At 40.2% G+C, this 72,089-nt stretch overlaps 1 long non-coding RNA gene across 1 annotated transcript; it reads left to right on the forward strand.

Annotated features, from left to right (window-relative positions):
- Positions 1 to 39,328: 39,328 nt before the first annotated feature.
- LOC134484172 (uncharacterized) lies at positions 39,329 to 56,813 on the forward strand. Its single transcript, XR_010061637.1, has 2 exons — positions 39,329 to 39,567; positions 56,350 to 56,813. It is a non-coding gene; the product is annotated as an uncharacterized LOC134484172 (long non-coding RNA).
- Positions 56,814 to 72,089: the final 15,276 nt, after the last annotated feature.

A 72,089-nucleotide genomic window follows, 5' to 3' on the forward strand; every position in this document is an offset into this window, starting at 1 on the left:
AAAGAGCATGCAGGGGCAAGATGTAGGCCCCCTACACATTTATAGCAGACCTGCAGCTTGGTTTTCATGGGACTCCCCTAACAATTTGAGCAGGGGCTCTCTTTGACTATGTTGGTTGTTATTGGATCCTTTTACTCTACCTGGACTTCCTGGTTGGTGGGCCTCAGAGGGAGAGGATATACCTAGTCATTCTGAGACTGGATGTCCCAGAGTAGGGTGGTATACAAGGGGTGCTTCCCTTTCTCTGAGAAGAAGGGGAGGATGTAATCTGAGTAGGGGTTTGTAAGGCAGGACTAGGAGGAGAAGAGGGAGAACTGTGATCAGGATGTAAAGTGAATAAAAAATAAATTATTGAAAAAAGAAGGAAGAGATGATGGCAAGAAGATGAAAATGAATTAAAATGTAGTTTCAAATGATTATTAAAGTGAAAGCCCAATTTGGGCTAGTGGTTAGATTTTTAGAATGAACTTAAAAGATGTAATCTTGAGTTTACATATTCTTTGGATTATATGACTCTGATCTTTGAACTATAAACACTCAGTTAAAGGCTCAAAAGGCTTCTGTCAGAAGTGATTAGCAGGCAATTTCTAAAACCTTTTTCAAGTAGGTAATTATCTGTGGGGGAGAGATCTTGGTGGCACTTCCCTTCGGTGCTTATCTTAGACTGTACCCCTAATGCTGACAGTGACTAGAAATTTAACCTAAATGTATTTGAGGACAACATAAAAGTATGGGAAGAGTTAATAGTCATTTAGTTTTAGATTATACATTTGAGAAAGACTGGAGGCAAAAACGATGTGTGTGTGTGTGTGTGTGTGTGTGTGTGTGTGTGTGTGTGTGTGTGTGTGTGTGTTCACATATATACACAATATTCTGCCTTCCAGTCTGATAACACTCCAAGGAAATGTAATTTGATCTGTGATGAAGTTGCAAATGAGAGTGGGGTTTTAGAGAAGAACCTCTGTGTTCTCAGCCCCTAACTACCAGTTCCCACATTTTTCCATGGATGGAGAGAACCCAGCAGCAACATTGGGATTTTGGTAGTTATGCTGGATAGACAAGCTAGAGTCACTTGAAGGGAAAGAACCTTAAATGAGAAAATTTCTCCATGAGACTGGGATGTAGGCAAAATTGTAGAGAATTTTCTTAAGTAGTGATTGAAGAGGAAGTGACCAGCCTATTTGGGGTAGTACCACCCCTAGATGCTATAAGAAATCTGAACAAACCATAGGAAGCAAGTCTCTAAGCAGTGCCCCTCCATTGCTCCTGTTTGAGCTCATCTCCAGGTTCCTGGTCTGAGTTCCTGTTCTGACCTCCTTTGATGATAAACAACAATATGGAATTTTAAGCCAAACAACCCTTTCCTTCCTAAGTTGTTTTTGGTGATGGTGTTTCATTGTAGCAATATTAATCCTAACTAAGACAGAAGTAAACCCTATACCTTAAGTTTGAAATGGTTTTCTGATGATTTTCAAGAAAACATCAGAAATGGTGGGAAAACCAGGGCCTCACACATGCTAAGCAGATGCTCTACTACTGAACTATGTCTCTGATATATTTAAATCCTTATTTATTCATCATTGGTGGTGGTGGTGGTGGTGGTGGTGGTGGTGGTGGTGGTGGTGGTGGTGGTGGTGGTGGTGATGATGGTGGTGGTGATGGTGGTGTGGAGGTGGTACATATAGCACCGACACATATGGAGGCTAGCAGACAGCCTTAGCAAGCACTTTTACTTTCTGAGCCATGGGCTCCACTCCTTCAATCTTACAGATGCTCTACCATTGAGCTTTAGCTACCATCCTCCAATTTTACAGGTTTGGAACAGTGTCTGTGTTATGCTTTATGAACGTGTGCTTAATCAAGGTTCAGAAGTATATGTAAAGGGTGGGGGTTTGGGGCAGGGGTTGGAGAAGGCTTTGTTTGGATTCTTTATTGAAACTCAAATAACCTAGGCACCTAGCACACTTTAAATTCTGATCAATTCAAACAGGATTAATGAGGTCAATACCTAGAATAAGTGGGGTGAGAACCAGGAAGTGAAAATGGACTGATGTCAAAAATGTTAGACTGGTGCCAAAGGGCAAACTTTGACCTCCTTCAAGTTGGACTAGAGCCTTATCCTTCACTCAAGACTCGGGAACCCATGTACAATGGCAGGAGAGGGTTGGAGTAGCATGAACAGTACTCGGGTAACCTCAATTCATTACTGGCTGCCTTAGGGGTGTTATCTTGATGAAATTTTACTTTGTTTTGCATTGAATAAAATAAATACTTACCTTATTTGTTCTTTTGATATTTTTTCTTATGTCTGAAGTCTACAGAGTGTGTTTTCTCCTGTTATCAGCTTGTTTTGGAAGGTTTGTTTGCTTCATTATTGCCCTTCCTGTTATCAAGACTCCATTGAGTTTGCCACTGGAGCTAAGGAGGCCCCATGAAAAAGTTTGGTTAATCTCAAGGAAACGTGTAATGCATGTAATGGTGGTAAGTCAAAGAAGCAGAAAAATAATCCTTTATATTTTGCTCTTCTTTGTTTGATTTCTTGGGATCCTGAATTCAACTGCTAAAAGACAGTAATAAGAGAAAAAAACCCACATTGTTAAAAAATGACACCCTGGAAGTAGGCAGATTATGTTGAGGCAATTTCAGGGAAGGGAATCAGAGCAACATGATACTTAAGTGGCAAGAATTTTGTAATCATTATGTTATGTGTTTTGTCTGCATGACTATCTGCTCACTACATGCATACATGGTGCCTGTGGAGACAAGAAGAAGGTGTTGGATCCACTAGAACTGGAGCTACTGGATGTGAGTGACCATGTCGGTGCTGGAAAGTAAACCCTGGTCCTCTGGAAGAGCAGTCAGTTCTTTTAACCACAGAACAATCTCTCTGGCTCCAAGGAATGTTTTCTACAGTGACTTTCTTCCTAATATGAGATAGTACATTTTCTTTTACAGGGGAAAATTTTATATTCTCATTTGGGTAGGTAGAAGTCTTCTCTTGTTATTGATGTTTTCTTTTTTTTCTCTATCTGCTGATACACAATCCCTTTTACCTCAAAAGGATCCATGTGCCAAAGGAGATATTTTAGGGTGGCATTTTCTTATGCTGTTCATGTGTAAAGAATTTTGACAGTGGAGGCAAGTTGAACTGGATCTGAAGCTTAGGTCTTTGTTCACAATATCTCTAACATCGGATACCTCTGTGCTATTCCAGAGTTAAGTCCACAAAGCAGAGGCTGGAGAGATGGGTCCGTGTTTAAGAGTGCATACTGTTCTTTCTAAGCTGCCCCAAACTACTTGTAACACAACTCCAGGGGATCTGACCCTTCCATGAGTACCCACAGACATGTACATAAGACACACACACACACACACACACACACACACACACACACACACACACACACAAACACACACACATACACACACGCACGCATGCACGCACCCACGCACACACACACACACACACACACACTACATAATAAAAATAAATGTTAGATCCTTAGGAAGAAATAACTTGATGTGTTATTTTAATTAAAATGGATAATTAACACAGAAGCATAGTTGCCGTGTAACTACTGGGGACTGGGGGGCGTTAGGCTGGAGAAATTGTGGTCAGAGAAGGCTACTCCTGCCTCTCATATTTACTGCTACCTTTGCTTCTGTTGTGCACTGAAGGAATTGCAGGAAGTTGTCATGATGCTCACTGCTTAGCAGAGAAATGTTAGGATTATACAGGTCCATCTGCTTTACCAACTGCTTCACTTCCCAAATCTCATGGACATGCATTTCATTAGGGAAGACTAAGATGAATTTGGAATCCTGCTAGTGAGGGACTCTGGGAAGTGATGTTCCTCTATGTATAACCCCTGAAAACTAGGAGTCTTGAAAGACTCTTAAAGAACACTGAGTGTTTGGGCAGGAGAGAAGGTTTAGCAATTAAGAGCACTTGTTGCTATTGCAGAGGACTTGGTTTGAGTCCAAGCACCCACATGGTGGCCCACAACCATCTATACCTCCAGTTCCAGGAAATCCAATGCCCTCTTCTAACCTGCATCAGCATCAAGAATGCACATGGTGCACAGACATACATGTGGGCAAAATATACAGAGAAAATGATCAAATCTATTTTTTAGAGAGTGCTAAGTGTTAGTAGCCTGTATTTACTACAAGAGACTATTCCTTGGGGCTGTATTTTTGACAGTAATATATTAATATTGATATCTCCAATGACTGCCATCAACAACAACAGCAACAAAAAATATATGCAAGTTCATTGTCTTAGGCCATTATGTGTTGCTTTAATGCAGTGTTTCTCAATCTTTCTAATGTTTGGACCCTTTAATATGGGAAGCTGAGACAGTGGGATTATGAGTTTGAGGTTAGCCTGAGATGAATGATAAGGAGGAAGAGGAAGAGGTGGGAAAGGAAGAGAAGGAGGGGTGAAAATTGGGAACAGAACTTTATTTTGGTTCACAGTTTTGAAGAATGACATTAGAATTTACTCAGCTTTGGTCAATGAATTCATGCTGTTCCATGTGTGGTGGAAAGGAGCAAGTAGGTATGTGCACAAAAGAGACAAAGGGGAGGCTAGCATGCTTTATAACAAACTACTTTTGTGACAGTCAACTAAATGTAGTGAGATCTAAATGACTCCTGTCAGCCCAATGTTTAGAAAACTAACTAGTCTTTAAAGAAAGGCATTAATTCACTCATGAAGGTAGTACCCCCACATAATCTAATTTACCCTTATTAGCACCCCAAGGAGCCTATCTTCTCTTACCACTCCCACACCAGAGACAAAGTTTCTAGCATGTAAAATGTTAGGAAAAGAAAAACCATATCCAAGTCACTGTTATCATTTATACAAAACTTAAAACTTATTTCTTTTCTTCCACTGGAAAAATCATCATTTAATAGAGGAAAACCAAATACTTTTTCAAGGAACACATACAAAATTATTTGTGTTATTTAAATCCTTTAAAACTGCTGTAAAAATAATAAAGCTCATTGTCCAAAATTTAAAAATACTGTCAAAGACACAATGCACTGAATGATCAAGATTATTTTATTTATGCAATCGTAATAGGGAGAATGCTAATTAATTCTTCATCAAAGAAGAACACCTGGTGTTTTAAAGAGAGGGAAAGCAACAAGGTAGACTAGGTATACTTTCCCTTCTTCACAAACTTTCACTTCCTCTTCTAAATAAAACTTGTTTGCCAACCTTCTGTGTCTATCTATGTTATTTTATTGTGGAAACCAAAAACCTGGGAAGGGTCTGACCTCTTCATTTTCCCTCCCCGATAATGGCACCAGTTAAGAACTATGAAGGTGAGGCTAAAGAGATGGCTTAATGGTTTATAGCAATGTCTTTTATTCCAGATGATACAGGGTCCTAGTCCTACCAGACTGAGTTCCCATTACAGTGGAAATATAGTAAAAGTCTGTAATACTGAGTTCCTGGTATAGTGGGAATAGCAGATGCCTTGCTACTAAGAGCTAAAAATAACATCCAATTGTTGCTAAGTATCACACTAGCATGATGTCAGATAAGTGCAAATGACTGCTTAAAACAAGTATCTGAGTAGTATTAAGTAATGAACCGAGCACTTCAAATGGGAGAGGTCATCTCATTACTCAGTTCAACAAGTAGTGGTTATTTTACAGAATTCTGATTCTATAGGAGGAAAATTTAACAAATATTACCTTTCTCTTTCTGACTCAAGTAAAGATTGCATTGATGAAGCATTGAGTGAAAGTGGTGATTCTGAACATCAAAGACAGTGTTAGAAGAAGGGGAGAAGCCAGTGTGATCAATGAGGTTGGACTAGGAACTTTGTGGTGCCAAATATAAATCTAAGTTTTAATGAGAATGATAAAGGACCAGCATATCACTGAAGAAAGCATGAGCATAGATTTTTGTCTCCTTGTTTATCGGTGATGGCTTCTGGCAGAATTTGATAGGAGATATTTATGTGCCTATCCAATATGTGCAGAAAAGCCAAACTACTATTATTCCAAGAACTTCAAGGATGCTTCTGATGATGAAATGAAAGCTTTTATTGGGCTCCAGATATACATGGAGTACTTGTATATAAAACCAAGCTATGGAGATTACTGGTCAAGTGAGTGATTGACTTTTTTTGGTGTTTGATGAACAGGATGTGAATATTGATAAAACAAACACAAAAGCTGAATATTAGCATTAGAAGCAATATTTTCTACAATCCAAGTTTCACCTAAACATAATCACTGTTATGTATGTTATCAACAGTTTTCTAACTTGTCTACATTTTTTCAAAAATTTGCTCAGGAGGCCAGGCAGGGGGTTAACTATGATCAGAGGCTCAGTTCTGGTAGGGCTAGCAACCACATGGCAGTCTAAAAGAGGTTTATAACTCCAGTTCCAGGAGGTCAAGTGTTAATGACCTGACTGTCTATGAGGGACATTTCCCATTCAAATGACCATGACTGATTATCTTACCAATGTCAAAAGACAGTTTAGAACTTCATAGTGTTAATACATGAGTTATATATAGATAAGTCTACAAAGCCAATTTTTTTCAAATGATTCAAATAAGCTCTTCACAGATCTGGTTTTAAGACCTCCCAGTTTAAAGAACATTTCTGAAGAACATTTCTGTAGTCATACCATTTCTTTAACAACTTTAAAATCTTTTTATCCTGATTTTAAAATAAAATAATCAGTCTTATAACAGTTCAAGGTTTTAGAATGGGGTGGCACTATAGTTTGCACCTTGAATGTCTCCAGTGGCCCTGCCCAGAGTGTCTCTGTTATAAAATAGTGAAACACTTCAGTAGGGCATACTGGAAGACTTCTAGGACTAAAGGAATGTGCCTTTGAAGAGGCAATAGGACCCTCATTACTTCTTTTTTTCTTTAAAAAAATTAAATTATTTATTTCTATCTTATGTGTACATATGAGTGCCTAAATATATGTATATGTGCCATGCACAAACCTAGTACCAGCACAGGCTAAAAGATGACATTACATCCTCAGGAACCAGAATTATATGTGATTGTGAGCTGCAATATGTGTTCTTGGAACGGAATGTAGGTCCTCTGCAAAAGTTCTTATCACTGAACCATCTTTGCAGCAGTGCTTCCCCTTTTGTTGACAAATGGCTTTTGATGGGAATGGTTTTGTTTTGGAGAGCTTTTGGGGCCACTTGGCAGGAATTTGACATTGGGCCAGGAGAAGGAAGTAGGCTTCAGGCAGATATCTGATAATGGGCCAGGAAAAGGAAGAAAGCTCTGGCAGGAATCTGATTTGGGGTTAGAAAAAGAAGTAGGCTTCAGGCAAGAATGTGACTTTGGGATAGGGCAGGGAGGTAGGCTCAGATAGTTTGGTCATCCTGATAAGCCCTTAGAAACAGTGATTTCTGGACTTTGTTTATTGCCTTGCTTGACTATTTGTGTTTATTGTCTTTCTTGTTCCCTTTACCTAGAACTGACCTTATTACTTGCATGTAATTAAAATGGTATAAAAGCAGAGTAGGACAACATAAACGCACCTCAGCCTCAGACCTGTCTGGGGTCATGCTACAGAGTTGTGTGGTTTTTTGTTTGTTTGTTTTGTTTTTGTTTTTGTTTTTATTAACTTGAGTGTTTCTTATTTACATTCCCTTTCCCGGATTCCGGGCAAACATCCCCCTAATCCCTCCCCCTCCCCTTCTTTACGGGTGTTCCCCTCCCAATCCTCCCCCCATTGCCGACCTACGCCCAACAATCACGTTCACTGGGGGTTCAGTCTTAGCAGGACCAATGGCTTCCCCTTCCACTGGTGATCTTACTAGAATATTCATTGCTACCTATGAGGTCAGAGTCCAGGGTCAGTCCATGTATAGTCTTTAGGTAATGGCTTAGTCCCTGGAAGCTCTGGTTGCTTGGCATTGTTGTTTATAAGGGGTCTCGAGCTCCTTCAGGCTCTTCGAGTTCTTTCTCTGATTCCTTCAATGGGGGTCCCGTTCTCAGTTCAGTGGTTTGCTGCTGGCGTTTGCCTCTGTATTTGCTGTATTCTGGCTGTGTCTCTCAGGAGCGATCTACATCCAGCTCCTGTCGGCCTGCACTTCTTTGCTTCATCCATCTTGTCTAATTGGGTGGCTGTATATGTATGGGCCACATGTGGGGCAGGCTCTGAATGGGTGTTCCTTCTGTGTCTGTTTTAATCTTTGCCTCTCTATTCCCTGCCAAGGGTATTCTTGTTCCCCTTTTAAAGAAGGAGTGAGCATTCGCATTTTGATCATCCATTTTGAGTTTCATTTGTTCTAGGAATCTAGGGTAATTGAAGCATTTGGCCTAATAGCCACTTATCAGTGAGTGCATACCATGTGTGTTTTTCTGTGATTGGGTTACCTCACTCAGGATGATATTTTCCAGTTCCAACGATTTGCCTACGAATTTCATAAAGTCATCGTTTTTGATAGCTGAGTAATATTCCATTGTGTAGATGTACCACATTTTCTGTATCCATTCCTCTGTTGAAGGGCATCTGGGTTCTTTCCAGCTTCTGGCTATTATAAATAAGGCCGCGATGAACATAGTGGAGCACGTGTCTTTTTTATATGTTGGGGCATGTTTTGGGTATACGCCCAAGAGAGGTATAGCTGGATCCTCAGGCAGTTCAATGTCCAATTTTCTGAGGAACCTCCAGAATGATTTCCAGAATGGTTGTACCAGTCTGCAACCCCACCAACAATGGAGGAGTGTTCCTCTTTCTCCGCATCCTCGCCAGCATTGTTGTCACCTGAGTTTTTGATCTTAGCCATTCTGACTGGTGTGAGGTGAAATCTCAGGGTTGTTTTGATTTGCATTTCCCTTATGACTAAAGATGTTGAACATTTCTTTAGGTGTTTCTCAGCCATTCAGCATTCATCAGCTGTGAATTCTTTTTTTAGCTCTGAACCCCATTTTTAATAGGGTTATTTGTCTCCCTGTGGTCTAACTTCTTGAGTTCTTTGTATATTTTGGATATAAGGCCTCTATCTGTTGTAGGATTGGTAAAGATCTTTTCCCAATCTGTTGGTTGCCGATTTGTCCTAACCACAGTGTCCTTTGCCTTACAGAAGCTTTGCAGTTTTATGAGATCCCATTTGTCGATTCTTGATCTTAGAGCATAAGCCATTGGTGTTTTGTTCAGGAAATTTTTTCCAGTGCCCATGTGTTCCAGATGCTTCCCTAGTTTTTCTTCTATTAGTTTGAGTGTATCTGGTTTGATGTGGAGGTCCTTTATGCACTTGGACTTAAGCTTTGTACAGGGTGATAAGAATAGATAGATCTGCATTCTTCTACATGCTGACCTCCAGTTGAACCAGCACCATTTGCTTAAAATGCTATCTTTTTTCCATTGGATGGTTTTGGCTCCTTTGTCAAAAATCAAGTGACCATAGGTGTGTGGGTTCATTTCTGGGTCTTCAATTCTGTTCCATTGGTCTATCTGTCTGTCTCTGTACCAATACCATGCAGTTTTTATCACTATTGCTCTGTAATACTGCTTGAGTTCAGGGATAGTGATTCCCCCTGAAGTCCTCTTATTGTTGAGGATAGCTTTAGCTATCCTGGGTTTTTTGTTATTCCAGATGAATTTGCAAATTGTTCTGTCTAACTCTTTGAAGAATTGGATTGGTATTTTGATGGGGATTGCATTGAATCTGTAGATCGCTTTGATAGAATGGCCATTTTTAGTATATTAATCCTGCCAATACATGAGCATGGGAGATCTTTCCATCTTCTGAGGTCTTCTTCAATTTCTTTCCTCAGTGTCTTGAAGTTCTTATTGTACAGATTTTTACTTGCTTGGTTAAAGTCACACCGAGGTACTTTATATTATTTGGGTCTATTATGAAGGGTGTCGTTTCCCTAATTTCTTTCTCGGCTTGTTTCTCTTTTGTGTAGAGGAAGGCTACTGATTTATTTGAGTTAATTTTATACCCAGCCACTTGGCTGAAGTATTTTATCAGCTTTAGTAGTTCTCTGGTGGAACTTTTGGGATCACTTAAATATACTATCATATGATCTGCAAATAGTGATATTTTGACTTCTTCTTTTCCGATCTGTATCCTCTTGACCTCCTTTTGTTGTCTGATTGCACTGGCTAGAACTTCAAGAACTATATTGAATAAATAGGGGTAGAGTGGGCAGCCTTGTGTAGTCCCTGATTTTCGTGGGATTGCTTCAAGATTCTCTCCATTTAGTTTAATGTTAGCAACTGGTTTGCTGTATATGGCTTTTACTATGTTTAGGTATGGGCCTTGAATTCCTATTCTTTCCAGGACTTTTATCATGAAGGGGTGTTGAGTTTTGTCAAACGCTTTCTCAGCATCTAATGAAATGATCATGTGGTTTTGTTCTTTCAGTTTGTTTATATAATGGATCACGTTGATGGTTTTCCGTATATTAAACCATCCCTGCATGCCTGGGATGAAGCCTACTTGATCATGGTGGATGATTGTATTGATGTGCTCTTGGATTTGGTTTGCCAGAATTTTATTGAGTATTTTTGCGTCGATATTCATACAGGAAATTGGTCTGAAGTTCTCTTTCTTTGTTGGGTCTTTGTGTGGTTTAGGTATAAGAGTAATTGTTGCTTCATAGAAGGAATTTGGTAGTGCTCCGTCTGTTTCAATTTTGTGGAATAGTTTGGATAATATTGGTATGAGGTCTTCTATGAAGGTTTGATAGAATTTTGCACTAAACCCGTCTGGACCTGGGCTCTTTTTGGTTGGGAGACCTTTAATGATTGCTTCTATTTCCTTAGGAGTTATGGCGTTGTTTAACTGGTTTATCTGTCCCTGATTTAACTTCGGTACCTGATATCTGTCTAGGAAATTGTCCATTTCCTATAGATTTTCATGTTTTGTTGAATATAGGCTTTTATAGTAAGATCTGATGATTTTTTGAATTTCCTTTGAATCTGTAGTTATGTCTCCCTTTTCATTTCTGATTTTGTTAATTTGGACACACTCTCTGTGTCCTTCGTTAGTCTGGCTAAGGGTTTATCTATCTTGTTGATTTTCTCAAAGAACCAACTTTTGGTTCTGTTGATTCTTTCTATGGTCCTTTTTGTTTCTACTTGGTTGATTTCAGCTCTGAGTTTGATTATTTCCTGCCTTCTACTCCTCCTGGGTGTATTTGCTTCTTTTTGCTTTTAGGTGTGCTGTCAAGCTGCTGACATATGCTCTTTCCTGTTTCTTTCTGCAGGCACTCAGTGCTATGAGTTTAGTAGAAAATTGATTTAATTTGATATTAGAATGGCTATTCCAGCTTGCTTGGTGTTTTGACAATTATGTGACGGGAGGTGTTTCTTTTCTGGTCCAATCTATTTGGAGTTCTGTAGGCTTCTTGTATGCTCATCGGTATCCCTTTCTTTAGGTTAGGGAAGTTTTCTTCTATGATTTTGTTGAACATATTTACTGGTCCTTTGAGCTGGGAGTCTTCACTCTCTTCTATACCTATCATCCTTAGGTTTGATCTTCTCATTGAGTCCTGGATTTCCTGTATGTTTTGGACCAGTAGCTTTTTCCGCTTTACATTATCTTTGACAGTTGAGTTGATGATTTCTATGGAATCTTCTGCTCCTGAGATTCTCTCTTCCATCTCTTGTATCTACAGCTCCTTTTCTCTTCTTTTGGTTTTCTATATCCAGGGTTGTTTCCATGTGTTCTTTCTTGATTGCTTCTATTTCCATTTTTAATTCCTTCAACTGTTTGATTGTGTTTTCCTGGAATTCTTTCAGGGATTTTTGTGACTCCTCTCTATGGGCTTCTACTTGTTTATTTATGATTTCCTGGAATTCTTTCAGGGATTTTTGTGACTCCTCTCTATGGGCTTCTACTCGTTTATTTGTTTTCCTGGAATTCTTTTAGGGATTTTTGTGATTCCTCTCTGTAGGCTTCTACTTGATCTCTAAGGGCGTTCTTCAAGTCTTTCTTGAAGTCCTCTAGCATCATTATCAAATATGATTTCGAAACTAGGTCTTGCTTTTCTGGTGTGTTTGGATATTCCGTGTTTGCTTTGGTGGGAGAATTGGGGATCCGATGATTCCATGTAATCTTGGTTTCTGTTGCTTGGGTTCCTGTGCTTGCCTCTCGCCATCAGATTATCTCTAGTGTTACTTTGTTCTGCTATTTCTGACAGTGGCTAGACTGTCCTATAAGCCTGTGTTTCAGGAGTGCTGTAGACAAGTTTTCCTGTTTTCTTTCAGCCAGTTATGGGGACAGAGTGTTCTTCTTTTGGGCGTGTAGTTTTTCTTGTCTATAGGTCTTCAGCTGTTCCCTACAGAGTTGTCTAATTGTCTTTTTTCTTTCTTAGCCTTGCTCTTGTCCTGGAGAACCTGTTGTCTGAGCTGGCTTGGTCCTTTGGTTCTCCCACATTCTACAGTATATGCTGCTTTGCCATGAGTCAAAGAGTGATGGGGCCGCTCTATCCTAGAATGAATCTTTTAAAGCCATGTGCCAAAACTAGCTTTTTTTTTTAAATAAGATTGATTATCTCAAGTATTTGTTGGGGTGATAGAAATCTAACACAGATATAGTAGTAAATAAAAGAAACCCCGGCATTCAATCATTAAGATTGTAGTGAATTAAAAATGTAGCATTAACTGTGGATTTTACTTGGCACACTGATACCCTGCCTACTTAGACTAGAGAGATCTGCTGTAATTCCGGTAACAGCATCTTTCTTTGAACAAGGGGATAAGAAATGACTTCAAAGGTCTTGAAGAGATAGTCAACCCTGAACACAGGAAGGCAATGTTGCCTAAGGGGGAAGAGTCAGAAAGACAGGCTCCTTACTGCTACTTGTGTAGCAAACATATATGTATACCATGCACAAACCTGGTACCAGCACAGGCTAAAAGATCTTTGGGAACTGGAGTTACATGTGATTGTGAGCTCCAGACAACCAACGTGATGAGTTATTTAGTCTCTTAATTCCTCTCTTTCCCTTCATCTTTAAAATTAAATTAAATTAAATTTTAAAGCCTTGTTCAGATGGTTGCTATGATCATTTAGTGATAAAACATGGGGCAAGTAGCTTGTGTGGAACTTGACTTGTAATCAACATCAGTGGCAGTTCTAATTGTGTTGAATGTGGTCAGTGTTGGTCCCTGTGGAGAGCTGTTGTGGACATGAGCTCTTCCACTCTTCAGAGGGCACTTTACCTCTGACTAGCCAAGCTACAAAGTTACATCAAGTTCATTCCCACATGTCTTTCAAAGAGTCCTCCATCCCCCTCTCCTTCTTCCTTGTAGTGACAGGAAAGGTGAAACTCAGTTGAGAGCTAATAGGTATTTAATTTTTTATTTTTCTCCTTTAAGGACATTACTTGTGTCTATTTTTTTGTCTATTTGGGGGAATATTGCATAAGCATGCTAATTAGGCTTTGTTTTCATTTCATTTGATGTCTCATTCCCCAGCAAAATTTTTATTCCATGTTTCCAAGTATGGCTAATTATCTCCTAAGTGTCCTAGTTACCTTCTGATTACTGTGAAGAGAATCCATGCTCAAAGCTACTTATACAAGAAAGCATTTAATTTGGGATTCATGGGTAAAAAAGGTGGCAGTCTCTCTGACCATCAGTGTGGAGATCATAGCAGGCAGACAGGCAGGTAGGCATGGTGTAGAGGCAATATCTGGGAGCTTACATGGTGAGACAACATGGTGAGATAAAAAGTTTGGGGAATTTTGATGGGGAATGAGACATCAAATGAAATGAAAACAAAGCCTAATAGCCTAATTAGCATATGTTTATGTGTGTGTGCATATATATATATATATATATATATATATATATATATATATATATATATATAGAGAGAGAGAGAGAGAGAGAGAGAAGTAAGCTAACTGGGAATGGATGGTATGGGCTTTAAAACTAGCCCATCCCCAGTGAATCCAACAAGGCAATTCCCCTTCAACGAGGGCACACTTTCTAATCCTTTCCAATTGGTTCCACCAAATGGGGTCCAAGTGTTTATTCATATGAGCCTATGGAGACCATTCAACACAAATAAGATTATTTTTAAAATATATAAGGAAAGGATTTGTTTAGTTAGGTTGCTTTTAGGTATACTACCTTTTATATTTTGGGGTCTGTTAGGCCAAGTTTCCATGGGATTTGGGAATTTATGAGCAAACATGCTGAGGCTATCTGGTGGGCAGGTACTTATGTTCTTGACTTTATGATAGGAATATAAGACAGCAGAAAAAGGACCATGGACTCCAAAGCCATGTCATTTTACAAACTGGATGATTCTTGTCCAAAGCATCAAGTTAAATGGAAAAAAGGAGTCATCTTAACACTGAAAATTATGTCTTCCATTAAAGACTGATTTTGCTTCTGTAGTAGGAGACTTGACATGAACACTCACATAGATGTCAGTTGTCTGTCAAGGCCAAGTTGTTGCCTGTTTGCTACTCCTATCATATTTCCCAAGAACTATCAAATTGTACTACTGTGAACAGCTCTGAATTTTGTGATAAAAGAGAGGAACCGACATGTGTCTAAAACTGATCTAAAAAGGGGATTCCAATTTTTACCTTGCCTTCAGATGATACTGAGTCTGAGAATACTTAACTGTTAAGAGGCAACTTACAAATAGTCTGACTTGTATTCACTCTCACTTGTATTAATGAAAGTATTCTTAGCTTTCATATAGGTCCATAACTGAGTTTGGAACCAATATTAGCTCAGTGCCAGCATATTTGTAGCAACTATATATCAATTTCTCTTTCTAATTTGATTTCATTTCCATTGTTTGTCCTTATGACAATTATATTGAGCAGCTCTCCTAAAAACATATTACCTCCTGAGGAACTTTTCATATGAATTAAGTAAACCTGTACTTAACTCAACAAGACACCAGTTCATTTTCTTAATTATGTGAAAATAGATTTGCTTTTACTCAGTAATAAAGAATCCTTTCCCTAACATGTTAAATCCAACTTCTTAATTTCTTTGCTATCATGAGAGGCCTAAATAATGATCTATGATAAATTATCTACAAGAGTGAGGAAATTGATTATGAAAACTGTCTCAAATAGGGCAAAATATAATATGACCAATTTTCTTATAAGCAATCCTGATTTGGACATGTCAATGTATGTTCTCTGATGTTTACTTAAAAAAACATTTATTTTGTCTATCTGTCTGTCTGTCTGTCTGTCTGTCTGTCTCTCTCTCTCTCTGTGTGGTGTGTGTGTGTGTGTGTGTCTGTGTGTGTGTGTGTGTGTGTGTGTGTGTTGTGTTTATGCTGGTTCCTGTAGAGGCCAGAAGAGTGGTTGGATCCTCGGATCCTCTAGAGCTGGAGTTAGAGGAGGTTGTGAGCTACCTGTCATGCACAGGTAGAGCTGAATATCTTGAGAACTGAACTTTGGTCCTCTGGAAAATCGGGAAGAGCTCTTGACTGAGTCATCTCTCCAGCCCTGCGATCTACTTTATGTTTTTTATTCTATAAACACCTGTCTTGACCTCATGTGTACATGCATATACCCCACAATAACCAATAACCCATACAATACAAACCATCTCATCTGGTTAATGAAAGTAAACAATTGGACAGCTAAGTTTTAACAAGTTTGCACAGAGTGGGCTGAGGATGTAGCTCGACTGGTAGTGTAATGGCCAAGTATGCACAAAATCCCTGGGTTAAGTTGCCAGCAGCATATAAAACAAGCATGGTGGTGCACACTTATAACCCTAGCACTCGAGGGCTGGTGGTAGGAGGAGGAGGAATCCAAGATTAGTTTTGTCTGGTTTAAACCCAGCCTGGTATTCATGAGATGATCTCGAAAATATACAAAGGGGAAAGAGCCGTTTTGTGGTTATTTGTTGCTCAAAGCCGGTCATGGGGAAATGGCTTCCACAAATTGGCACCAGCTTTTTTTTTTTTTTTTTTTTTATTAACTTGAGTATTTCTTATATACGTTTCCAGTGTTATTCCCTTTCCCGGTTTCCGGGCAAACATCCCCCTCCCCCCTCCCCTTCCTTATGGGTGTTCCCCTCCCAACCCTCCCCCATTGCCACCCTCCCCCCAACAGTCTAGTTCACTGGGGGTTCAGTCTTAGCAGGACCCAGTGCTTCCCCTTCCACTGGTGCTCTTACTAGGATATTAATTGCTATCTATGAGGTCAGAATCCAGGGTCAGTCCATGTATAGTCTTTAGGTATTGGCTTAGTCCCTGGAAGCTCTGGTTGCTTGGCATTGTTGTACGTACATATGGGGTCTCGAGCCCCTTCAAGCTCTTCCAGTTCTTTCTCTGATTCCTTCAATGGGGGTCCTATTCTCAGTTCAGTGGTTTGCTGCTGGCATTCGCCTCTGTATTTGCTGTATTCTGGCTGTGTCTCTCAGGAGCGACCTACATCCGGCTCCTGTCGGCCTGCACTTCTTTGCTTCATCCATCTTGTCTAATTGGGTGGCTGTATATGTATGGGCCACATGTGGGGCAGGCTCTGAATGGGTATTCCCTCAGTCTCTGTTTTAATCTTTGCCTCTCTCTTCCCTGCCAAGGGTATTCTTGTTCCCCTTTTAAAGAAGGAGTGAAGCATTCGCATTTTGGTCATCCTTCTTGAGTATCATGTGTTCTATGAATCTAGGGTAATTCAAGCATTTGGGCTAATAGCCACTTATCAGTGAGTGCATACCATGTATGTCTTTCTGTGATTGGGTTAGCTCACTCAGGATGATATTTTCCAGTTCCAACCATTTGCCTACGAATTTCATAAAGCCGTTGTTTTTGATAGCTGAGTAATATTCCATTCTGTAGATGTACCACATTTTCTGTATCCATTCCTCTGTTGAAGGGCATCTGTTTCTACTTGGTTGATTTCAGTTCTGAGTTTGATTATTTCCTGCCTTCTACTCCTCCTGGGTGTATTTGCTTCTTTTTGCTCTAGAGCTTTTAGGTGTGCTGTCAAGCTGCTGACATATGCTCTTTCCTGTTTCTTTCTGCAGGCACTCAGCGCTATGAGTTTTCCTCTTAGCACAGCTTTCATTGTGTCCCATAAGTTTGGGTATGTTGTACCTTCATTTTCATTAAATTCTAAAAAGTTTTTAATTTCTTTATTTCTTCCTTGACTAGGTTATCATTGAGTAGAGCATTGTTCAATTTCCATGTATATGTGGGTATTCTTCCCTTATTGTTATTGAAGACCAGTTTTAGGCCGTGATGGTCCGATAGCACGCATGGGATTATTTCTATCTTTCTGTACCTGTTGAGGCCCGTTTTTTGACCAACTATATGGTCAATTTTGGAGAAAGTACCATGAGGAGCTGAGAAGAAGGTATATCCTTTTGCTTTAGGATAGAATGTTCTATAAATATCCATTAAGTCCATTTGGCTCATGACTTCTCTTAGTCTGTCTACATCTCTGTTTAATTTCTGTTTCCATGATCTGTCCATTGATGAGAGTGGGGTGTTGAAATCTCCCACTATTATTGTGTGAGGTGCAATGTGTGTTTTGAGCTTTATTAAGATTTCTTTTACGTATGTAGGTGCCCTTGTATTTGGGGCATAGATATTTAGGATTGAGAGTTCATCTTGGTGGATTTTTTCTTTGATGAATATGAAGTGTCCTTCCTTATCTTTTTTGATGACTTTTAATTGAAAATTGATTTTATTTGATATTAGAATGGCTACTCAAGCTTGCTTCTTCAGACCATTTGCTTGGAAAGTTGTTTTCCAGCCTTTCACTCTGAGGAAGTGTCTGTCTTTGTCTCTGAGGTGTGCTTCCTGTAGGCAGCAGAATGCAGGGTCCTCGTTGCATATCCAGTTTGTTACTGTATGTCTTTTTATTGGGGAGTTGAGGCCATTGATGTTGAGAGATATTAAGGAATAGTGATTATTGCTTCCTGTTATATTCATATTTGGATGTGAGGTTATGTTTGTGTGCTTTCATTCTCTTTGTTTTGTTGCCAAGACGATTAGTTTCTTGCTTCTTCTAGGGTATAGCTTGCCTCCTTATGTTGGGGTTTACCATTTATTATCCTTTGTAGTGCTGGATTTGTAGAAAGATATTGTGTAAATTTGGTTTTGTCATGGAATATCTTGGTTTCTCCATATATGTTAATTGAGAGTTTTGCAGGATACAGTAACCTGGGCTGGCATTTGTGTTCTCTTAGGGTCTGTATGACATCTGTCCAAGATCGTCTGGCTTTCATAATCTCTGGCAAGAAGTCTGGTGTGATTCTGACAGGTCTGTAATTTGACCTTTTTCCCTTACTGCTTTTAATATTCTTTCTTTATTTTGTGCATTTGGTGTTTTGACTATTATGTGACAGGAATTTCTTTTCTTGTCCAATCTATTTGGAGTTCTGTGGGCTCCTTTATGTTTATGGGCATTGCTTTCTTTAGGTTACGGAAATTTTCTTCTATGATTTTGTCAAAGATATTTACTGGTCCTTTTATCTGGGAGTCTCCACTCTCTTCTATACCTATTATCCTTAGGTTTGATCTTCTCATTGAGTCCTGGATTTCCTGTATGTTTTGGACCAGTACCTTTTTCTGTTTTACATTATCTTTGACAGTTGTGTTGATGATTTCTATGGAATCTTCTGCTCCTGAGATTCTCTCTTCTATCTCTTGTATTCTGTTGGTGATGCTTGTATCTACAGCTCCTTGTCTCTTCCTTTGTTTTTCTATATCCAGGGTTGTTTCCCTGTGTCCTCTCTTTATTGCTTCTATTTCCATTTTTAATTCCTACAACTGTTTGATTGTGTTTTCCTGGAATTCTTTCAGAGATTTTTGTAATTCTTCTTTATAGGCTTCTCCTTGTTTATTTATGTTTTCCTGTATTTCTCTAAATGTCGTTCTTGAAGTCCTCCAGCATCATGATCAACTATGATTTTGAAACTAGATCTTGCTTTTCTGGTGTGTTTGGATAATCAGTGTTTGCTTTGGTGGGAGAGTTGGGCTCCAATGTTGCCATGCAGTCTTGGTTTCTGTTGCTTGTGTTCCTGCGCTTGACTCTTGCCATCGGGTTATCTCTGGTATTACCTTATTCTGCTATTTCTGACAGTTGCTAGACTGTCCTGTAGGCCTGTGTCTCAGGAATGCTGTATACCTGTTTTCCTGTTTTCTTTCAGCCAGTTATGGGAACAGAGTGTTCTGCTTTCGGGTGTGTAGTCTTTCCTGTCTACTGGTCTTCAGCTGTTCCTGTGGGCCTGTGTCATGAGTCCACCAGGCAGGTCACTTGGAGTAGAAAAGTTGGTCTTACCTGTGGTCCCCTGGCTCAAGTTGCTCGTGGGGGGCTGCTTTTGACCTCTCCATGAGGGCAGCAACCAGGAGGGGTCCCAGAATGTGTTAGGTGTTTTCCTCTGGAGTCAGAAATATGGGCAGAGTGTAGTCTCTTCTGGCTTCCCAGGCATGTCTGCCCCTCTGCAGGTTTAGCTCTCCCTCCCATGGGATTTGGGTGCAGAGAACTGTTGACTGTATCCCTTCAGGTCCTGGCAGTGTCTGAACTGTTGGGGGCCTGCAGCTCCAGTGCCCCTATATTCTGGTTCCCACAGGCCATATACAGTTTCCTCTTGGGCCAGGCCTTTGGGCAGGGGTGGGCAGTAATGTGGTCTCTCCCGCTCTGCAGTCTCAGGAGTGCCCACCTGTCTGAGCCATGAGCTCTCTCTCCCAAGGTGTCTGGGCTCATTATTACATTTTCAAATGAGCACATACAGTGCAGTAATTATATTTACCATCTATATTATCTATACCTACCTTCTTCCTCATTAATTGTTCCTGTTTCTTTATGTCCTTCCTTCTTCCTTTCTTACTTCTTTCCTCCCATTTTTTCTTTTATGTGAGAGAAAACGTGATATTAGTCTTTCAAAGTCTATTTTATTTCACTTTTTCTTTACCTATTCATTCACCAATGGTTATCTTTTTTTTTTTGAAGTTTCAGTTATCTGAATAAAACTATGGTCCCAAAATACAAAATGGAAAATTCCAAAAGTATACAGTTCACAAGTTTTAATTGTATTCCTGTCTGAGTAGCATGACAAAATTCTAAAGTATCTGGCTTCTTCCTATGTATGACATTAACCATTCCTTTTTCTAATGTGTCCACATCCACATAATATCTATTCCCATCCAGTAGTCACTTAGTTGCTGTTTGAGTAATCAGATCAACTGTTGTGGGAGTACAATGCTTGTTTTCAGAGCACCTGCTTTTCATTTCATTATTTTGTGTATATGCGGTACATGCAGGTATGTGTGTGGTTGTACACACTTTTGTATGCATGGCTGTGGCATGCCATCCCCCAGGGTTTACATGTCTCCAGCCCCCAACACTGGGGTTACAGGTGTCTGAAGCCATGGTCAGTCTTTGTATGAGTGCTAGCGCTTCCAACTCAGGTCCTCAGGCTTCCACAGCAAGTGCTCTTAGCTACTGTGCCATTTTTCCAGCCTGAAATCATATTCTTAAGTTATTAAGGTCTATGGAGAGTCATTGTAATTTCTTCCTATAGCTAATTTAGAAATTAAATCTAATCATAGGTATGTAGCCATGTTCAGCAAATAATGTGGCATATATAGTTTGGTTCTACTCATGGTCTCAAGCATCCACTGGAGTCTTGAAATGTATGTCACAGATTAAGAGTATCCTGGCTAGTTTCATGTCAACTTATCACAAGCTAGAGTCATCAGAGAGGAAGGAGCCTTAATTGAGAAAATATGTCCATAAGATCAGCAAGCATGTGGGGTATTTTCTTAATCAGTGATTGATGGGGGATGGGTGGGGCTCAGTCCATTGTGGGTGATGTCATCCTTGCCCTGATGTTTCTGGATTCTATAAGAAAAAAGGCTGAGCAGGCCATGATGAGCAAGCCAGTAAGGAGCACTCATTCATTACCACTTCATTAGCTCCTACCTCCAGGTTCCTACCCTGTTTGACATCTTGCCCTGACTTTCTTCATGATATAGAAGTATAAACCAAATAAACCATTTTGTTCCCAACTTGCTTTTGGTCACGGTGTTTCATTGCAGTAATAGAAACCCCAGCTAAGACAAGGAGTGACACAAAATTTTTGATAGAGCTGACAGCACAAATTAGAACATGGATTTTTCAAACAGCAGGTGGTAAGGAAGAGCCTTTCCTAAAGTAAATTCAGTGGGTGGCAACTTAGCAAGCTTTCAATTGAAAAGGACAGAATAAAATAGAATAGAACTGAATAGAAAATGTCAGAATACGTCACAAATAGCAAGATCAGAAGCAATTTGTGAAAAATTATCTGACTTTATTAAAAAGCATGTATGAGGGCTGAAGAAATGGTTCAGCAGTTTAAGAGCATGTGTATAACTACAGCTCCAGGGTGTTCAATTCACTGCCCTCCTCTGACCTACAAAGGTACTAGGCAAGGCATGTGGTACACAGTCATTCATGCAGACAAAACATCTCATGCACATAAAATAAACAAATAAAAGAGAGGGCAATAGTGAATATGATCACAACACATTCTGCACATATATGGAATTATGAAAATCAGTATTGAGCAAACACATATGTACATGCCAGCTGAAGTGCTGAAGACATGTTTCTTAAAGTTGTTAGGATCAAAAATGTCTGAAGTGGGGGTTATTGGCTAACATTTGTAATCTCAGCACTAAGAAGGCAGAGGCATGAAGATTTTGACAAGTTTGAGTCTGGTCTGGTTTACATAGTGAGTTAAAACTAGCTTAAAGGCTACCTACCACTACATATCAAGACCTTGTATCAAAAAAGAAAGAAATAGCTACCAGTTATAAATGGACCCTGTGTCCATTTCCCACTCTCAGTATGCTGGGGTACTATCTGGCTTGATCCTGTACAGGCCTTTTGTATGCTGCCACAGTGTCTGAATTCATGTATCAATCTGGATCAAAATATAGTATATAAAATACTTAATAAAGGAAAAATAAGGACATTTGTGAGACATTGGACTACACGGAGAGTAAGCACGAAGACAGAATGCACCAACTCGAACACACTTTTCTGCAGATGTTGTCTTGGTTATAGCCTTTCTATTTTCGTTTTCAGTCTTAGTGCCTGTTGGTGATTGGATTTTATCCTTCCACTTCCATTCATGTATTGAAGGCACAAGTCATCTCCAGTCTTTCAGTATGCTACTATATTGAAAGTAGAGCTTTTAATGAGGTGAGTAAATTCAAAAGAAGACACCGACCTGAACCCTAACCCAATTTGCTTAACATTGGAGAGAATTAAGAGCCGAAAAGCCACACCAGGGATTCACAGAAGAAAGCCCAGACAAGCCAGTAGACAGGTACAAGGCAAGGAGGGTGGCCTCAGGAAAAATTAGCTATGCTGGCAGCTTGACTTCTAGCTTCAGCAGTTTGAATAAATGTCTATTGCTCTAGCCTCCACCCACCGTACAATGTTTCAGCAGCTTGAGCTAACATTAACTGAAATTCATGTTGCAAAGGCAATACTTATTTTGATACAGTTACCTCAGAGCAGTTGCATCTTCCTGGGAGTCTAATATGTTGCCTTTTTTACCTTCCTTGTTGCTTCTTCCTCTGCCCCTACCCTTGAACCCTGCAATCCCTGATCCATTTTCCTCTCCTAGAATTTTGTCATATCACACATGCTCCATAGACAGAATCATGTGGTATATAACCTTTGGAGATTGGCTGTGCATGGGAGTGTGTGCATGTGTGTGTGTGTGTGTGTGTGTGTGTGTGTGTGTTATACATGTTTACATGTACATGCTTGTGAATATGTGGGAAGGCCAGGGGAGGTTGTCAGGTATCTTCTATCATTCTGCTTTTTTCCTTTGAGAATGAACTCAGAATTTGCAATTTCTCAACTAGGCTACTGGCCTTATCGAGCCCTAGAAATCCTCTTGTTTCAACTCCCCAGAGTCTGAGGCACCAGGTACATGTGACTATGCTGTGCTTTTCATGTGGATGTTCAGGTTTTGATCTCAGGTCTTATTGATTTTTTTTTGATTAATTTTCTCAAAATCTATCCGTCTTGTTCCTGTATCAATTTGAAGTTTTTATTCACAAGTGGCACTCTAGTGTTATGGATGTACCTAATACTTATTGAAAGATACTTGAGTTATTTCCATTTTGGAGGTTGTGACAGTTAATCTGGACTGCCAACCTGAGGGATGAAGAAGCAACTCAGAGATTAATAAAGCAAACTTCTGTATGGGTCTGATAGTGTTTTTTCCAGAGAGCATTAATAAAATGGAAAAGGTCTACTGGAATGTGGGTAGTAAAATTCAGTAGGGTGGGGACCTGGTGGAATAAAAGCCAAAAAAGGAGGGAGCCTGCTAAGGCCAGCATTCTTTCTCTATACTTCCTAGCCACCATGACATGGGAGACCCTACTCCACTACAACCTTACCTTCATAATCGTATAAAACTTCTGAAATCATGAGCCAAGGTATGTCCTCCTCCCTTAAGTTGTTCTGTTATTTTCTTAGGTATTGAGATACAGAACACATTGTTGACAAACAGCATGTCTCATGTGAATGCTCCCCAAAGGATCATTGCAGCAGAGTATACTTTTAAACAAAGTTCATAGGATGACCTGTAAACACAGGCCAGAATCTTTCTCTAAGCACCCATGAAGTTTCTATGCGTGAAGTGGAAGTTCAGCTCACTACTGAATCTACCAACACCTTCCAGCAAAAATGAGGCATTGGCCCACTGCCATCCTACTTGTTAATGAGAATGTAAGCAGAGCTCTCCATTGATTTTCACTGACACCAGCGATGGAGGAAGGGGAGGGTTTATTCATTTTGCTTCTTCTTTTGCTACAGAGTGAAAGCTGTAGCTCAGCTTCATGCCAGGCCCTATAGATACCAAGGGAGGAGAAAAGCAAACAGAGAGATAATAGGTCTTTCTTCTGTCACAACCTCCTTCTCATCCATCTATGTTTCATAGAGATGGAAGATCCTTTTTCAATTTGGCCTCCTTAATACTAGCAGAGGGAACAAACATTGAACTAACACAACTCATTTTACTTATTTAGCTTCTTAATGTTGAGAGGAGTTAAAGTTCAGCTGTCTGTTGGGACCCCTGATATGGATAGGGCCACATGAATTGTTGATATGTTGATATGGAGGTTCAGTTCCCCAATGGGCCCTGCTGATAGCACAGGTTGAGGGAGAGTACATAGTAGAATGTTGTCTGTATCCACCTTTCACGGTGTTACTTCAACTTGCTGATGTCAAGTGGGGTGGATATTTTACTTCTTACTGAAAAGTCCTATGACCCTTGGAGTGGGAGAAAATCAGGGTGTGGGGTTGGCCTTGTATTCTTTGCCTCCTCAAGTCTTATCACTCTCTGGTGGGCTCATCTCACTGGTGGACCCTACTGACACTACTCTCAAAAAATTAGAGAACTGCCTACTTATACTTGGAAGAGAATAGAGGCTCAGCTTTCTGTTCAGCCTTCCAAGCACAGGGAATTACAACACCAGCTGCTCTGAGTGGAGCTAAACAGTCCAATAAGAGGAATGCCATACATTTCCCTTTGGTGTTTGGCCAGAGCACAGTGGCCACAAAGATTTTGCTGTATACCATTTTGTTCAGGTTCTTTGTCTTGAACTGTCAGAATTTCCTTGGAGTTTGGTTACTTTCAAAGTCTGCTTAGAAGTTCTGGCTTGGTAGCTACTACAGTGCCCTATCAAAGATATAAGGGAGACAATGAGAAAACCCACAGAATTCATTGTTGAATTTTTCTTCAAGTTCAAGGGTCCAGGGAGTATGTTTCCTTTCACAGTTTCAGAGTCTTCCTATGCTTGATCAATCTTCTAAGCTTAGGGTTTCCTTGGAGAAGGCCCTAGAGGAGTAAGTTACTCTGGTTAGATCCACAAGTGCCCTGCATTTTCCTTTTGTATCAGTGTGACAAAAATGTTTCAATCTAGGTCTCAAAATCCAAAATCAGCAACTAAAGGCTAGTGAATGGCTTAGCAACAGTAGCCCCTGCCATCAAGCCTTGTGGCTTGAATTGGATCTTTGAAACCGGAATAGTGGCAGGAGATAATAGATTAAAAAAATAAAAATAAATTAATTAATGTTTTCCTGCGTTAAAATATATAAAATATAACCAAAGAAACCTTTAGGAAAACAATTGACTTACAAACAATAGATAAAAGATGAATCTTTCTATTCGATGAAAATATTTCAGGAATTAAGAAGATGATTCAAGGAACTGGAGAAATGGCTCAGAGGTTAAGAGTTCTAATGCTCTTCTAGAGGTCCTGAGTTTAATTACTAGCAACAATATGGTGGCCCATTACCATCTATAATGAGATATGGTACCCTCTTTGGAATACAGGCAGAATACTGGATATATAATACATAAATAACTTTTTTAAAAAAAGTATATTACTTGAACCATAGAGACAGTATAGCAGGTCAAGGAATGTTTCACCAAGATTGACAACTAGAGTTCAATCCCTGACACTATACATGATGGAAATAGAGAACTGACTCCCTAAAGTTGTCTTCAAAACCCCGCATTGGCACTATGGCACGTACAACCCTAACCCCCAAATAAATGAATAAATAAATAAATAGGTAGGTAGGTAGATAATTAGTTAATTGTAATTTTTAAAATAAGAAAAGCATTCAAGCCCCACACGAGGGCACACTCCTTTCATTCCAACACTCAGGAAGTAGAAGCAGGCAGAGCTCTGGGAGTACAAGACCAGCTTTGTCTACAGAGTGAGTTTCAGGCCAACTAGCACTATAGAGAGAGACTTTGTCTTAGAAAGAAAGAAACAAAGAGAGAGAAAAAAATGAAGCGATAAAAGAAAAGAGAAGGAAGGAAAAGAAAACCACTGAGCCCTGGTAGAAAGAATGAGAACAAGGCACAGGAGAATGTGAGTACTTGAAAAGCATTCATTTCCACTCTCAATAACATAAGCACCATGGAAAGTTGCATTATTATCATTTTAGACAAATCACGTCGGGCAAAATCCCAGATCTGACAAAATACTGTTGACAGGCCTATGGGGAAGTAAGCACACTCATACATTGCTGGTAGGAGTCAGTAGACTGTGTTCTAATCCTCATGAAAGGTAAATGGGCAACATCTAATCAATTTGTTTTTACCCCTTGACAGCTGGCAATTTACCTGAGGGGTATATATCCATAGTTATAAAATAGCAATGCATGAGACTAGTATTAAGGCATTCTTAAAATGGCAAAACAGGAATTGAAAAATGTTTTTACACAGTCATAATGAAGCAATATATAGGTATATAGTAAGTATAAGTATAAGAGAGGTAAGACTATGTCATTAAAGTATGCCAATATATAATATTTTATCTTTATTATATAAAAGAAGGCAAATAAAAATATGTATATGCATTTGGCATTTTTTCCTAACAGTGACTAGAAAAACAATCCAAACCTAACAGAAATGGTTTACCTACTGATCAGGTGGGCACTCCTGAGGCTGCAGAGCGGAGGAGACCACCAACACTGCCCACCCCTGCCCACATCCCTGGCCCAAGAGGCAACTGTATAAGGCCTCTGGGTTCCCGTAGGGGAGGGCACAGGGGCGGCAGGACCCCTGCGCCTGAGACACCGCCGGAACCTGAAGGAAACAGACCGGATAAACAGTTCTCTGCACCCAAATCCCGTGGGAGGGAGAGCTAAACCTTCAGAGAGGCGGACACGCCTGGGAAACCAGAAGAGACTGCACTCTGTGCACATCCAGACGCCAGAGGAAAACACCAAACGCCATCTGGAACCCTGGTGCACGGAGGCTCCCGGAAAGAGCAGCGCAGATCTTCCCGGTTGCTGCCGCCGCGGAGAGGACTTAGGCAGTACCCCACGAGCAAACTTGAGCCTTGGAACCACAGGTAGGACCAACTTTTCCCCTGCAAGAAACCTGCCTGGTGAACTCAAGACACAGGCCCACAGGAACAGCTGAAGACCTGTAGAGAGGAAAAACTACACGCCCGAAAGCAGAACACTCTGTCCCCATAACTGGCTGAAAGAAAACAGGAAAACAGGTCTACAGCACTCCTGACACACAGGCTTATAGGACAGTCTAGCCACGGTCAGAAATAGCAGAACAAAGTAACACTAGAGATAATCTGATGGCGAGAGGCAAGCGCAGGAACCCAAGCAACAGAAACCAAGACTACATGGCATCATCGGAGCCCAATTCTCCCACCAAAGCAAACACGGAATATCCAAACACACCAGAAAAGCAAGATCTAGTTTCAAAATCATATTTGATCATGATGCTGGAGGACTTCAAGAAAGACATAAAGAACTCCCTTAGAGAACAAGTAGAAGCCTACAGAGAGGAATCGCAAAAATCCCTGAAAGAATTCCAGGAAAACACAATCAAACAGTTGAAGGAATTAAAAATGGAAATAGAAGCAATCAAGAAAGAACACATGGAAACAACCCTGGACATAGAAAATCAAAAGACAAGACAAGGAGCTGTAGATACAAGCTTCACCAACAGAATACAAGAGATGGAAGAGAGAATCTCGGGAGCAGAAGATTCCATAGAAATCATTGACTCAACTGTCAAAGATAATGTAAAGCGGAAAAAGCTACTGGTCCAAAACATACAGGAAATCCAGGACTCAATGAGAAGATCAAACCTAAGGATAATAGGTATAGAAGAGAGTGAAGACTCCCAGCTCAAAGGACCAGTAAATATCTTCAACAAAATCATAGAAGAAAACTTCCCTAACCTAAAAAAAGAGATACCCATAGGCATACAAGAAGCCTACAGAACTCCAAATAGATTGGACCAGAAAAGAAACACCTCCCGTCACATAATTGTCAAAACACCAAACGCACAAAATAAAGAAAGAATATTAAAAGCAGTAAGGGAAAAAGGTCAAGTAACATATAAAGGCAGACCTATCAGAATCACACCAGACTTTTCGCCAGAAACTATGAAGGCCAGAAGATCCTGGACAGATGTCATACAGACCCTAAGAGAACACAAATGCCAGCCCAGGTTACTGTATCCTGCAAAACTCTCAATTAACATAAATGGAGAAACCAAGATATTCCATGACAAAACCAAATTTACACAATATCTTTCTACAAATCCAGCACTACAAAGGATAATAAAGGGTAAAGCCCAACATAAGGAGGCAAGCTATACCCTAGAAGAAGCAAGAAACTAATCGTCTTGGCAACAAAACAAAGAGAATGAAAGCACACAAACATAACCTCACATCCAAATATGAATATAACAGGAAGCAATAATCACTATTCCTTAATATCTCTCAACATCAATGGCCTCAACTCCCCAATAAAAAGACATAGATTAACAAACTGGATACGCAATGAGGACCCTGCATTCTGCTGCCTACAGGAAACACACCTCAGAGACAAAGACAGACACTACCTCAGAGTGAAAGGCTGGAAAACAACTTTCCAAGCAAATGGTCAGAAGAAGCAAGCTGGAGTAGCCATTCTAATATCAAATAAAATCAATTTTCAAGTAAAAGTCATCAAAAAAGATAAGGAAGGACACTTCATATTCATCAAAGGAAAAATCCACCAAGATGAACTCTCAATCCTCATCTTCGATTGGTTTATATACAAGTGTGCAATTTCTAGGCTTGAAAGTAAAATGATGCTATCTGGTGCTGGATAGAGGAGCCTTATTTTTTATTATGGCAGCTTGCTATTTTTGTAACATGGTGATTTGGTTGAACACAATAAAGTACAGTAGTAACTGATCTCCCCCTCTTCCTGGATGAGTGAGGAGATGATTAAATGTTGATGTCAGCATCCATGAGCATATTCAGATGAGCTTCTGCTTCTGTTGAAAAGGATGCTGTGTTTGATTGTGGTCCGAAGCTTTGAAGCACTACTTGGCATCTCCTTCCTTGGAGGTCTCACTGTTTAAACATAACAGATTTGATAGCTTGTTGGTAAGGTGAGGTCCAGCTTGTCTCCACTAGGTCATCTTCATGTGAATCCGGTGGTTATACGGTTTTGTTCTAGGGATATTTCATTTTTTTAATAACGGTTTTAGCTGACATTCATGGAGAGAATGAATCCTTAGAAGTGTGCCACTAGTGAAAGGAAATCCTGTCTAGAGTATGTTTCTTTACAAAGCTGTGTCACACCATCCTTTGGGCCCTCTGCTGGAAAAGTAGAATCAAGTCTCAAATAATGCCTTTTAAATTGTATCCTCTAGTATTATAGATGTAGGACAGTACTGTATCATACCTCTGTGGATGTAAAATAGCTTGTAGCTGCTTTATGATACGTAGTAGTGACCGTGCTTTATCAGAGCTGTTTTTAATGATGTTGCTCAGAATGTTTTCTTTCCAGATGATGATTGAGAAGCTAATTTAAAAAAAAAATGGTGCCAGGTACCACAAGAGTAACAGAACTGTGCTGTTTTCTCGGGTTTTGTTTTTTTACTTTTTTTTTTTAATGGAGTGTGCTGGATGTCTCTACAGTTTTGTTCAGATGACTGCAGAACCTGGAAAAGCTGTTGCTGCTGTTGATGCATAACACACTGCTATTATTGGTCTTTTAATATAAATATAAATATATATATACAGATATATAATTTGAATTTTTTGAAACTTTACCTGTGCTGTCAACTTTCGAAAAAAGTATCCCCGTTTACTGTGTTGATTTGGACTGTACAGAAATTAACAGCCATATTGGTCTAGAAATGTTGAACTTAAGTTTTTTCCATTTGTACAGGGGTAACACACTGTATTAAATATGTAAGGTCTTATATACGTGGGTTTGATTACAAAAACTAATAAAGTATTCTCTAAATTAAAAAAAAAGGATAATGGGCAATATATACCATTCAACATTGAAAAAAAAAAAAAAGAAATAGTTTACCTATAGAAGTCTTGGAAGGAGCTGCCTAATGGAAGGAGCATAACATTGGAGAGATTTCTAAGTTTACTTTCTGTATAGTTTTTGACTTATAAAATATAAATTAAAAACAAATTAAATTTAAAAAGAAATTTAAATAAAAGGACTAAAATGTGAAACTAAGAACAAATGAAGTCAACTGTGTATCAAAGGAACTTGAAACATAATGAGGGAAAAATAGTTATTTTTAAGGTTATCAACATGGCATTCAGATTGTACAGAAGTTCTTTTAAAAGTTAAAAGAGACTTAACTTTTTAAAAGATGTATTTTTACTTTATGAGTATGTGTCTGAGTGTATGCCACCTATGTGCAGGTATTCACAGAGGCCAGAAGAGGGCATCACATCCCCTGGAGCCAGAGTTTCAGAAGACTGTAAACTCCCAAACTTCGGTCCTCGGGAAGAGCAGCAAGTCCCTTTCACCACTGAACTGTCTCTCTAGCCCTGAAAAGGTAATCTTAAACACCATCTGATAGTTTAATTGTTGGAACAAATGTTAAAAACTTAAAATATATATGCATTGGAGGTAAAGCAGTCAAATCAAATGACAGAAGAAAGCAAAATTTCCCAGTGTTAAAAAAAGATGCGGGATTCTTGGGGGGAGGGCGGTAATGGGGGGAGGATGGGGAGGGGAACACCCATATAGAAGGGGAGGGGGATGTTGGCCTGGAAACCGGGAAAGGGAATAACATTTGAAATGTAAATAAGAAATACCCAATCTAATAAAGATGGGGGGAAAAAAAGAAAGATGTGTCTGTAAAATAAATGTTAGGAAATATTCAGTATGAATGGAAAATATCTTTTTATTACTTTAAAAAAAAGAGGTTTGTGTAATGCCCAAAATTAACCTGTAAGTCCCACTAGCACAGGAACCAGTTAACTCAGCAGCTCTTTCTACCCTCTGAACCCAACAGGAACCTGAATGTGTAAGGAAGTTTGGATTTAATTTAGTTTAGTTTAACTTAGTTAGTCCACATCTTGAGACAAGGTCTAGTGTTAGTATCTTTGCTCTGAGATGGCAGATTTTACATACCAAAGCAGACCTGGCCTCCATGTACTCCCAGAATCCCTCAGTCCCTGGCATACCCTGCCCCCAACCCTGAACTTTTCAGCCCAGGGTCTGGGCTGCCCTTACCCCAAAGGATCTTCTCTATACAATCCAGACATCTTGATCTTTTTCTCCTTCCCTTCTCTCTCTGCCCATGTGCATGCCCTTTCTTTCTTTCTCCCCATCTCTCCTGGCAACTTCCCTGGCCTCCTTCCTTAGGGCCAGTGAACTCTCTGGAGAGCAGCTTTCCAATAAACCTGCCATTGATATAATGTAACCTGGCTTGACTTGACTCATTTCACTGGAGGAGAAATAACTTATCTCTGGGAGTGTTGGAAGACAGAAAAACTGAGCAGGATCAGAAGTGCCAGTGAAACAGAATAGGGAAAAGGATGGAGAAGTCAATTCCAAAGTTCACTAAGACCTCTTATCAAAAGAAAAAGGTCAAAGATAGAAGACTGGAAGCCCTTAGCCTACCTGGGCTCAATCAGGGAAAATGTTATGTAAATAGGTCATAAAAGGTCACACATCACCCCTAACCCCATGCACACACACATTTCTTTCATTCTCTTAGCACTGGGCCACAGGCCAGGTGTAGCATACCTTCTGAGAGACTCTGTTTAACAACTATCCACTGTCTCTGGGTAATTCACTGTAAAAAGACACAAGAACCTGGCAGCTCCAGAAGCCTTCCAGACTCAACCCTACACCTATAACACCCAGGGCAGGAAAATAGAAATGAGCACATGGAGACAAAAAACAAGAGGCTCTCATGGATTTTGTCCATAAAACCTGCCACCTAAACAAGGGTTTCTCTTCTTTGATAGCAGTACAGTGTATGAAGTGTCCTGTCACGTATTCCTGTGCACTAGTCAGTCATCTTACCATAACAGAAAAGAACCAAAACAAAACAGCAAGTGCAGGATGAAGGCAGGTGTTTCCAAGAACAACAACAAAATGTCCTTTCCTTGCTCAGTAGGGAGCCCATGACTACCATGACCAATGCTGCCCCTTTCCTCAACTTCTTTTTATTTTAATTAAAATTTTGACCTCAGCATTTATATTCTAGTTTCAGTTTTTATTTCAATAATTGTCACTAGATACTGGGGTCCTTACACTATACCTTAATTTCCCTGTATAATCCAAAATAAGAGTAGGAAACAGTAATTAGTTTAAAAGATGAATTCATTTAAACTTTGCCAAATAGAAGAGCCTAATCTCTCATCTGCCCCTCCCCAAGTCTACCCCCCATGGCCTGTGGCCTTCTTAATCATTCAACATATGTTTGAAAATATGTAAATTCAGTTAGGTTAACTGAAGTTCTCAGGAAAGGAAAGAACAATGATATTAAACTTTCTATAAGGCTATGATTAGAACTTCCATTATAGAGAGTTGGAATGTTGCAGGTCCAGAGTTAAGTGATCTTGGGATATCTTAGTCTTCTGAATAGTTATTTATTGCCCACCTCTGTGTGTGATCTAACATCCTTCTGATTGTTAGGTAAATCCGTTTTGGATACACATACAGGCCTAAGTTCCACCGACTCAAAAGCTAAGAATTTAATCAGACAGCATCTGAAGCTTCAAGCCTGCATTTTTTTGCTTTGCTTTGACACACCTACCTCATGTTTCCGCCAATGTATTTGAAATGTGTCATGATTTATGACTTTCTTTGTTCTGTCACTATAAACTGTTACCACTCATAGTTGACTCCATGACAAACAGACCCATTCTGTATGAAAGGTGAACTGAGCTCTAACTGGCTTTAGTTGTCTCAGCTCTCTGTTGTCTCTTTAGACAACTTTTTATTTATATCCAGCCTACAGGGGAAGGGGAGGAGGGTGGGAATTTTATCTTCAAGATCTCCTGGTTTTGAAGGAGAAAAATTTGAGGTTTTAGATAGGATCTCACTATGGAGCTCTGGCCTGAGACTCTGTATGTAGACTAGGGTAGACTCAAATTTGCTGAGGTTCACCTGTCTCTACCTCCTGAGTGTTGGGATTAAAGTTGTGTGCCATCAAGTCTGGCAGGTCAACACAGAGGTCATTTAGATATTTGTTCTTAGAAGTTAGCTTTAAGCTTAGAGTCTTACTTGCTTGCTAAACATACTGACTGACTGCCAAGTGACAGCTAGCAGGAAGGTTACAGTGTACCTTCTCTGAAAAATTCCTCTCTGTCTGGGGCTACAATGAGATCACAGTCACACAATCACTAGGACAAAATCCTTTTAAGTAAAATCAGGGACAGAGACTTTGGTTGAGGCCCAGGATCCCATCCTTGGGAATTCAGTGATATGTGAATGAGCCAAGTTTCCAAGTCTTAGTGTGTATTCCTTGACTTCGTTGGACCCTATCAAAGCACCATACAAACACAGACTTGCAAGGACTTCTAGGCAGTGGTTTATAGAGCATGAAATCCCAAACACCAAGCCCTTCTCAACTAGTGGCAAGGTCGAAACCTGATCCTTGGTGTTTCAAAGCACCATATATTGTTCTAGTCTAGAAGCAGCCATATCTTTCTAGCAATAAACATACCTCCAAAGCAGATTGTGGTTTCTAAATACCACACTCTAGTAGAAAGAAATGGTGTTTCTTGGGAAAAGGGTGCTTCCTGGCTTACCACTGAAAGGAAAATTATACAGATTTAAGGTTTAAAAATATGAAGTTAAAAGAGTAAGTTTCAAAATTCACAAACTCAGGACTAAACACTGTGAAAAGCAAGTCCAGGCAGCCCCGCCCTGCCGCTAGAACTAACAGACCATAAAAGGAAAGGAATGCCGAACAGACCAGGAGTACCGGATCTGACTCACAGGCCACCTGGCAGGAAGAGATAAGCCCCCCGCCCCCGACATTCAGGACACCCCAAACCCTTATTACCTCATCATGTGAAATAGCCAATCATATGTGAACATGTCTATGTGCCTCGTTTAAATCCACCAATCCCCGTAACTATGCATCTGCTTCTGTACGCCCGCTTCTGCTTCCCCAAACCCTATAAAAGCCCCATGCTGGAGCTGCTGGGCGCGCAAGTCCTCCGAAGAGACTGTGTGCCCGCAGGTACCTGTTTTTTCCAATAAAGCCTCTTGCTGATTGCATCCGAGTGGACTCGGCTCTGTCATTGGGCGCTTGGGTCTCCTCCTGAGGGAAAGGTCCTCTCCGGAGGTCTTTCACCACAGGAAAGCATGATTAGGTGAGCATGGTTCTTAGCTTAGAAAACAGGAAGGCACTAAAAGAGCAATGAGGGGTAGGGGCATGTCAAAAGAACACAGGAATCTTCTAAAAGGGCTCTCCATGGGGCTGGAGAGATGGTTCCTCTGGAAGGACTTTCTGTTCTTCCAGAAGACCTAAGTCTTGTTTCCAGCACCCACGTTAGACCACTCAGAATCTCATTCCAGGGGAACTGATTGGCTCTTCTGGTGTCCAAGGGCACTGCATAAACATGGCAATCATTCACACATATACACATGAATAGAGTTGATTTTTTTTTTCTCTAAAAGATGGCAATTCTTACAGGCTAAATTTGGAATGAAGAAGCAATATGAATAATGACTTTGAAGCCAAGCATGGTGTTGCAGGCTTCTTCCAGTATTTGAAAGGTAGGGCAGGAGGGTTCTTGATTCTCAGTCTGGAATACATAGTAAAACTCTGGTTTGAAACAAATAAGCAAATAATAACAAAAATAGAATAATGACTGTAACTGTTTATAATCATGAAATAAACTAAAACCATGACATCATAAATGATACTCTAATAAAAACACATTAGCAATTGATGGATGATGGCTGGCTTCTATATCAATATTTTATTCTGAACTTTGATAACTAAAGAAAAGATCTAAGCATTTACCCTTTTCAAAAGAAATATCAGTTCTCAGCCATTTGGCTCTTTTGTAGGGGAATGCCTACTAGCACTCATAAATGAATTTGTAGATGACACTTTACCATCTCCCAAGATAAAACTGGTTTAGGAAAAAGTCAACAACAACTTATAAGATAATTGAGTGACACATAGAATGAAGCAGCATACTCATGGTACTAAAGCATCACTCGTCTCACTCACTCATGATTGGATGTGCTTTCATGTGACATGGAAGTAAAGAAAAGGCTAACCATGTGTAAGCTTGGACTTCAACTTGAAATCAGCCAGATTGTCAAGCCCACTTTAAGGCTGCTCCCTACCTCTTCCCAACCTGATTAAGACTATGCGGTGCAGGTCCAGGTTTAGAGACCCTCTGAAGTGTCTGAAAATAGCCTATCACTCATTATAATACTAGAACGTAAACACTTGGGTAAAAAATTAAAATGCTAATGAGACACACAAAGTTGTATATTTAATTACAATTAACGGATAGATAAGCATGCTTAGCAAAACTCTGTGCTTAGTGACAAGAAACCACAACCCTTTGCGAAACAGGAGCGTAAAGCTGCTAAACTTCCTCTTGTCTAGATCTACTTTCTCCCACAAACTATGTTTTTTTCTAACGAACTGCCCCTGATTCAGCTGCAGCTTTGTGTCTCTGTTCAACTTTTTGTTCATGCACTCAAGAACCTGGAATCCCTCTGGGGGTGGCTGTCAAGGCTGGATTTAAGCTGGTATCAATTTTGCCCTCAGTTGAAAAAGTACAAATATGGGTCTGGGGTGTGTGTATAGGTGGATGGATCAGATACTTCTCTTTAAGCCCTATTTAAAAAGTAAAAGCTGTGGTGTGTCATTCTAGCACTCAGGAGTTAGAAGTAGCAGGAGGATCTCTGTGAGCTCAGTGCCGGCCTGGTTTACATAGTGTGTTCTAGACCACCTAGAGATACTTAGTGAGACCCTGTCTCAAACCCCCAAATATATATTATAGTGGTTTGAATGAGAATGGCCCCCAGAGGCTCATAGATTTGAATGCTTGGTCACTAGGGAGTGGCATTACTTGAGAAGTATCAGGACTTGTGGCCTTGTTGGAGGAAGTTCATCATTGAGAGTGGGCTTTGGAGATTCAAAGTCTCAAGCCAAGTCCAGTATCTCTTTGTCTTCTTACTATGTGCAGATCCAGATGTAAAACTCTCAGCTGGTTCTCCAGTACCATGTTCATCTGCATGCCTCCAATTAAATGCTTTCTTTTATTAGAGTTGCTGTGGTACTGGTGTCTCTTCACATCAGTAGAACACTGACCAAGATAAATATAGTCAAGTAACTAATTAAAATAAAAAACAGGCAATCTGTGGTTCAATGAACACCTGCATATACTTCGAGGTGTTATCTGATGGTGCAAACCCTGTTTTGTCTCCTTCAGCTGACTCTCATCATCTTTAGCTTTGTCATCTTCAGCTGCAACTCATCTCAATATTTCCACTTACCCTGTCAATGGGGGCTGGTTATTAAAAACAACAACAATGAAAATCATTAGAACAACTGCCTGGTTCCTTCAATTATAAGAGCAACACAGAATTTTCACATGTTCCTCTTTATACCTCAGGAATCTTGATTTTTACCTTTGCCTGGAAATAATCTTCAAATACTCTTGTAATATTGATTTCTTCAGTAGTGGAGCTGGGCTCTAGGAGATGGCCACCAAACATCTTGCACTCTAAGAATTCATGTGAGGGTGCAGTGTCACCCTGAAAGCTTATTTTCCATGAATTAAGCAGGGCTCAGGAGGTTATACCTTTGTTTTAATCTTGTAAACTGTGTGGCTTCTAAAAGCTCCTTAGAACACTTCAAAGCAGGCCTTTTCAACTCTTTTAAGACCCCCACTCTTTTCTGTTTTTGATTGAATTCTTATTGACCAGAGTCTTTCAGTGAATGGAGAGTACCCAAAGCGTCTAACAAAACACCTGAGACCATTAGAGAAATGAAAATCAACAGGTCAAGATGAACTGATCCCTGGCAGAGGATTTACATAAATGAGTCTTAACCTCGGGATGTGAATAAAAGAATAAAATGCAATGTTGAGGTCAAAACCTTGGTCCAAGGGCATTTACAGGGCCAAACAGGGTTTCTGTGCTATGCCAGGAATTCCAGGAATCCCACTGATCATTGTATGCTGGCAGGGCACAGGGTGGGGGTTGGGCTCAAGGAAGCTAACCGAAACTCTGCTCTGTCTACTGGCTGAGACTCAGCTCTCCCAAGCCACAGCCTACAAGTGGAGAGCATGGGGAAAAAAAAGCAAGTGGCCACCAGACCCTGCAATAAGACTTTCTACAGTGGGAAAAATGTCTTCTGCTGAAGGTTTTCTTGAATCTTGTTTTAGACAGCTTTGTTAACCCGAGAGGCTTACAGGGGAAAGTGGAAGAAGATGCAAGTCTCTTGAAAGAACCGTTTTGTTTCCTCTTTGAGTCCTGCTTTGTAAAAGGCATCTGCCCCTAATATGTAGATCACTTGGCACAGCACAGGAACTTTAGAGGGGGCGGCTCTTGCTGTTACAGTAAAATCTCGACTCACACAGAGATATTAACGGGGACATAAGAAAATGTAATTCCTGTAGTTGAAGGAACCAGCCAGATGTTATACTAGGCTTTAAAAATAAACAGGCCAGGGACTGGAAAGCTGGCTCAGCAGTAAGTTAAGCGCATATTCCTTCATCAGGGGATGAGAGTTCAGATCCCAATGCTAATATTGGGTGGCTTACAAACACCTGTAACTTTAGCCCCAAGGGATGGAATGCCCTGATTCTGACCTTCAAAGGCACCTGTACACGCATGTGCATGCACACTCGTGTGTATATATAACGCACATAAATTAAATAAGTCTTTAAAGTATCGCAGCCTACCCTGACTGCGAATGGGTGTTGGTGCTGCTGAAGTGAATTGCGAATGGAAGAAAACTATTGTTTTTCTTTGCCCTGGAAGAGAAACAAGTGAGCTGAAGCAAATGGGACAGAATTTGCCTACCTACCACTTGCCCTAGATTTGAGTTGTGAAGTAGCTCCATCACAATCAGAATACACAGGAAGCAGGAGCTAGACGCAATTAAGAATTTTCCATTGAAGTATGAATTGCCTCTACCCTGGGCATGGCATTTTGTTTTAAAAATAAGGCAGGAAGACAAGTGCTAAGTCTACCTCTTTTTCTCTCACCACCCCCGCCAAACCATACCCACATAGTTTGGTTGGTTGGCTTTAACACCTACATAGAGTGCAGTGGGTTTTGGAATCTTTCCTCTTTAACAACCATGCCCTTGTGGGTGGGTGGCTCCTCTGAGAAGAGAGAGACACTGCCTCTTTTGGTTCTGTCTCTGAGCATTTGGCAGAGCTCTTGCTGTAGAAAGGAAGCACTACTAGAAGGAATGAGACTCCATTAGAAAGAAACCATGCTCTTTGTCTGGTTTGGCCAGTAACTGCATAACAATTGATGGGCATTCTGAATTCTTTTGGGGAGGAGTTCTCTAATTGGCCAGTGAATCAGTTAAGACAGAGGGCATCCCCAGCTTTCCTACTTAAACAGTGTACTTTTCTGTGTCATCAAAGGGTCTGTGGGGCTTCCTAAAAGGACTGTCTCTGGCCTACTATCTAAAAGAAGAAGTAGGAAGTATGAGCTCTTTTGGTGAAGCCCATTCCGTCTAGACACCAGTGGAAAGGCTGAGAGGGAAGGCAAAATAATACTAGAGAATTCTCAGTCTTTGTCTGAAAGTTTTCATTTTGTTGCCTAAGAAATCTGCTTTAAAAATCATCTGTTTTCAAATTCAGGAACTTGTGTTCCAGGCTTATTTATTTAAAGACAAACAAAAGGCCAAAACCTGGCACAGGACTTTATTGACACAAGCTTACATCCCTTCCCTAGACTTGTCCCTGGATTTTCCCCAGGAGCAGTGGGGCCACCTCAGGAATTATACTGTGACAGAATTTTAAAAGGCAAGTCTAGTTGGTGCCAAGAAAATTGGAAAGAGACAGGTATGGTGGTGGCAGAGCACCATCCAAGTGCAAATAAGCAGCCTTCTGTTCTGCAAAACACAGGGCAGACTCTCACATGGAAACACTGCCTTCCGGAGCCCCTGGTATGTGGAAAGGAATTTACTCGGGTCCTCTTCAAGTTGGCTGGGAAGCATGCGGGTGTTGGTTAGCACACATTCCTTTCTGACTCATTACCCACTTGCCCAGGCCCCTCCTTCTCAGGATTGTGAGGCCCCTTTTCCAGCTTTCCCAGGGCTGGCATGGAGATTGATTGGATCTTGGCAGTCACCAAAGGAAAGCTGGATGTGCCCTTTGTACTTTTCCTTTTGTGACTGCTCTTTGGCACTTTTTGCCAAGCTCTGTTAAGTGGGAACCACAGAGCAGCCACCAACGCCTGGGCTCTTAGCCGTGATATGGGCATGTTCTGTTCTCAGTCCACATGTATTTACTAATCAGACAGTGAGAAGGTGAACATGATCCAAAATGTCAGTTTGGCTTAAGGATGATTATGAGCTAAATAAATGTTTTTAGGTCTCAGCCTTTTTCCTTTTTCTGAAAGCAGCAGCAGCAGCAGCAGCAGCAGCAGCAGCAGCAGCAGCAGCAGCACATACATTTATTTCCCTTCATGTGAAGATCACACGAACTTCCATTTGGAAATGTGCTGTCACAGTATAGGCTCATTGATGAAAAGCTATTTCCTTCCTTCTTGTCAAGAGGATGCAATATCTGGACTGGGTGGAGACCTAACTTTCCAGTTGGGTTGGGCCAATGACCATGGACTACCCTTAGGAAGGTAGGTACCCCACACTGAAGAGTTGGGTTGAATAGTTATCCCTTTCATTAGAAGCTATAATCTTCCCTGCCCAGAATTCTTAAACCCAGTGCAATTGATTATTAGGCTGTAATCTTACAGCTTTCCAGTAACTTCTCCCTTTTTTCCTTTCTTTGCCATGTAAAGCATGTTTTTCTTAACATGTTGGCAACATTAGGGGCTTCCTTGTCTATTCCTTTCTAGCTCTACCTCTCTACCATGTGGAGAGTTGTCTATTATGTGCCTGACATCGGTACCAGCTTATAGGACTTGGCTTTTCTTTTTTTCCTCCTCCATTCTCCTCCTTTGAGCAGCTGCTAAGGTGTTACAGCTTGCCTGCTGTGGGGAATTTTTCTTCTAAACTGTAATACAATTTTCTTTTTGCCTCCTTTTTTTTTAGTTTATCCTGAAATTCATTTTTAATAATGATGTTAAGAGCCTCAAGCAGGGGATGGGAACCCTAGTTTCTCCTGTATCATCCAGCAGCTATGAAGGACTCCAAAATTCTAGTAACAGGACCATCCCCTAGAAAGCAGATTCACCTAAGGCTATGCTAAATACATGGGAGGAATATTTTTTCTTTTAATGAGAGAATATACTTTCCCTTCTTAGACCTACTCCACCTCCACACGAGTACAATTGCTATAGAGGTTTTGTTAGGTCTGCTTGCCTAAGGTGTAACATATTTCTTTCTTTCTTTCCTTCCTTCCTTTCTTTCCTTCCTTTCCTCCCCCTCCTCTTCCTCCTCCTCTTCTTCCTCTTCCTCCTCCTAGAGTGTTCTTTCAGATGATTGCAATGGAGAGGCAGACTTTTCCAGACATTCTGGCCTTTCTCACTCTCTCCAGGTAGTTCCTTTTCTCCTGAGTCTGGTCTTAAATTCTTTTATTAATTAGATCAAGAACCTGGAGAAGAGCACTTTAATTTCCTTGGTAGTGTGTGGTATCCCAGGTGGAGCACTCCAAAATTTCCAGTAACATAACAGAGCCTCTCTGGTTACCCTGGAGACAGCTTTTAGAACCTGAGATGAGAACCTCTTATCTGTTTAATTACTTGAGCAAACAGCTTTTAGTCACCTTCCCATAACTAACTCTTCCTCAGAAGCCCCAAGCTCCCTTTCTTTCATCTAGCCTAATATGGGAATTAGCCTCTAACGGAAGCCACAAAATGATATTCCAAAGTTCAGTATCTCTGAATCAGAGGAAATTGGAAGGCATCAGGAGCCAAGTGTCTTTTTGACCTTTCTCCTGCCTCCATGTCTCCAGTCTCTGTCACATATTGGCCCCAAAATGGATCACTGAAACCATATTTCCTCTTCTTCATGGTGGGTTATGGAAACTAGAATTCCATTTCATCAAAGCAAGCTGTATAAGCTGGAAGGCCATGCTACCTCTTTTCTTTTGAAGTCCCCTCATTCCAGATGGGTCCTGTCCATAGTTGGAGGGGGATGCTAGAATAAGGGTAAAATCACACTGACAGAGCTTTGGCTCTCCCCTTGGCCTGTTAGTATGACATCCACATGCTTTTGTCTCATCACATTTCCACATGTCTGTTCATTCTGAAACATATAAACAGTTACCCCCAAGGATCTGGGTCTTCAACATGAAGGCTCATGTGCCATCGAAAGCTTGAAGTAAATGTGTTATGCCTTTCTCCTATCAGTCTGTGTTTTGTTGCAGAGGCCTTGACTGTGCAGTAAACTTTACTACAGGCAAAAAAGTGTTCACAGCCACCCCAATGACCCCAAATTCCTCAATTTCATTGCTTCATGGACTCCCATGCACATGTATATAATTTTGTTTGGGGGATTAGTCTTTGATCAGTTTGGTATACAGGCTGCATCAACTGAAGAAGACTTCTAACATAGTTTAGAGGCTTAAAGATTATGGAAGATAAGGCCAACTTCTTCTGTTGGAGTAAAAGATTCAGGTCCCTCTGGGAGTGCAAAACCAGGATGGAAGCCAAGGATGAAGAGGAGTCACAAAAGGGTTTGAGAAAGAGGCACCCTAAGTCTTAACATTTTAGTTTATGGAAAGAGGCTGAGGGAGAGTAATAATGGAGAAATAAAGGTGGTTGTGTGTGTGTGTGTGTGTGTGTGTGTGTGTGTATGAGTGTTTATGAGTGTATAAGTATGTGAGTATGTGTGAGTATAGTGAGTATATATGAGTGTGCGTATATGTGAGTATATAAGAGTTTGTGTGTGAGTGTGTGTGACTGTGTGAGTGAATGAGTGTATGTGTGAGTGAGTTTGTGTATGAGTGTATGAGTGAGTCAGTGTGTGTATGTGTATGAGTTTTTGTATGTGAATGTTCAAGAGTATGTGTGACTGTATATGAATTTGTATGAGTGTGTGTGTGCCAGAAGTTGATATTGTTGTCTTTGTCAATTGTTCTTCATCTTACTTTTTTAAACGGTCCCTCACTAAACCTGAAGCTCACTGATTCAACTGGATTAGCTAACCATCAAGCCCTAGGTAGCTCCTGTCTCTGTCTTCCCAGCTCTTGGACCCAGGTATGCATCACTGCACCTGTTTTGGTTTTCTCTGTGGGTATCAGGGACTGAACTCATGGTCCTCATGCCTGTACAGCAAGCACTTTACTGACTAAGGCATCTCTCTAGCCCTGTTGCTATTTTTTGAGACATCAACTCATACTGTAGCTTAATATTACTTAAACTCACTCTGTAGTCCAGTCCAGTCTGGCCTCTGGCCTTAGCCTCCTGAGTGTTGAGTTTAGAGCTGTTCACTACCACACGTGCCAGTAATATGGGATTCAGGGCAGATTGAAAAGAAAGAAAATTTAAGGGCACATGGGGGAAGGAAAGAAGCCAGTCACTACGAGATCAGGTAGGCACTGTTCCATGGCTGAGAATTAAGTTTTGACACAATTGACAAAATCAAAACTGTAGGAGCTATAGAGATGACTTAGTGGTTAATGGCACTTGGTGATCTTCCCAAGGACACAGGTTCGATTCCCCCACATGGTAGATCACAAAACTTTGTAATTTCAGTTTCAGAGGATTTGGTACCTCCTTCTGCTTTCTAAAGGCAACAGTGATATACATGGTGAACAGAGATACATCCAAGCAAAACACTCACATATATAAAATAAAATAAAAAATAATTTAAAAGATCAGAACTTTAATAAAGACTGCCTACAGGGTCAATACTCAATTTTCAGAGCAATATCTCAGACAATATGGTTAAAACAGTTAGTGAACCATGCTAAAGGTCAAAATACATATGACCATCAATTTCTCAGCATCTCCCTCTCTCTTCCCTAAATCTGTAAAAAGTGCCAAAGAAATTCTTCAAGATAAGGGGATATAATCTAGCTCCCCCTGCACCTCTCTCTCTGTCTCTTCCCCCCCCACACACATTATTTTACTTTTAATTTTAACTTTTTTGCCTAATTTTGGAAGATTCTATTCGTTAAAAATAATTTTTCAACCCACAAAATCATGTTTTATTATTTATATATATAATTTAACATTTCTGTCCCCTGCTTTTCTCTCCATCCATGTTTAAACCTAAAATTATAATCTTCTCCTTCTCTTCCTCCCCCTTTTCTCTCTCTCCTTCTCTTCCTTTTGAACAGATCTCATTATGTAGCCCAGGCTGCTCTTGAACTCACAGAGATCTGCCTACCTCTGCTTTCAGAGTGCTGTGTTAAAGACATGTGCCGCCATGTCAAGCTCTACTTCTTTTTAAATGAATTCTAACTCTACTTCATACTGAGGTGTCTTGAAATATCCCTTTGGCAGCTCAAGTCAAGATCATGGCCACACCTAAGTAGAATAGGAGTAACTTCTTAGGCTATAGCAGCAGTGAGAGGCTGAGAGATAATATGATTCTTTTCCTATTCTTCAAGTTCCTGATGGTTTCTCCTTAGCTTCCAGGTCTTTATGTTCTGTGTCTGTTTGCAATGGAAAGATGAAATATACTGTCATGCAGGTGGTAGAATCTGAATAGACTACTCCCAAACATAGCACTTTAAATATTGAAGAAAGCGGTACAAGAAAAAGAGTCACTCTCACATGTTTCCCCAGCCTTCTCTCATGTAGCAGATTATAAATAGATGGCACAAAACTTTCATGTGGGAGATACCCTCTGTAGATCCAACTTCACAGAGGCAGTGTCATACTTATTCTCCAAAGTCTAGGGAGCACAGGGAGGAGTCTGAAGAAATGGTTCTCACTAGCTACACATCTCCCTCCACCTTAGGACCTCCCCATGACCTCGCCTTCCTTGCTTAGTTTTAGTAGGTCATGTTCTGTGCTGTGTCATCTGTTTCTGTGACTGTCATTAAATCTAGCATACAAGTGTCTAAATTTGTCTCTTTGAGTCTTCAGTTCTTCAGGAGGACTTTCAGTTCACATGTTTATGTTAATTAAGTTTAAACAAGTTCATAGTTCTTGTGGAGCTAGGATGTATAGAATCCAGGGCCTCATACATACTAGACAAGAACTCTACTACCAAGCTATACCTCAAGTCCAGCTTTTATCTTATCATAGGAGTCTCCACTATAAGCCTGACATATGTAAAAAATATGACGCTTTCCCTTAGCATGTTGTGGGGTTGGAGGGGCAGGTGAGAATACCATTAGTTGGCCCATGCTTTGGTTTTGACTGCTCAGGGGATTTACTGGATTTTTCTTACCCACCCTACTTCTATTAAGCATGGAGTTTTGTACTGTGAACAGAAATTGGAGCTGGCCACAGAGCCTCTTAATCATGTTGCTTATTTATTATTTTTAAAATACTATTTATTTATTTTGGACATGGTGCCCATGTGGAGGTCAGAGGACAACTTTCAGAGTTGGTTCTCTCCTTCTAATCATAGAAACTCTCAGAGTTAAACTCACATTATCAGGCTTGGCAGCAAGTGATTTTAATCACTGAGCCATTGAGCCAGCCTTGTGTTGCTTATTTTGAGATTCAAAGGATGAAATTCATGGTTGCTAATCCAAATTGCACGTAAGACACATTTTTAAAATAAGCTCTAGGTTCTAGGGCTTGGTACCTTGCTGATGTTGTGTCCTGGATTCATTTATTTCATTCTTGTTTGAAAATTCGTTTTTTCCTTTTTACGACAGGGAACTTCTTAGAAAAATTGGATATATACCACTGACTATAAACTTGTGGCAAATTAAAGAAAATACTTCTCCATTAAAAGTCCCATGAAAGAGACTTGGAGACTCTTGTACAGTCAGAGGGTTACATTTATCTATTCTCCCAGTGAAATCAAGTCAAGAGAGCAATCATCAGGATAACCATACTTATTCTTTGAGTTTTCAGTTTATGAGTCAAAAGGGAACTTCATACCAGCTCTATAGAGTATGTGATAAACCACGGTGATGTTAACCATGCTTCCTTGTCTCTTTTACCTACATGACTAAATGGTCTTTCAGCAAAGGGCACCAAGCACACATTTAGGGTTTTGCAATGATTGATATATAGATTGTAATGAAGAGTGCTTTTTTATTTGGTGAAAAATAGGAATAAAGGAGGGACAATATTTCATTTTAAAATTTTGTTTGGGGATGGGGATGGAATACAGGGCTTTGTCTATGCTAAGCACACATTTTAACACTGAGCCATCCATCCCACTAGTCTTTTGTTATTTTGAGATGAACTCTTATAGTATTGCTTTGCTCTACAGACTAGCCCCAAAGCCTAGGTTTAAGTAATCTTCCCACCTTAGTCTTCTGAGTATCTGGGGCAATGTTCACTATATACTACTTATGTGGAATATTTCTTAGGTGTTTGCCAGAATGACCACTTTTTCTATGACCAACTTTAGTTTCTGTGTTTTTTTTTTTAAAGAAAATGTTCAAAATTATCCAATTGTGACTGCAAACTTATTTCCATGCATGATCATTGAAGATTGGGTTGATTTCTCATTCAAAATAAAGTCAGGATGTTTGAAAACTTGAGTATGATCTCCTCTGACATCAACAATTTTCTGTGAAATGTTTGTGTTAACCTGTGGTAATTGATTCTTAAATGTGATAAAAATTTAGAGTTTTCTCTTTTCTGATGGCTGACTGTTTTGCTATCATTCTTACAGCACATGATCTCCAATTCCCACACAATGAGTGCAAATCTTGGGATACGAAGATTTTCCATATAATTCCATTTCTGTTCTGTTGATATTGCACCATGTTGAGGAATAGCAGTATTCAACCTGCTCTCGAGTTTTTTGAGGCTACTTCATATTGTCATTTTTTTTGGTCACACTTCACAGAAGCACAATGGGAAGCTGGAAATACCTGTCTTTTACTCTTCTTTTGTCCTAGGTTTGTCTTCAAGACTCAGATCGTCGTATGTCCTATTGTTAAAAGACTAAGTTATTGCCTTATCTATAGTTTTGAATTTACAAAAGTTTTAAAGATCTCCTGGGGGCTCCGTATAGATTTGCAGTTACTTTCTTTTCCAATTACTTCCAGTTACTAATGTGTTGTAATTGGGATGAAAACAGGATGCATGTATAAATCCCTACACAGAAACGAAAAATACACTCTAATAACCCAGGAGAATCTATCCAGTTCTTACTCTCTGTCCTCTACCTTCCCATCTCGATACCTTTCAGTTCTTAGTGACCATAATGTTGAAAGAGTGAAGACCTAGACTCATGATTTGATCACATAAGTGGGTTTTCTTTGTGGTTGCCTTGATTCTGAAGATGCAGAAGTTGGAGATCAGATAAAGTGGGCTGAAGGGCTGTAAGTTGACTGGGATGACGTTCAGGGGGTGTTTATGCTGGTGAAGCATTTCCTGGGTGCCCTTTGAAACTTTGGGACTCAGTTCTTCACAGCAGGAGCTAACTGCATCCCCCCCTTCCCATTGAACAAACAGATTTGCTACTTTACATGTTTTGCCAGTCCTACACATCACTACTGTATCAAAGCAAAAACCATTGCTCTTATCGAAGTTATACTTTTATTTGATATTAATTAACTAGCCCTTGAGAAACAAAGACATAAAAGTAATGGAGTTTTGTGTACAGATCTACATACATGTTTATGCTGGTGGTACATTTCCTGGGTGCCCTTTGAAACCGTGAGTTTACAGAATAACTTGAGACTCAAGACAAACAAAAGAAAACCACATTCTCAGCTCTTCTGACAACAGGGGCTGGAGAGTGGTGAAGGCATGCTCTCTACCCTTTTAGATTCAATATAAACTCTAAACTGAATTAAATAGACGAAAGAAAAATTAACAAGGGGAAGATACAAGTTTAGTATTTTCAAATGGCTGGCAAGTCACAGTATGAAACTGGAACTTGAAGGAGCTGAAGGGATTTGCATCCCTATAAGAACAATAGTACCAACCAGAGCTCCCAGGGACTAAACTACTACCCAAAGACTACATGGGACAGAGCCATGGCTCCAGTTGCATATGTAACAGAGGATGGCCTTGTTGGGCACTAATGGGAGGAGAATCCCTTGGTCCTGCCAAGGCTGGACCGCCCCAGTGTTGGGGAATGTGGGGGTGGGTGGGAAGGGGGTGGTTGTGTAGGGGGAACACTACTATAGAAGAAGGGGAAGGTGATGGGATAGGGGTCTTATGGCTGGGAAACCAGGAAAAGGAATAACATTTCAAATGTAAATAAAAAAATATCCAATAATAAAAAATAAATCAATAAAGAAGTGTATATGATGAAGGTTTACATCTCATTTTATGGAAGGGTGATACATTTTAAGAAAGTCATGAGTAAATATATGGAGGAAACTAACAGGCGACAAGGACTGAATTATCTGTTTATGCAGACACATCTCCCAGACTGCCCATGTTCAGGGATCAGACTTGCTCTTCCATTCTTCACAGAGGGTAACTTCCTTATGGCTTTTTTTTTTTTTATCTTTTTTTTTTTTATTAACTTGAGTATTTCTTATATACATTTCGAGTGTTATTCCCTTTCCCGGTTTCCGGGCAAACATCCCCCTCCCCCCTCCCCTTCCTTATGGGTGTTCCCCTCCCAACCCTCCCCCAATTGCCGCCCTCCCCCCATAGACTAGTTCACTGGGGGTTCAGTCTTAGCAGGACCCAGGGCTTCCCCTTCCACTGGTGCTCTTACTAGGATATTCATTGCTACCTATGGGGTCAGAGTCCAGGGTCAGTCCATGTATAGCATTTAGGTAGTGGCTTAGTCCCTGGAAGCTCTGGTTGCTTGGCAATGTTGTACTTTTGGGGTCTCGAGCCCCTTCAAGCTCTTCCAGTTCTTTCTCTGATTCCTTCAATAGGGGACCTATTCTCAGTTCAGTGGTTTGCTGCTGGCATTCGCCTCTATATTTGCTGTATTCTGGCTGTGTCTCTCAGGAGCGATCTACATCCGGCTCCTGTCGGTCTGCACTTCTTTGCTTCATCCATCTTGTCTAATTGGGTGGCTGTATATGTATGGGCCACATGTGGGGCAGGCTCTGAATGGGTGTTCCTTCAGTCTCTGTTTTAATCTTTGCCTCTCCCTTCCCAGCCAAGGGTATTCTTTTTCCTCATTTAAAGAAGGAGTGAAGCATTCACATTTTGATCATCCGTCTTGAGTTTCGTTTGTTCTAGGGATCTAGGGTAATTCAAGCATTTGGGCTAATAGCCACTTATCAATGAGTGCATACCATGTATGTCTTTCTGTGATTGGGTTAGCTCACTCAGGATGATATTTTCCAGTTCCAACCATTTGCCTACGAATTTCATAAACTCGTTGTTTGTGATAGCTGAGTAATATTCCATTGTGTAGATGTACCACAATTTCTGTATCCATTCCTCTGTTGAAGGGCATCTGGGTTCTTTCCATTTTCTGGCTATTATAAATAAGGCTGCGATGAACATAGTGGAGCACGTGTCTCTTTTATATGTTGAGGCATCTTTTGGGTATATGCCCAAGAGAGGTATAGCTGGATCCTCAGGCAGTTCAATGTCCAATTTTCTGAGGAACCTCCAGACTGATTTCCAGAATGGTTTTACCAGTCTGCAATCCCACCAACAATGGAGGAGTGTTCCTCTTTCTCCACATCCTCGCCAGCATCTGCTGTCACCTGAGGTTTTGATCTTAGCCAATCGCACTGGTGTGAGGTGAAATCTCAGGGTTGTTTTGATTTGCATTTCCCTTATGACTAAAGATGTTGAACATTTCTTTAGGTGTTTCTCAGCCATTCGGCATTCCTCAGCTGTGAATTCTTTGTTTAGCTCTGAACCCCATTTTTAATAGGGTTATTTGTTTCCCTGCGGTCTAACTTCTTGAGTTCTTTGTATATTTTGGATATAAGGCCTCTATCTGTTGTAGGATTGGTAAAGATCTTTTCCCAATCTGTTGGTTGCCGATTTGTCCTAACCACAGTGTCCTTTGCCTTACAGAAGCTTTGCAGTTTTATGAGATCCCATTTGTCGATTCTTGATCTTAGAGCATAAGCCATTGGTGTTTTGTTCAGGAAATTTTTTCCAGTGCCCATGTGTTCCAGATGCTTCCCTAGTTTTTCTTCTATTAGTTTGAGTGTGTCTGGTTTGATGTGGAGGTCCTTGATCCACTTGGACTTAAGCTTTGTACAGGGTGATAAGCATGGATCGATCTGCATTCTTCTACATGTTGACCTCCAGTTGAACCAGCACCATTTGCTGAAAATGCTATCTTTTTTCCATTTGATGGTTTTGGCTCCTTTGTCAAAAATCAAGTGACCATAGGTGTGTGGGTTCATTTCTGGGTCTTCAATTCTATTCCATTGGTCTATCTGTCTGTCTCTGTACCAATACCATGCAGTTTTTATCACTATTGCTCTGTAATACTGCTTGAGTTCAGGGATAGTGATTCCCCCTGAAGTCCTTTTATTGTTGAGGATAGCTTTAGCTATCCTGGGTTTTTTGTTATTCCAGATGAATTTGCAAATTGTTCTGTCTAACTCTTTGAAGAATTGGATTGGTATTTTGATGGGGATTGCATTGAATCTGTAGATTGCTTTTGGTAAAATGGCAATTTTTACTATATTAATCCTGCCAATCCATGAGCATGGGAGATCTTTCCATCTTCTGAGGTCTTCTTCAATTTCTTTCCTCAGTGTCTTGAAGTTCTTATTGTACAGATCTTTTACTTGCTTGGTTAAAGTCACACCGAGGTACTTTATATTATTTGGGTCTATTATGAAGGGTGTCGTTTCCCTAATTTCTTTCTCGGCTTGTTTCTCTTTTGTATAGAGGAAGGCAACTGATTTATTTGAGTTAATTTTATACCCAGCCACTTTGCTGAAGTTTTTTATCAGCTTTAGTAGTTCTCTGGTGGAACTTTTGGGATCACTTAAATATACTATCATGTCATCTGCAAATAGTGATATTTTGACCTCTTCTTTTCCGATCTGTATCCCTTTGATCTCCTTTTGTTGTCTGATTGCTCTGGCTAGAACTTCAAGAACTATATTGAATAAGTAGGGAGAGAGTGGGCAGCCTTGTCTAGTCCCTGATTTTAGTGGGATTGCTTCAAGTTTCTCTCCATTTAGTTTAATGTTAGCAACTGGTTTGCTGTATATGGCTTTTACTATGTTTAGGTATGGGCCTTGAATTCCTATTCTTTCCAGGACTTTTATCATGAAGGAGGGTTGAATTTTGTCAAATGCTTTCTGAGCATCTAATGAAATGATCATGTGGTTCTGTTCTTTCAGTTTGTTTATATAATGAATCACGTTGATGGTTTTCCGTATATTAAACCATCCCTGCATGCCTGGGATGAAGCCTACTTGATCATGGTGGATGATTGTTTTGATGTGCTCTTGAATTCGGTTTGCCAGAATTTTATTGAATATTTTTGCGTCGATATTCATAAGGGAAATTCGTCTGAAGTTCTCTTTCTTTGTTGTGTCTTTGTGTGGTTTAGGTATAAGAGTAATTGTGGCTTCGTAGAAGGAATTCGGTAGGGCTCCATCTGTTTCAATTTTGTGGAATAGTTTGGATAATATTGGTATGAGGTCTTCTATGAAGGTTTGATAGAATTCTGCACTAAACCCGTCTGGACCTGGGCTCTTTTTGGTTGGGAGACCTTTAATGACTGCTTCTATTTCCTTAGGAGTTATGGGGTTGTTTAACTGGTTTATCTGTTCCTGATTTAACTTCGATACCTGGTATCTGTCTAGGAAATTGTCCATTTCCTGAAGATTTTCAAATTTTGTTGAATATAGGTTTTTATAGTAAGATCTGATGATTTTTTGAATTTCCTCCGAATCTGTAGTTATGTCTCCCTTTTCATTTCTGATTTTGTTAATTTGGACACACTCTCTGTGTCCTCTCGTTAGTCTGGCTAAGGGTTTATCTATCTTGTTGATTTTCTCAAAGAACCAACTTTTGGTTCTGTTGATTCTTTCTATGGTCCTTTTTGTTTCTACTTGGTTGATTTCAGCTCTGAGTTTGATTATTTCCTGCCTTCTACTCCTCCTGGGTGTATTTGCTTCTTTTTGTTCTAGAGCTTTTAGGTGTGCTGTCAAGCTGCGGACATATGCTCTTTCCTGTTTCTTTCTGCAGGCACTCAGTGCTATGAGTTTTCCTCTTAGCACAGCTTTCATTGTGTCCCATAAGTTTGAGTATGTTGTATCTTCATTTTCATTAAATTCTAAAAAGTTTTTAATTTCTTTCTTTATTTCTTCCTTGACCAGGTTATCATTGAGTAGAGCATGGTTCAATTTCCACGTATATGTGGGCATTCTTCCCTTATTGTTATTGAAGACCAGTTTTAGGCCGTGGTGGTCCGATAGCACGCATGGGATTATTTCTATCTTTCTGTACCTGTTGAGGCCCGTTTTTTGACCAATTATATGGTCAATTTTGGAGAAAGTACCATGAGGAGCTGAGAAGAAGGTATATCCTTTTGCTTTAGGATAGAATGTTCTATAAATATCCGTTAAGTCCATTTGGCTCATGACTTCTCTTAGTCTGTCTACATCACTGTTTAATTTCTGTTTCCATGATCTGTCCATTGATGAGAGTGGGGTGTTGAAATCTCCCACTATTATTGTGTGAGGTGCAATGTGTGTTTTGAGCTTTAGTAAGGTTTCTTTTACGTATGTAGGTGCCCTTGTATTTGGGGCATAGATATTTAGGATTGAGAGTTCATCTTGGTTGATTTTTCCTTTGATGAATATGAAGTGTCCTTCCTTATCTTTTTTGATGACTTTTAGTTGGAAATTGATTTTATTTGATATTCGAATGGCTACTCCAACTTGCTTCTTCTGACCATTTGCTTGGAAAGTTGTTTTCCAGCCTTTCACTCTGAGGAAGTGTCTGTCTTTGTCTCTGAGGTGTGTTTCCTGTAGGCAGCAGAATGCAGGGTCCTAGTTGCGTATCCAGTTTGTTAATCTATGTCTTTTTATTGGGGAGTTGAGGCCATTGATATTGAGAGATATTAAGGAATAGTGATTATTGCTTCCCGTTATATTCATATTTAGATGTGAGGTTATGTTTTTTGTGCTTTCATTCTCTTTGTTTTGTTGCCAAGACGATTAGTTTCTTGCTTCTTCTAGGGTATAGCTTGCCTCCTTATGTTGGGCTTTACCATTTATTATCCTTTGTAGTGCTGGATTTGTAGAAAGATATTGTGTAAATTTGGTTTTGTCATGGAATATCTTGGTTTCTCCATCAATGTTAATTGAGAGTTTTGCTGGTACAGTAACCTGGGCTGGCATTTGTGTTCTCTTAGGGTCTGTATAACATCAGTCCAGGATCTTCTGGCCTTCATAGTTTCTGGCGAGAAGTCTGGTGTGATTCTGATAGGTTTCCCTTTATATGTTACTTGACCTTTTTCCCTTACTGCTTTTAATATTCTTTCTTTATTTTGTGCGTTTGGTGTTTTGACAATTATGTGACGGGAGGTGTTTCTTTTCTGGTCCAATCTATTTGGAGTTCTGTAGGCTTCTTGTATGTCTATGGGTATCTCTTTTTTTAGGTTAGGGAAGTTTTCTTCTATGATTTTGTTGAAGATATTTACTGGTCCTTTGAGCTGGGAGTCTTCACTCTCTTCTATACCTATTATCCTTAGGTTTGATCTTCTCATTGAGTCCTGGATTTCCTGTATGTTTTGGACCAGTACCTTTTTCCGCTTTACATTATCTTTGACAGTTGAGTCAATGATTTCTATGGAATCTTCTGCTCCTGAGATTCTCTCTTCCATCTCTTGTATTCTGTTGGTGAAGTTTGTATCTACAGCTCCTTGTCTCTTCTTTTGGTTTTCTATATCCAGGGTTGTTTCCCTGTGTTCTTTCTTGATTGCTTCTATTTCCATTTTTAATTCCTTCAACTGTTTGATTGTGTTTTCCTGGAATTCTTTCAGGGATTTTTGTGATTCCTCTCTGTAGGCTTTTACTTGTTTATTAATGTTTTCCTGTGCTTCCCTAAGTGTGTTCATGTCTTTCTTGAAGTCCTCCAGCATCATGATCAAATATGATTTTGAAACTAGATCTTTCTTTTCTGGTGTGTTTGGATATTCCATGTTTGTTTTGGTGGGAGAATTGGGCTCCGATGATGGCATGTAGTCTTGGTTTCTGTTGCTTGGGTTCCTGCGCTTGCCTCTCGCCATCAGATTATCTCTAGTGTTACCTTGTTCTGCTATTTCTGACAGTGGCTAGACTGTCCTATAAGCCTGTGTGTCAGGAGTGCTGTAGACCTGTTTTCCTCTCTTTCAGTCAGTTATGGGGACAGAGTGTTCTGCTTTCGGGTGTGTAGTTTTTCCTCTCTACAGGTCTTCAGCCGTTCCTGTGGGCCTGTGTCTTGAGTTCACCAGGCAGCTTTCTTGCAGCAGAAAATTTGGTCTTACCTGTGGTCCCGAGGCTCAGGTTCGCTCGTGGGGTGCTGGCCAGGGGCTCTCTGCAGCGGCAGCAACCAGGAAGACCTGTGCCGCCCCTTCCGGGAGCTTCAGTGCACCAGGGTTCCAGATGGTCTTTGGCTTTTTCCTCTGGCGTCCGAGATGTGTGTGCAGGGAGCAGTCTCTTCTGGTTTCCCAGGCTTGTCTGCCTCTCTGAAGGTTTAGCTCTCCCTCCCACTGGATTTGGGTGCAGAGAACTGTTTATCCGGTCTGTTTCCTTCAGGGTCCAGCGGTGTCTCTGGCAGGGGTCCTGCCGCTCCTGGGCCCTCCCCCACGGGAGCCCAGTGGCCTTATACAGTTTCCTCTTGGGCCAGGGATGTGGGCAGGGGTGAGCAGTGTTGGTGGTCTCTTCCGCTCTGCAGCCTCAGGAGTGCCCACCTGACCAGGCGGTTGGGTCTCTCTCTCACCGGGTCTGGGAGCAGAGAGCTGCTGCGGGCCGGGATCCGCGGGTGTGGGACTTCCGGTAAACACAGAACGTGCCCGGTCCTAGAGAAATTCTGCTTCCGTGTGTCCCAAGCTCACCAGGCAGCTTTCTTGCAGCAGAAAATTTGGTCTTACCTGTGGTCCCGAGGCTCAGGTTCGCTCGTGGGGTGCTGCCCAGGGCCCTTATGGCTTTTTAATGATGTAATCTTAGACAGATGAATGAATCACAAAATCTTTGCTTACATCTATTGATGTTCAATTGTTCTTAGCTCAAAATAATCTTTATGCTAGTATGGCATATTTAGGGTTCACATATTCTAATCCTAGCCACTATTATTTTAGTCTAGTTTATTTGAGAGTTTGATTTTAGTTTAGTTGTTTGGATGTTGGGTGAGATGTTGGGCAGGTTTCCACTCTAAAATAACCAACATAAGCTGGTTTGTATTTGATGGATGAGGACTCTATTTCTCAGGTTCCATTTAGAGGATATTCTTCAAAGTCTACACACTTGCGTTCATTTAGCCCCCTTAACCACAGGCTTTTCACTTAATCCAAATTAGTTTTTTAAGACACAGCAATGGAAGTGTTTATTGTGTGTAAAGTGCTAAGAACATGGATATGTGCTTTTTGATATTATGCATTGAAATCAATCTTTCAAAAGTGATCACTTTGGTATTTCCTATAAAGGCACCTTTGACACACACACACACACCCCCATTCTTATCTTAGGATGTGACAAGAGGTAGAGCAAGAATGGCTGTGGTTCCTACTATCCAAAGAGTTCTGGTTTGTTTTTACTTCATTATTATTTTTTTAATCGCTTGCTTTGGTCTGCAATGCAGTCAGCATGCACACATTCTCAGGAGCAAATTCAAACAATACAGCATAATTGGACTACACCAATGATAGTGATAACCTTGACTCTGCTCTAGTCTGTGAAGCAGTACTTTATTCAGACACCGTTGCTCTTTAAAGGGCCCCTATGATTCATTTCATAAGTGACCCCAACAACACCCATGACTAACTCTTCCTGGCTGCAGCTGGTGATTATTACCTTTGTGTTTACTTAATTTCTGATAAGCCTCCAGATCTTTTGTGTTCAACAGACATCTATTCAGTTCTAAAAACATTAAATATGGACTCTGCTCAGGTCTTCAGGTGGGCTCAAAGATAAAGGTATATATCAGCTCTCACCTTGCAGATATTCAACATCTAGTGCCAAGCTGCTTCTATATCATTTTCTCAAAATCCATTTCCCATAGGTCCCTTTGGGTCTCAGATTTCTGCTTTGTCACTGAGATCCTAGTAAAACCCTTAAGAGACCTCACAGATGTCTTTATAATTCTGCATTGCTCTCCTAGGTCTCTGTCTTTATGTCTACGGGGGAATGTGTGTTGCAGCAGGTGCTTTGAGCTTACTCCTGTTTAATCCTCACAACCCCTATGAAGTGGGTTCAGATAAGACTAAAGCTAAAAATCCAAGGAACTTGGCTAAGTTCACTTAAGTAGTAGCAGAACAACTCTTGGCCTGATCCAGTTCAACTCCAGAATCTTTGTACTGTTTTAAGAATTAAAGCTTGGTACCCATGAGTTATAGCTGTCGACAGGTGGGTGACATGTAAGCAAATATGTGTTTATCTGTGCATATTTGAAGACAATCACTTCTGTTTCTACTGCCTCATGATTCATTAACAATGGAGCTTTAAAAATATTTCCCCCTTCTCAAGGTGTACCAAGCTACTAGCCTGAGTACTGAACATATTTCCCATGAGGTCCAGCCATCTGTTGATTATATAGGGCCCCATGCCAGAGCCCACACAGTGGATATTGAGCATGGGCCAGAACACTAGAAACTCAGCAAAAGCTTTTATAGAGAAAGAGCTTCCGGATCTGTATGAACAGGTTTTGTTTGCCTTGTTTCTGTTTTGAGAACCAAATGCTGCCTGCTCTAACAACTAAGGTGAAATCAATAAGAGGGCTATTTCACGGATGGGGACATCAGTGTTAGCTGTGTGGTTAATCCATAACAACTGCCACCTGTGACCCTATATGGAGCCTTGAATCCTGTAAATACAAATGAATTTTTCAATCCACTTTGCATTTAAAATTGCCCAGATCTGGAAGGAATTGGTGGTTACCATGGTAGCCAGCTTACATAGCATAAAAGTGGTTAATGTATTTTCTTTTCATGGGTTTCAATTAATAACTTGTGAGGAATGTCTACAGACACTGAATATGCTGAGATCCATGAACCAGGAATGGAGGACATAATCTCTGTCTTAACTCTGAAAGGCTAAATCAAGGACTGGCCTGATTATTCAGAGGTCCTGGAAGATCCCTGGACCACTACATATTTCTGGTATAATGAAGGTTATGAGGTAACTAGATCTGGCAACTACCATCATCTTTCTGAGGAATACAAACCTGCTATGTAACCTACCATGTATTCAAGAGTACTAACAAATACTCAGCAAGGCCCAGTGTTGAAAGAAACAATGCTTATTTTTCTATTAAAAGGCTACTTGCCAGTCATGGTGACCTGCACCTACCGCCCCAGTAGTTGGTGGATGAAGGCAGGAGGAACAGGAATTGACAGTCACCTTCACCTACATAGCAAGTTCCAGACCAGCGTGGACTACATGCAACACTTTCTCAAAAACCAAGCAAACAATTAAGTGAAAACTTAAAAACCTGCTCTTGAAGTAAGATGTCTCATATATTTGGTTTCTTTGTGCTTCCTTTATTGCTTTCTTTTATTGTAGAAAGAGAATATTTTTCCTTCTATTATTAATCCATAGTAGTTGTATAAAACAATGAATTTCATGGTGACTTTTTCATGCACAGACACGTCATATTTCAATGTTGTGTGGTCCCATTGCCCTTCTTTACTCTTTTCTCCACAGGCACCAATGTACAAGTAAACATACCTACATATAAACACGTACATAATGTAAAAGTAATAAAAATACATCTTACTGCTACATAGTGCTATATGTATTTCTTTTCAAAACTCAAAAGCTAAAGAGGAAAGAATATAAAGAAAACTAGGCATAGTGGTGCATGCCTTTAATGGCAGAATCTGAGAGACAGAGGCAAGGAACTCTGTGAGTTCAAGACTGTGTCTAGTTAACATAGCAGGTTCTAATCCAGGTAGGGATAATAGTGAGACTTTAACTCAAAAATGAATATAAAACAATACAAGAGCAAGATAATCAAATAAAGGAATTAAAGTAGTAAGTTGTAAAATACCCACTTACAGTAAGGGAGAGATCAGAAGAGAAGAATGGGAAAACAGAATTGTCACTATTTCTCTGGTAGTGTTTTTGGTCACTTTTAATTTTGAAAGAAAAATTTCCTGCATACAAATTTTTTTTGGTCAACAAATGTTCTTCTCTCTGTACTTTGAGTGTGTCAGTTCCCTGTATTTTGTTCTCTGCTAATTTTGAAAAGGATTCAGTTATTTGCCTCATTATGATTCCCTTATACCTCACCAGTCATTTTTCTTTTGTGCCTTCAAGACCCTTTGTCCTCTAATTATTGTCTCTGATGTGTCTGGCTGTGAATTACTACTTACCTACTCAGAGTACATTGAGCTTCTTAACCTACTCAGAGTATATTGAGCTTCTTGAAAGAGTTTTGCAATTGAAAACTGGATATTTTTCATAAAATTTTGGAAAATTTCAGGTATTGTTTTACGTATTTGGTCTGTCTGACCTTGTCTTCTTTTTTGAGCACTCCTATTATTCAAATGCTGGTATGCCTTGTGCTGGAACACACATCCTCATTCTTACTGCTTTCTGTTTTGCAGATGGTGTGATCGCTTTTGATCTCTGTTCCAGCTTCTGGAGAATTCTTTCTCACAGCTTAACTATACTTTTGAGCAGCTCTAGTCACCCTTTTCACTTTAGCTAATATCTTTTTTCAATGTGAATGTCTTCCTTTTACTTCTTTGAAACTTTATCTTCTTACTAATTATCTTTATTTTATGAGCTATTATTATATGCAGGTTCCATATTCACAGATTCATCCAGTCATGGATTGAAAATATTTGGAAAAAAGAAGCCCCCTGGGTTAGTCATGGTTCTTTAGAGTAACAAAATTTAGAGAATGAATCCCTATCTATGTATCTATGTATCTATGTATCTATGTATCTATGTATCTATCTATATATCTGTCTGTCTGTCTGTCTGTCTTTCAAGTACTTATGAATAGAAGGTCTAAGAATCTGACAGTTTTTCAGTCCATGAGACTGGATGTCTCAGCTGATATTCCATATATGCTAGAGTTCTGAAGAAGTACACTCTAATGCCAGTGAAGAAACAGACTTGCTAGGGTGGTGAGAGGAAGCAGGCAAAGAATAGAGGCTTCCCTTTTCTATGTCCTTGTGTCAACTTCCAGCAGAAGGCTTAACCCAGAATAGAGGTGAGATTTCCTAGCTCAAAAGATCTGGATTAAAGGTGTGCCTTTCTATCTCAAAGACTGAGATTAGAAGCAGATTTTCCATTTTAAATTAAACAAAATCCCTCATAGGTATGCCCTCAATTTTAGGGTTTTAGTTTAATTCCAGATGTAGCCAAGTTGACAACCAATCATAACCATCACAGAGTCTATTCCTTATAAACTTGACACATAATCATATCTTCTTATGTTGTGATTAATTTCCAAATGGAAACAATAATTGGGTCATAATAACATGCAAACACATGTAAACATGATATAACTATGCCATGTATAATTGGAAATGTGTTATATATTTAACCAGGTAATAATTATGCCAAAATATAACCATATCCCCTCCTCAACACCACAAATACATTATAAATTTAGTCTAGGTAGTTGTAGTGATTTGCATAGGAATGACCCCCATAGGCGCATATATTTGAATGTGTGGTCATTAGGGAATTGTGCTCCTTGTGAGGGATCAGGAAGCATGGCCTTGTTGGGGTAGGGGGTGTCTTGTTGGAGAAAATGTCATTAGGGTAGACTTTGGGATTTCAGAAGCCCAAGTCAGGTCCAGTGGTGTGCTCCTGTTCTTTGTGTTGCCTGTGGATCCAGATGCCAAACTCTCAGCATCTCTAGCACCATGTCTGCCTGCATGACACCATGCTTCCTGAAATGATAACAATGGACTAAACGTCTGAAACTATAAGCCAGCCCCAATTAAATGCTTTCTTCACAGGAGTAGAAAACTAAGTAGCAATGTCTCTTGAGGGACATTCTTTTAGTATCTCAGACTTAAATATGATAACCATTCATATTCTCTTAATTGGTATTATATCAAACTGATCAATAAATTGAGTAAAGAAAACACATTTGTATAGATGCATTATATAAAATAGAACATAAACATTCATGCCAATTATAATTCTCATTTTTGCAACTGGTGTGACTGTAACTGGTATTTATAAGTACCTTTCTCTACTGCCCATTCTGTATTTCCTCCACCCTTGGCAAGAACCTCAGCTTTTTTCCTGGAGGAGTGACTCATACCTTCATTCCTGAAGGGTCTTTGCCCTTTGTCATCCTTCCTGGATTCGACTGTTGTAGTTTCTCACTGACTTTAATCCCAGGACAAGGTAGCACCAAAAGACACCCTAAAGGATCTCCTACAATCCAGACATAAACTTCCTTACCTCTGTTGTGGAGAAACAAACCAATTTCCCCATGGTAACCTGGACTAATCACTCCTCCTAATGTTATTTCCTTCTTAGTTTGTTGGCTTAAGGGTATCAGAATCCAGAGTGGCCAGAGGGAAGTCTGAGCTTCCAGTTCAATGGAATGTTTGTTGTGGCTCCTGGCTGGAACCAAAACTTCTAGACCATCATAACATAAGGTCATGGGAATATTGTGAAAATTTTTTCCTAGTGGGTCACTAGGGGTCATACTGAGTGGAACTATTTGCTTTTCTATTCCTTGATTCTTACACCCATGAATCCTGGCTATGGGAGAAGCTGCACCGTATATTAAACACTTATTCAAAGCATATATTGCTTTCTGAAGAACCCTGTTGCCTCCAGGCTGCTGCCACCTAGTTGACACTGTAACTGTGTCTTCAAAAGTCCATTCCATCTTTCTATCAGGCTGGCTGCTTCAGGATGGTGGGGGAACATGGTAAGACCAGTGGATTCCATGATTATGGACTTATTGTTAAGTATCCTTCTTGTGAAGTTAGTTCCTTGGTCAGGAGCAGTTCTATATGGAATACCATGATGGTGGATAAGGCATTTTGTAAGTACATGTATGATGGTATTGGCAGAAGCATTACATGCAAGAAAGGCAAATCCATAACTAGAATAAGTATCCATTTCAGTAAGGACAAAGCATTGTCCTTTTCACAGACAAAGTGGTCTAAAGTTGTCAACTAGCCACCAGATCACTGACTTGTCATCCAAGGGAATGGTGCCATATCTGGGACTCTGTGTTGGTCTCTGCTGTTGGCAGATCTGGCATTCAACAGCATCCGTAGCCAGGTTAGCCTTGATGAGTGGAAGTCCGTGTTGTTGAGCCCATGCATAATCCTCATTATCTGCCACTATGGCTACTTTGTTTATGGGTTTGTTGAGCAGTGACAGGAATGGTTGCAGAAAGAGGTTAATGTCCACAGAATGGGTCATTCTCTACTTGATTATTGAACTCCTTCTCAACTGAAGCCACCTTTTGATGAGCATTTACATGGAACACAGGTATATTCCCTTCTTCCCTATGTGTCTTTCTCCTCAGTTTTCCAATCATGCTATTTTCAAGTCTCTTCAAGCTAGCCAATCAATTGTCTATAGCTTATGAATAAGTGAACACTCTGACATCTGATCTTTTCTCCTTTCTAACAAACTGTATGAACAGGTATACTTCCTGAAGATTTATCTCCTGTGAAGATTTCCCTTTGCCTATCTTTCATGGTTCTCTCAAAAAGTTGTTTTAATGCTACAGTTGTCCACTTCTGTGTGTTGCCTGCATAACATACAGAACCACAAATAAACAGGTTTTCTTCTCTCCCTCAGTCAACCAATCTTATGGCAGCAGGTGGCATTGTAATGGGAGTGTCTCAGTTAGGGTTTTATTGCTGTGAACAGATACCTTGACCAATGTAAGTTTTATAAAGGACAATATTTGATTGGGGCTGGCTTACAGGTTCAGAGGTTCAGTCCATAATCATCAAGGCAGGAGCATGGCAACATCACAGCATCCAGGCAGGCATGATGCAGGAGGAGCTGAGTTCTACATCTTCACCCAGAGGAAGCCAGGAAAAGACTGAGCATCCCCAGGCAGCTAGAAGGAGGGTTTCCAAGCCCACCCCCACAGTGACACACTTCCTCCAACAAGGCCACATCTTCTAATAATGCCACTCCTTGGGCCAAGCATATTCAAATCATCACAGGGAGTAAAAACCATAGGCATTTTGGAAACTTCATGTAACACCAGGCCTGATCGCTTCAATTTGATAATAGATTGCTGCTGTGCACATGCTACTTTCTGATATGGTGGGTCAGATAATGCCCAGCTCATGATGGGCAGTTCAGGTTGCACAGTAACTTGGTAACCTATTCTTAAACATTCAGTTTCAACTAAGGCTCAATAGAAACCCAATAACTGTCTTTCAGAGGGAGAATAATTGTCTCCAGAAGTCGGTAGAGCCTTGCTCCAAAATCTCAAAGATCTCCTCTGTGATTGACTTATAAATGCCCGCCAAAGCCTTCAAACAGCATCACTATCTGCCATTGACACCTAAAGTACCAGCAGCTCCACAGGATCATATGGTTGATGTGCTAGAACAGTTTGAACATTAGCCTGGATCTGTTGAAGAGCCTTCACCTATTTCAGACCTCACTCAAAGCTAGCAGCTTTCTGAGTTACTTGGTTATATGGGCTAGAGTAACACACCCAAGCAAGGAATGGGTTGTTTCCAGAATCCAAATAAGTCTACTAAATGTTATGCTTCCTTCTTGGAGGTGGGAGGGGCCAGGTAATATAACTTACCCTTCACCTTAGAAGGAATATCTCTGCATGCCCCACACCACTGGCCTCCTATGAATTTCACTGACGTAAACAATCCTTACACTTTGCTTGGCTTTATTTCCCATCCTCTAACATAATATGTATAACCAATGAGTTAAAATTGTTGCTGCCTCCTGCTCACTCGGTCCAATCAACATAATAATAGTGAACCAATGTGATGTTCTGTTGAAGAGGGAGACTAGATCCTTTTTAACTATGTTAAGACTCCAGGCTGGAGAGTTAATATATTCTTGAAGTAAAACTGAAAATGTAGGGTTCTGGCCTTGCCAACTGAAAGACAATTGCTTCTGGTGGTCCTTTATGGACAGGTACTGAGAAAAAGGCATTTTCTAGATCAATAGTTCCATACCATGTACCAGAAGATGCATTAACCTACTCAACTTAGGATAACACATGTGATACAGCAGCTGCAATTGGAGTTACTAGCTGATTGAGTTTTTGATAGTCAACTGTCATTCTTATCAGTTTCCATCTTCTGCACTGGCCAGATAAAAGAGGTAAAGGAAGACGTTGAAACCATCACCTCTGCATCTTTCACATCCTTACTGGTGACACTAATTTCTGTAGTACCTCCAGAGATGCAATACTGGTTTTGCTTATTACCTGTTTCACTGGCACAGGCAACTCTAAAGGTCCTTTTTTAGCCTTTCCAAGCATAATAGCCCTCATTCCAGAAGTCAGGGAACCAATGTGAGAATTCTGCCAACTTCTCAGTGTAGCTATCCCAATTATACATTCTAGAACTAGGGAAATAATCACAGGATGAGTTTGGGGACCCACTGTACCTACTGGGAGTCAGAATTCAACCAAAACTCCATTAATAACCTCACCTCCATAAGCCCCTACTTTAAGTGGAAGGTCACAATGTTTCTTTAGATCTCTGAAAGTCAGTGTTGATTCATAACTAGTATCCAATATCCAAAGTTTGACTGTTACCTTTTCCCCAATGCAGAGTTACCATTATAAAAGACCATAGTCCTAGGGAAGAATGGGAGATAGGGAAGGGGGAAGCTAATAGTAAAACTTTTAGGAAATTATCAAGGTCCTTCCTCAAGGAAACCGGGCTATACCTTCATTTAAAAGGTTCTGGGTCTGCAAACTGGCTCAAGTCTGGACATTGAATCACAAGCCAGGATTCCCTTTTGCCATGATCCAATGTAGCCTTTCTTTCATTTTTTCCCCTTTTTCTGCTTATACAGATCAAACGAAATTTCACATTGCAGGCTGGAGTGATAGCTCAGTGATTAAGAGCACTGACTGCTCTTCCAGAGGTCCTGAGTTCAATTCCCAGCAACCACATGGTGGCTCACAACCATATGTAATGGGATCCGATGCCCTCTTCTGGTGTGTCTGAAGACAGCTACTGTGTACTCATATAAATAAATCTTTAAAAAACAATTCATGTGGCTTATTCTCTTTTTCATGCCTGAAAACACTGAACTTTCATAATATCCATGCCACTATAAAATCCACTTTACCTGTGCTTCTGGTTACAGGTCAGGCAAATATGAACGTTGTTTTATCTATGCTGTTCTTTAAGATAACAATAACCATCTTGCCTTTGCTGATTCAGTGCTGCCACTTGGCCCCTACCTCCCTCGGGGTCCACTTTAAACCCATTGCCTTTAATTCATCCAACCCAGCAGCAGCAGCCCCAACCTTAAGGTCTGGCACAAGGAGAAGGGCAACAACAAAGCACTTCAAATGGGCTAGTGGCCCTCTCACCATTTTACTTCTTGAAAAGATTAGTGAAGGGCATGTCTTCTGGGCTTTCTCATTGTGGAGGATTAGCTTTTGCACAGGGTACCCAATATAGCATACCAATGTCGTGAGCTTTAAAATCCCTTCATCAGTACTAAGCCAAGGGATGTCAGGCATCTCCAAGTTCTTTTCAGAATTCTATCATCTTTTGATAAATGATTCAGCCAACCATTTAAACAAAATGTTGACTCCCTTAAAAAAAAAAAAACAACAACAGTGTGGACTTCCATATTAAACCTAAAATCTCCACTTGGAAGTGCTTGGAAAGGCTTTCCTTGCTGTGAAGAGACACCAAGACCAAGCTAACTCTTATAAAGGAGAACATTTAATTGGGGATACTTTATAGGTTCAGAGGTTCAGTTCATTACCATCAAGGCAGAAAACATGGCAGCATCCAGGCAGGCACGGTGCTGGAGGAGCTGAGAATCCTACATCTTGCTTGGAAGGTAAATAGGAGAAGACTGATATCCAGGCATCTAGAAGGAGGGTCTCAAAGCCCACCCCTACAGTGACACATTTCCTCCAAGTCCACACCTACTTCAACAAGGCCACACCTCCTAATAGTGCCACTCTCTGGGCCACATATTCAAACCACCACAGGGGCCATATGAATAATCTCAGCCTATTCCAACATTATTCCACACCCTTAATATCTATTCCTATACATATTCCTCAGACCTATGTTTGAATATTCCTAATGAATATTCCTAATATTCATTAGGAATATTCAAACATTAGGAAACTCATTAAGCTCTTTCATAGCATATCACTCATCTTCATGGACAACACTCTCTACGTGCTACAAGCAGCTTTTGCCTTAAATTCTAGTTATGTTTAGAGGCAACTATTGGTGGGCCCAGGGGTGGGGCATCTGCATTCTCTTACTTGGCATTTCCTTTAGAGAAAGTCACTGCTGGTTTAGCAGACAATGAAATATTAATTTTCTCAGTCAAAGGTGAAAAAGACAATATTTCACATGTTGGGAGTGTAAATACATCTTCTGTTGATGGTGGAGCAACTACTTCCTTATGTGAGACAAACCATTGAGAATTCGAGGGTTTGAAGTTCTCAGGTTCTATAGAGCCCTCGCATACATGCCATCCAAGATGCAGGATCCCATTTTTTACCAATTCATGTCCTTATTTTAACTGCTGAACTTCTCTGAGGCAGGATCTCCAATTTTCATTGTAAATCAGCTAACCTTATAATGAGGACTTCATTTTGATTTTTTACAACTTGAGCCCTGTGGCTGCTGAAGAGAAGATTCTCTTACAGTGTATACTTAGAAACCTTTAGATTGTTTATGCATATCTGGAGCTGGTCAATTTTTATTATTTAATTCATTGTTGTCCTTTATGAATGTTATTGATAAAAGTGATTAATTTTATAAAAGAGCTCATTCCTTTCCTTTATCAACTTATCTACAGAGGCTAGGAGTGACTGACCATCATTATTGTTTTCCTTAGTTTTCCACAAACTCAAAAGGTTTTTTATATAGAGTTACTATGGTGGTTTGAATAGGCATACCCCTAGACTCATGTTTGAATACTTGGCCCATGGGAAATAGCACTATTAGGAGGTGTGGCCTTATTGGAAGAGATATGGCCTTGTTAGAGGAAGTGTGTCACTGGGGAGGGTGGGGCTTTGGGGTAATATGCCCACTGTGAAACACAGTAGTCTCCTGGCTGCCATTAGATCAAGATGTAGAACTCTTAGCTCCTTTTCCAACACTATATCTGACTGGATACTACCATACCTCTTGCCATGATGATAATGGACTGAACCTCTAAAACTATAATCCAGTCCCAATTAAATGTTTACCTTAATAGGCATTGCTTTGGTTATGGTGTCTCTTCATAGTAATAAAACCCAAACTAAGACAGTTAGCAAATCCATTGCAACTCACAGTTGTGAATCAGGAATATATTTATCTCCTTAAGTGTGTAAAATAGTTCATGCCATGGGTTTTTCATACTTTCTGAGCCCCCAGGAGAGGCTTTTGGTAACTATGTGTTGGCAAATTGAAAAAACTTACTCAATTTCTTTTTCTTTTTCTTTCAGAGCTGGGGACCGAACCCAGGGCCTTGCGCTTGCTAGGCAAACGCTCTACCACTGAACTAAATCCCCAACCCAAGACTTAGTCAAAAGACTCATCCTAATACTTCTATTGCTCTAGAACCACTTCTGGTTTCAAAATTTGTTTTAGTCTAGGTTCTTTAGAGAAAAAGACTCTTTTGAATTAATCTCTTTCTATATGTATGAAAGGGCTTTGTTAGAATGACTTATAGGCTGTGGTGCAGCTAATCCAACAATAACTGGCTATGAGTGGAAAATCTAAGAATTTTGTAAAAAACTGCATATCTCAGCTGGTCTTCAGGATATGCCAGAATCCCAAAGTAGGCTCTACTGCCAGTAAAGTGATGGACTTGCTAGTGAGGCAAAAGCAATCAGGTAAAGAGTAAAGGCTTCCTTCTTCCATATTCTTACACAGGTTTCTAGAATTAGGAGCAGCCCAGATTAGAAATAGATTTTTCCCTTACATGTGTGTACTCCATGTTACAGTTTTAGTTAATTTCAGATTTCCATAGCTTTTGCATTATTTTGGGCATAGGGAACCTACAGATGACTTAAAGGACAGGGTAGATGTGGGCTGGTCACATGCAAATACAATGTCATTTCATTTTTTTACATTTACATATTGATTTTGTGTGTGAATGAATATGTGTTTATGTAAAACACATATTCCAGGGCAAACAGGCAGAAGCAAAAGACAACTTGCTTGAAGTCAATTTTCCCTTTCTACCGTGTGGGTTCCAAGGACTGAGCTCAGGTAGGCATATGCGGTAGGCCCAGAGGCCCATAGGAAGTGGCACTGTTAGGAGGTGTGGCCTTGCTGGAGTAGGTGTGTTTTTGTTTGAGGAAGTGTGTCACTGTGGGTGGGCTTTGAGGCTCAGATGCTCAAGCCACTCACAGTATGAAAGTCTTCTTTCTCAGTTGCCTGTGGATCCAGATGTAGAAATCTCAGCTCCTCCTCTAGCACTATGTCTGCCTGCATGCCACCAGGCTTCCCTCCTTTACATTAATGAACTAAACCATCTATACTGTAAGTCAGCCCCAATTAAGTGTTTTCCTGTAAAAGAGTTGCCTTGGTCATGGTGTCTCTTCACAGTAATAGAAACCCAAACTAAGACAGCAAGTATGGTAGCAAGTTTCTTTATCCTTTGAGCCCTCACTCTTCACTGTGCAATTTTACATAAGGGACTTGCTCAAGTACACAGGCTCTCTTTTAGCATGTAATCTGGTGAAAGAGCCTTCTGGAAAGGGTAACTTTCTGCACAGCTAGGATCATTTCATTGACTAATTTTCAGGCTCAGCAGGCACAAAGCACCAGGGCTTTATAACCTTTCTTCCTAGAATCCAGAAACCATAAATCATGTGACAGCTCAAGCTTTTTATACTTACAGTTAGTTGTCACAGCTTACTCTACTCAAGGGAAGAAAACACAGTTTAAATTTGTGGTCATTGATACTTTTCTGAACAGGGACAAGAGCAACACTGAAATGGCCAAGTACTCCTGTTTCTATGATAAGTCTGCTCTAGGCCAGTGAGCAACTGAGATCTGGAGCCTCCTCCCTGCCCCCTGTACCACCAAATTTCCCAGAGTAATTTTATTTAACCACCTGTCCAATTTTATATGGCTCAAATCTAGTAGCACAGAATAATAGCACATATACAGTGGCAAGCTAGCATGAGGTCACTCTCTCATGTTGTTCCATGATAGCAATTTGAGTCATGTAAGATGGCTGTTGTTTGATCACCTTTATCTACAGTATTTAACCTAATCTAATTAGAGATTTTCTTTGAGAGAATTAGAACTAAAGACCACATAACTTCTTGGAAGACAGGCAGCTGGGGAGAAGGAAGTGGGGGAATAAAGTCCTCAGTGCTTTCACTCGGTGTGGGTACTATAGCTGACTCTAGCCTCTGCCTGAGGAGCAAATGCTTGGTTTGGACCTTGAGAAAAAAACACTAGGCTAGGAGCATCAGCATCAGCTTTCCTAATGATTCACAAAAGCTGCAAAGTGAAAGCAGGTTGTTGTGGGAAAATGCAAAATCAATTTTGCTTCCATCAGAGTTAGGAAACATCACCCATAAGCACATTCGAAAGAGCACTTTTAACCTGCAGATTTTGGGCAAATGCTGAGTTTTCACACACACACACACACACACACACACACACACACACACACACACACACACACACACACCTTGTTCTCTCTGGCAGTTGCTTTCCCAGGTTAGAAAGGTTTGCATTTCCTCGTGTCCTCTTCTCAGGCTCTACATGGCCATTGCATGACTTGAATCAATGCAGTAACCAAAACAAATCAATCAAAGTCCTAGCAGCTCTGACAGGACATGTACATACTAGCTGGTCAGGAAATGAATGTAACCTTTTAATCTGTAAGGAATGGGCTCTAAGTTGATGCATGCCAACAACTAACTAGGGAAAAAGATTACAACTACAGCCTCTAGTTTTCCTCTTTCTCATCCTGTAAAGTGATTTATGCACATGTTTATTGCAGCACAGGCCAGAGAATTTTATTGGACTTGATTTAGCTAAAGGGAACAGGACAAAGGAATTCTTTGAATTTTATACCTTTTATAGAGACAAATAGGTTTTAAAAAGATAGACTCAAATAGAAACAAGAGAGACTAATTCTGTGGTGGTATACCCTTCAATCTCTCCCCTCAAGTATTTCTTTTCTGAATTGTTTCTGAAGACTGACTTTTCTCTGGTTTTGAATTCTAAATATTAACTACAAACACAGGACTGGCTACATTAGTGACACTAATGTTTGGAAAATCGCTAAGGTTTACTAAGGAAAATACTAAGGTTTACTTTGGAAAAATATTGCTTTGCTTGAATTCAGTTCCACACAACACACCCAGAAATAGTTTCAAAGATTATGCAATCTGAAGTTTTTTACTTATCTGCCATAAAAGCCCTGATCACCTGAGAAGTATCGCATTTGTTGTACTGGTTATCCATACTACATGTAGCAGTCAGTAGTAGACACTCAATCTTTATTACAGGGATATGATAACTCAGATACAGTTTATAGCCAATTGAAAGTCTTTATTCTGGCTAGTTGGGGCTATACTTAGGTATTCAAGGACCCAATTGTGACACCTAGTATCTAGAGAATGGAGTGTTTGAAGGCAAATTTCTCATTCAACAGTTGCAGGGGTACTTCATGCAAGCATTCAGTTTAACAGAAACCAAGATAAGCAAGCTAGGACATATTGACTTCAGGTTCTCATAATGGAGCTGAGTAATTTTCCATGGGCTTCTTATTTAGGCTATCAAATTCCAGCCAAGCCTAAAATGGCCTTAGCAAAAAGACAAGATGGAGGAATTGCTGTACTGTCTTGTCCTGTCACAGTTTCACATATTTAAGCTACCTCTTCTCCTGTAAAAATGTCCATCAGCACAGCCTTCAAAAGTTCTCAAGAGAATTAAGAGTAGATTAGATAACTTATAATAGGGACTGACACATAAATGGTTATTATATTCCACTTAAAAGAAGGAACCCACTATTTTAAAGCTTTTATTTGTGATAATGCATGGAAAACCAAAACCCATCCAGATTGGTTTATTTTTTTTAATCTTTATTAACTTGAGTATTTCTTATTTACATTTTGATTGTTATTCCCTTTCCAGGTTTCCTGGCCAACATCCCCCTAATCCCACCCCCTCCCCTTCTCCCCCCGTTACCGCCCTCCCCACAACAATCACATTCACTGGGGGTTCAGTCTTGGCAGGACCAAGGGCTTCCCATTCCACTGGTGCTCTTACTAGGCTATTCATTGCTACCTATGAGGTTGTAGCCCAGAGTCAGTCCATGTATAGTCTTTGGGTAGTGGCTTAGTCCCTGGAAGCTCTGGTTGCTTGGCATTGTTGTTCATATGGGGTCTCGAGCCCCTTCAAGCTCTTCCAGTCCTTTCTCTGATTCTTTCAACGGGGGACCCGATCTCAGTTCAGTGGTTTGCTGCTGGCATTCGCCTCTGTATTTGCTGTATTCTGGCTGTGTCTCTCAGGAGAGATCTACATCCGGTTCCTGTCGGCCTGCACTTCTTTGCTTCATCCATCTTGTCTAATTGGGTGGCTGTATATGTATGGGCCACATGTGGGGCAGGCTCTGAATGGGTGTTCCTTCTGTGTCTGTTTTAATCTTTGCCTCTCTATTCCCTGCCAAGGGTATTCTTCTTTCTCTTTTAAAGAAGGAGTGAAGCATTCGAATTTTGATCATCCATCTTGAGTTTCATGTGTTCTGTGCATCTAGGGTAATTCAAGCATTTGGGCTAATAGCCACTTATCAATGAGCACATGCCATGTGTGTTTTTCTGTGATTGGGTTACCTCACTCAGGATGATAATCCCATGCGGCCTATCAGACCAGCACAGGCTAAAGCTGGTCTTCAGTAACAATAAGGGAAGAATGCCCACATATACATGGAAGTTGAACAATGCTCTATTCAATGATAAACTGGTCAAGGAAGAAATAAAGAAAGAAATTAAAGACTTCTTAGAATTTAATGAAAATGAGGGTACAACATACCCAAACTTATGGGACACAATGAAAGCCATTCTAAGAGGAAAACTCATAGCTCTGAGAGTCTGCAAAAAGAAACAGGAGAGAGCATTTGTCAGCAGCTTGACAGCACCTCTAAAAGCTCTAGAACAAAAAGAAGGAAATACACATAGGAGGAGTAGAAGGCAGGAAATAATCAAACTCAGAGCTGAAATCAACCAGGTAGAAACAAAAAGGACCATAGAAAGAATCAACAGAACCAAAAGTTGGTTCTTTGAGAAAATCAACAAGATAGATAAACCCTTAGGCAGACTAACGAGAGGACACAGAGAATGTGTCCAAATTAACAAAATCAGAAATGAAAAGGGAGACATAACTACAGATTCAGAGGAAATTCAAAAAATCAACAGATCCTACTACAAAAGCCTATATCCAACAAAACTTGAAAATCTGCAGGAAATGGACAATTTCCTAGACAGATACCAGGTACTGAAGTCAAATCAGGAACAGATAAAACATTTAAACAACCCCATAACTCCTAACTTGATAGAAGCAGTCATTAAAGGTCTCCCAACCAAAAAGAGCCCAGGTCCAGACGGGTTTAGTGCAGAATTCTATCAGACCTTCATAGAGGAGCTCATACCAATACTATCAAAACTATTCCACAAAATTGAAACAGATGGAGCACTACCAAATTCCTTCTATGAAGCCACAATTACTCTTATACCAAAACCACACAAAGACCCAACAAAGAAAGAGGACTTCAGACCAATTTCCCTTATGAATATCGACGCAAAAATACTCAATAATATTCTGGCAAACCGAATCCAAGAGCACATCAAAACAATCATCTAACATGATCAAGTAGGCTTCATCCCAGGCATGCAGGGATGGATTAGTATAGGGAAAACCATCAACGTGATCCATTATATAAGCAAACTGAAAGAACAAAACCACATGATCATTTCATTAGATGCTGAGAAAGCATTTGACAAAATTCAACACCCCTTCATGATAAAAGTCCTGGAAAGAATAGGAATTCAAGGCCCATACTTAATCATAGTAAAAGCCATATACAGCAAACCAGTTGCTAACATTAAACTAAATGGAGAGGAACTTGAAGCAATCCCACTAAAATCAGGGACTAGAGAAGGATGTCCACTCTCTCCCTACTTATTCAACATAGTTCTTGAAGTTCTAGCCAGAGCAATCAGACAACAAAAGGAGATCACGGGGATACAGATTGGAATTGAAGAAGTCAAAATATCACTACTTGCAGATGATATGATAGTTTATTTAAGTGATCCCAAAAGTTCCACCAGAGAACTACTAAAGCTGATAAACAACTTCAGCAAAGTGGCTGGGTATAAAATTAACTCAAATAAATCAGTAGCTTTCCTCTACACAAAAGAGAAACAACCCAAGAAAGAACTTAGTGAAATGAAACCCTTCATAATAGTCCCAAATAATATAAGATACCTTAGTGTCACTTTAACCAAGCCAGTGAATCATCTGTGTGATAAGATCTTCAGGCCTCTGAAAAACGAAATTGAAGAAAACCTCAGAAGATGGAAAGATCTCCCATGCTCATGGATTGGCAGGAATAATATGGTAAAAATGGCCATTTTACAAAAAACGATCAAGAAATTCAATGCAATCACCGTCAAAATACCAATTCAATTCTTCAAAGAGTTAGACAGAACAATTTGCAAATTCATCTGGAATAACAAAAAACCTAGGATAGCTAAAACTATCTTCAACAATAAAAGGACTTCTAGGGGAATCACTATCCCTGAACTCAAGCAGTATTACAGAGCAAGAGTGATAAAAACTGCATGGTATTGGTACAAAAACAGAAAGATAGACCAGTGGAATACAATTGAAGACCCAG

This window comes from Rattus norvegicus, chromosome X (genome assembly GCF_036323735.1).
Source record: "Rattus norvegicus strain BN/NHsdMcwi chromosome X, GRCr8, whole genome shotgun sequence".
Lineage (NCBI taxonomy): Eukaryota > Metazoa > Chordata > Mammalia > Rodentia > Muridae > Rattus > Rattus norvegicus.